General features: G+C 35.6%; 1 long non-coding RNA gene across 2 annotated transcripts; it reads right to left on the bottom strand.

Annotated features, from left to right (window-relative positions):
• Positions 1 to 36245: 36245 nt before the first annotated feature.
• On the bottom strand, positions 36246 to 60413 carry LOC116422416. Of its 2 annotated transcripts, none has more exons than XR_004233039.1 (4): positions 60291 to 60413; positions 59219 to 59392; positions 47969 to 48509; positions 36246 to 36466 (listed from the first exon to the last, which is right to left on the bottom strand). It is a non-coding gene; the product is annotated as an uncharacterized LOC116422416 (long non-coding RNA). The 2 variants fall into 2 exon arrangements; XR_004233038.1 differs by lacking the exon at positions 36246 to 36466 and adding an exon at positions 37061 to 37470.
• Positions 60414 to 72089: the final 11676 nt, after the last annotated feature.

Below are 72089 nucleotides of genomic sequence, written 5' to 3'. Positions count from 1 at the left end.
AGTAGAAACACTGCTGGATCAAAGAGTATGCACAGTTTGATAATTTTTTGTGCATAGTTCCAAATTGCTCTCCAGAATGGTTGTATGTATTCACAATTCCATCAACAATGTATTAGTGTCCCTGATAAACAAGAGTTTTAAAAAATTAAGGGGAAGATAAAGGGCACAGAGGGGAGTTAGACAATCACAATACCAACTTGGGTGAGACTGAGAATTCATAAAGAGGAGTATTAGAAATTTGGAAAGGTAGGTTGGTGCCAGATAGTAGATGGCCTTGCTAAAGAAATATATGGACTTTCTCCTGTAGGTATTGAAGAGCCCCTGAAGATTTTTGACTAGGGAATGATGTGATCAAAGTAAAATTTTAGAAAGTTCCCTCTGTGGTGAAATGAAGTGTGGATTATTATAGGCATAAGCCAGAAGCAGTGGAGGCACCTCTAACTGAGGTGCAACTTGCGACTAATTGGGTATGGGAGATAAAGGTGACCTTGAGATTTTGATCCTGAGAAAATGAGATTATCCTTAATAGTAATAAGGAATTTAGGAAAGATTAGGTAGGTTACTGGAGAGCAGAAGCTGTTTTGTTCTTCATTATCCACAGATTTAACCTAGTATCTGGTACTTAGTTGACTCTTTTAATTGATCAATCATTTGAAATGAGAAGTCAATTTGATGGAGAGGGACTATGTTAAGTTAATTTTTTTGACGTTTTATATGTCCATGATCATCTACATGGACACTTTAGAAGTCTGGTGGAGATATGAGGTTATAAATTTGGAATTATTAGAAGGAGATAATAGTTGCATCTATGACAGCCAATGTGTTTCCTGAGACAGAAAATGTATAGAGAAAACAAAGATAAGCTTCATAACTCTCTTACATTGAATGGGCAGAAAAAGGAAAGAAAATAGAAATCCAGGAAAGACTTGGATAATCTTTTGTCAAAGGGGACAAGAGCAAATAGACATTCAAAAAAATGATGGTCAACCAGATCAAATACTATGGAAAGAGCAAAAAGAATGCAGACCAACTGATTTCGGTCATGAGATGGTGATCCATTTTAAGTTGCATGAGCTCAGGGATCCTGGTTTTTTCATCACTTCATTTTCTTCAGCATCATATACAATGTTTTGCCCTTAGTAGATACTAGACAAGGTTGGCTGAGGGAAAGATGAGTTTACTTTCAGTAATGAGAAAGAAAGCTAAATTACAGGGAAATTAAAGAAGGGATTGGGGTAGGAAATGGAAACAGTAAATGTAAATGCTTATTTACACTTCTTTTAGGCAAGGCAACAATTAACCTCATATGATTTTGTTCTCTGGGGTTGGGAATGGGCCTTCACTCAGTTTTTCTGGATTCAAATTGATTAGAACTCTTCTGACTTGTACTGACTGGCTCTCCAATGGGCTTTGCCAGTTCACTTCCTCAACTATTTTATGCTCTGGCTTTCCTGATTAGAATCAGATTTGAGTGAAGGACCCTTGTTTTTGAAAATCTTGGTTTTAGCATTTAAGTTTAGGGCCTACTGTTCAATAGTGCCTCGGTGTTTATTAACTGAATGAAGTATCTACCACTGACCCCTCACATATTTAAGAAAAAAAATTATGTGTATATATAACATCTATTATATTCCTGGCATTATGCTAAGTGTTTTACAATTATTATTTAATTTGATCCTCACATTAACAATATGAAGTAGGCACTATTATCATCATCACCAAATATCAGAATCTGAGGCAGAGATTAACTGATCTGCCCAGATTCACAGAGCTAGTACATGTCTGAGGCCAAATTTGAATTTCCTGATTTTAGACTTGGTGCTCTATCCACTGTTTTACCTGTCTGAAAAATAAGGAGAGATTAAAAAATAAAGGTTTTATAGAATACCAAGGGTATTTCTAGAAATAGTTTGTAATCTTCAGGGAAAATGAAAAGCAGAAGTGACAGAAAGATTGATTTGGCATGGATCAGCAGTACAGCACCAAGCTGAGAAAAGCCTAAGAAAATTTTATTGTTGGTCTATCGGCTCTTGTACAGGAGAGGGTCACCCCTCACATTGGCATTTTTATAGTCTTCACTGTTTTTCTTGGGAGATTTAACGCTTATTTATTCTTGTTCATAATGGATAAAATAGAGATTTTTTTCTTTCTTTCTTAGAGAATCAGCACTTTTTAGGGAAATATTACTTTTATCACTTGGTCTTAGCCTTCTTTTCTCAGTACCATTTTCTTGTGTCTTAGTTTCAATTTCTGCTACTGATTCAAAATTCAAAATTCTTTTTAATAATGGATTTTTTTCTAAAGGAATTCTATTCCCTATTCATTTGTGTATGTGTTCTGTTTCTCCTATGAGATGACAAGCTCCCTGAGGGAAGGAACTGTGTTTTCTAGCTTTGAGCTTAGCACAATATCTTGTGCTTAGCAGACAGTATAATAAATGTGTTGAATTGAAGTGAATCATTGTTCCTCACTCAGGCAACACCAACCTTTTTTTTCTGGGGCACTCCTCCAAGCTCTCCCTACCCCCATCTCTAAAGTATCTTCATATAACCCATTTCTTAACACTGTGTGAGAATCAGCTGCTTTTACTCCTTCTATTTCTGTCAGGTGTGCCTTGTGGAGTCCAAGTAGTCAATCAAGGTAGGATGCACGACACTTCCTAGTCCTCAAATAACTTCTGTCTGAGAAGATTTTAGATTGACTAACTTTGTGAAAAAACAAAAACAACTCAAAAAATGTTTTTTGGCAGTCTTCAATAGGACAGATGGAAATATGCCTGGCAGAGCCTGATGTACTCGAATGAAGTTTCCATCATCTTTTGTCTAGTCACAGAAGGTACTGTGGAGCAGGGAAAGTAAAACAGAGTTTGATGTAGAATCATTTGGCTGGGTATCCGCAAGTCGGACATGTGCTTTTTTGGCATGGATGCTTGGGATCTTTTGTGGTGAATGGAAATTTTAGTGGGCATTTGAGTATAGAAACATGAGGCTGAAACAGTTGCCAGCAAAGCCAAGAAAAAAAATTAAAATAGGAAACTAAAATCCAGGACGTGAGTGGGTGCTTGTGTGCCTGTGTATTTGTGTTTGGGGGGAGGGAAGTGGAGAATGCAGGGAAGGGGTGGGGGTAGGCAAAAAGGAGGCATGGAGGGGCTGGAGAAATGTCTACCAACCAAACAATAGTGACTACTGGCCAATTTGCTACATAGCAGCTGAGTAAAAGGGGTTTGCAGTTTGTGTTTTTGATGCATGTTAATTAATTGAACTTATGCAGTCTTCCCGTGAAGTGACTCCTTTTCCATGTGAGGAAGCAACAGCAAGAAGAAATGATTTGCCTCCTCTTTAGGCTGAAGAACTGCTCCAACCATATTGCTGGCTTTTCTGGGGTTTGAAAGAATGACTTTAATTTCCTATCTTGGCTAGGTTTGTGTGGGGGCCACTCACTTATATCCAGGCTTCTGAAGTCCCTCCTTTAGTTCTGTTGTGTAGATAGTCACAGGGAGCTACTCATTATCCAGGCTAAGTAGGGCTGTAATAAAATTACTGAAGTGTGGGGGTTTAAACTCACCTCCTAGTGACTTGAATTAACACCAGTCTTACTTAGTATAAACTTGGCATTACTGAGCACCACTTATGTGCTATGCAGGGCCTGGAGAAAGCTTGCTTGAAGATTGATTAATTTGATAATTGTTGGGAGAAGAAATTCTAGGCTATGCCAGGCCAGCAACTCTGTGTGATTTGTAGAAAAGAATTAGTTCGTTTGTCTGTCTCTCTACCTACTTTCCTCCCTTCCTTCTTCCCTTCCTATATAGATAGGAATATCTATGCATGCTATGCTAATTATAAAGGAAAAATCATCCCTAAACACAACTGAACACTTGAAGTGCCTGTGTGTGTTGCTAGAAAAGAAAAGTAAACAGATTGTTATGGTAGAAACTGTCTGTGCTTTGGAAGACATTATCAAGCCACATGAATAACAGGGGACAATGTTGTCCCTTAATCAGAGGTGTTCAGAATCCCAGGCTCTTTGAATGAGAATGAGATTTTGAAACCTGAATGATAAGGTTTTTCCTGATATGTGTGTGTGTGTGTGTGTGTGTGTGTGTGTGTGTGTGTGTGTTTTGGGTGTGAGTGAGTGCAGGAAGCTCATGAAAAAGGTACCACGAGTAGATAAGAGGACCTCTTGTCCTATTTGGATAAAGAGATGAAAACTTGGATCAGTGGGCAGTAGTTGAAACCGGTTGTATTCGTTACCTTCTCCCTCCATTTGAAAATAATTTAAAAAAGACCAACAAAATACTCTGTTAGTGAGATAGAGAACTTAATTAATTAGAGGAAAAGAGGATGTTACTGTGTTGGGAAATAGTCAATTTCAATGGAGAAGTTGTTGGAGTGTTTCAGAATGATTCAGAGGTAGTTAAATGTTGAGTGGTACTTTTTGTTTCTGGTTTTTTTTTTTGTTGTTGTTGTTGCCCTTATGTCGTCTCTGTGTGTGATTCACTGGGGGATTTTTATTGTCTAAAAATTAATAGTCCATATATTTATGACCCCATATAGTTAAAGTTTAGAAGTTTGTAAATAATTATTTTTTCTGAATGTTGAATAACAGAGTAGCCCTATGTAGCGGTCATTCTTAGAAGAAACTAGAGAAATCAGTTAATAGGATTTACTGAATGTCTCCAGTGGGCAAAGCACAGATTTATGAAGTGACAAAATAAAATGAAAATATTTATTTATACATTTTTGGGGGGAGGAGGAAAGGGAAAAAAGAGAGAGAGAGAGAGAGACAGAGAGAGAGAGAGAGAGACAGAGAGAGAGAGAGAGAGAGAGAGAGAGAGAGAGAGAGAGAGAGAGAGAGAGAGAGAGAGAGAGAGAGAGAGAGACAGAGAGAGAGAGAGAGAGAGACAGAGAGACAGACAGACAGAGAGACAGACAGACAGAGAGACAGACACAGAGAGAGAGAGAGAGTGTGCTGCCCTTTAGAAGACCATTTTGTTGATAGTGAGTAGGATGGAAGGATTGATTGAAGTAGGCATTGAGGCAAGAACATAAATTTGGAGGTTATTCCATTAATCAAGGTGAGAAATGAAGAGGACTTGAACGTGGTAGAGATTGTGTGTGGAGAGAAGGTGATGCAACTGAGAGATTTTGTGAAGAAAAAAGCAACAAATGTTGGCAAATAGCTCTCAAATAATTTGGTTATGAGATGATTGAGAATGAGGATGGAGAGTTAATTATGAGATGGAGTTTATTAACATGGCTGACTGGAAGAGTTGTGGCACCACCACCCTCCAACAGAAAAAGGAAGTTTGGAAAATGGGTACTTTTTGGGGGAAGGAATGAGTACTATTTTACACATATTGAATTTAAGATGCTCACAGGACATCCAGCTCTAATTATCACTAGGCAATTAATGATGTGGGACTAAAGTTCAGGCTAGAATTCAAAATATAGATCTGGGAATCATTTGCCTAAGTATAATCATTAAAGACCATGTGAGAAAGTAAAGAGATACAAGATAAGAATTTCCATAATCTTGGAGAACCCTCACTATTAATGGGCATTAAGGAAAAATACTGAGGAGAGTGGGCAGCCAGGTGAGAAGAGCTGAGAAAGAATAATGTCACAAAGATTCCTAGGGGACAGAATACTGAAAGAGAAGATGGACAATAATATCAGATGCCTCAGAGAGGTTAAAAAAAGAATGAAGACTGAGAAACGGTCATTAGATTTGGCAATTAAGAGACCATCTGTAACTTTAGAGAAGATAGTTGCATTGAATGATCAGATTTCAGGGGGCTAGGAAAAGAATGAGAAGAGAGCAAGTGAAGAGGTTTATCTGAGAAAGGGAGAATAGATGTAGTATATCTAATGTAACTGGTAGAACTTTTGATTTTTAATTATTTTGGTAGCAGAGAAGGGGCCCGTATATAACAAATGGACACAATTTATTTGTCCTGTAACTCTGGAAGGAGTGTATATAGTCAACCAACATAATTTACTTGTCATCACTCTGGGCCCTGTTCATGATCTGTTATATTGCATGCACTTATTCAAGATACATTTACTAATAAACTCAAATAATGGGTTAAATCCATTAGTACATAGGCCTAAGTTCGTATAATTATTTGGGCAATTGCATTCAATTTTTTTTGTCCTTATGATTAACTTGATATCTTTTGAGTGACTATGGATCTCATTGAAAAAGTCCTATAATATTTTGGATTTGATCTAATCGGTATAGTGTCATCTCTGACTACCTGGAGAATCTTCATTAATAGAGAATCCCCTAGTTAGATTTTATATAGGAAATCTTCCACAACAGTAATAAACAGGTTTGCTGACCATATTTTCCTCTGTATGTGGTTTCATTAATATTGATACTCGGTGGATCAAACAAAGTTCTCTGTAGTCTTACATGGTATGAAGTATTGTGCAATCTTAGCATGCATGTGATACACTTTGAGGAGAGTCTTTGTTTACATTTTGTTCTACTGAGACAAATGCTTTTTTTTTTTTAAATTAAACAATAAATACATGAAATTATTCTCTCTACCTCTCAGTAGTGCTATTGGAAGATATAGTTAATGCTGAAAATTATCGTTAAAACTCTGCTTATTATTCCTTTCTTATACTGAAGGAGTCCTTCATAGACCTTTTTTTCTTTTTTAAAAATAATTTTCTTTTAAAGAAACAGAACAAGGAAAAAAAAAAACAGGAAAAGAATACAAAACAAAAGAAGAGAAAACAAAAAAGAACATTGTCATGTGCCCAGCCAGAACATCAAGGAGGATTCAAAATATAACAACAAATATCATTTCAAGAAAGTGTGTTGTGTGTATATGTGTATGAGTGTGTGTATGTAGAAGTAGAAAAAAATATATTCACAAGTGTCCATCTTTTCTTTACTTCCTTGTAAATTGTTCTTTTGTTCTCTGTTTCATACCTTTTTTTTTTTTTTAAATTTACTAGCCTTTTATTTACAGGTTATATGTATGGGTAACTTTACAGCATTAACAATTGCCAAACCTCTTGTTCCAATTTTTCACCTCTTACCCCCCCACCCGCTCCCCCAGATGGCAGGATATACCTTTTTTTAAAAACTTCATTCTTTTCCCCCCTTTCATTCCCCCATTCCCAAGAAGGCTGTGGTTAAGGAAGGATATATTTATATATACATATGTAGATATAAACACACATACACATACTCCCACACATATCATTCCTATCTCTGCTGACCCTTTGCCTTAATCCTGCTCCTAATTTGCTAATACTTAACTTCTTCTCCCTTGTCTTCTCTCACCCTTTTGCTTCCCTGCTTATTTATCTGTCTCCCCTTATTTCTTTATAGATTTGGAGAGTGCTATACCTTTCATAGTATGTATATAGTGTTGCTTATTTAGCCCATTCCCAATGTAAGTTTTCAGAACTACGAGCAGTCCCCCTCTAATGCCTCTGTGTCTATTCTTCCTCTGCACCTCATTTGTATGATATAATTACTCTGCACCAATCTTTCTTTTGAGCTGCCCTATTGTTGATGTCAATCTTAAACATATGTTATACATTTTCCATGTTAAAAAAATATAAACAGTTTGTCCATGTTGAGTTCCTTGAAATTAATCTTTGATATTGGCTCTTATATGTTAAATATATTAAGTTTGGGTTTGTTTGATAGAAAGTCTAGAAAATCTGCAAGTTTGTTGAATTCCATTCTTTCTCATTCAGTATTATAAATAATTTTGCTGGATATGATATTTTGGGCTAAAAGCCCAGTGCTTTTGATTATTGGTAGATATGATTCTAGGACCTGTGGTCTTTTATGTGGCTGCTGATAAATTACTAATTTAATTGTAGTTTTCTTTTTTTTTTTTCTTGTTTCTTGCAAAATTTTCTCTTTGATCTGGGGGTTTTGAAATTGGCATTATTATTCCTATATATTTTTCACAAAGGATCTCTTTAATGTTGTGATCAGTAGATTTTTTTCTATTTCTACTTTCCCTTTATTTTCTATCATTCCAGGACAGTTTTCTTGGATTAATTCTTGCATTACTGTGTCAAGGTCCATTTTTTTTTATCACAACTTTCAGGCAGTCCAATTATTTTTATATTTTCTCTTCTTGATCTGTTATCCAGATCTATTGTTTTTCTTATAAGACATTTCATATTCTGTTGTACTTTTCATTCTTTATAACCTGTTTTGTAATTTCTTGGTTTCTCACAGCTTCACTGACTTCCTCTTCCCAATTCTAATTTTCAGAGTTATTTTCATCTTTGAGACTCTATCTCCTTTTCTAGTTGAGTAACTTTTTTTTTCATAATCTTCTTATTTTTCTTGGATGGCTTTTATTTTTATTTTTGTCACTCATTTGATTTTAAATTCTTTTTTGAATTCTATAAATTATCTCTTGTCAGGGAACCATTTCATATTACTCTTTGGGTTGGAAGCTTTTTTTTTAAATTTATTTATTTTTTTTTACTTCTTTGTCCTCTTCTGAAGACAAATTCCAGTCTTCCCTGTTCCTATAGTATGTTTCTATGGTGAGGTTCTTCTTCTTTGCCAGTTCATTTTTTTAAAAAAATAGCAGTATTAGTGCTGTATAGGAAAGCAAAAGTCATCATAACTTCAGTATATTTACTAATGAACTGACAACCACTTATCAGATTAGTCCTCACTCAAATCTCCTTACTACTTACTACTAACATTTATTTCTGCCTATCTGTTGATATTGTTAGTCTCATTATTATTAGTTATTTCAAGAGAGAATAATGTACATATTAATTGGGAAACCTGATGAGACCTTGAATTTTTTTTAGTTTATAAAATTGACTTGGGTTATAGTTTCCCTATAAATGTCCTATATGAAAGGAAGAATGTTATCATACAATTTTGTTGAAAATTTATGTTCCCACAAACCAATACTCAAATAATTGATTCATTCTAAGAATTAGCTCATTGTATTTATAATCTAAATTTTATTAAACATAATTTAGTACAAATTTATTTTCATAACTTTAAATTTGAATTTCTAAGATAAAGACCCCACTAAATCCTTTGCCTTCTCCCCTCACTATTCATCTGAAACATTAGTCTCTATTTTAATTGGAGTCACTTTAAGTAGTCCCTTTTGGGGTGCCTACCAGGCTCTGATAAAGAGAACCTCATATATATTATCCTTTTCAGTGCTTTTCAGTTATTTTTCAGTTGTGTCCAACTCTTTGTAATCCCATTTGGGTTTTTCTTGGCAGAGATACTGGATTGGTGTGCCATTTCTTTCTCCAGCTCATTTTACAGATGAGGAAACTGATGCAAACAGAATTAAGTGAGTCATCTAGGGTCATACATTTGATAATTGTCTGAAACCAGATTTGAACTCATGAAGAGTAGTCACCCTGCCTTCAGGGATGGTATTCTAACTATTACACTACTTAGCTGCCCCATTTCCATGTTTAGAATCATCAAATCATAGATTATGTTAGAAGAATCCTTTGAAGTCACCAAGTCCTCCTTTCACCTTATCTGAGGATCTTTCCCATAGTCACAATTCTAGAGAGAGGATACAGGTGTGTGGGGTGATAGAAAGATCCCTGGATTTGGAATTAGCCTGGCTTTTGGGCTGGATCATTAAAATTACTCCTTGCCTGTAACCTAATTTTTTCAGGCTGTTGGTCTATTCTCATCTGTTCGGCTATGCTCAGCCGGACACAAAACCAGCACATGTTCCAGCAGTCAGAATGAAATAATTTAATAAGCTCTCCTTCTTTCACATGTCTTTAGAATTGCTTCATGGTACTATATGGGTGATTTCTAAGAATACTAGCTTTTGCCCTATACTAATGTTCTCTCATTTGACTTAGTGAGCCTGGGAACAGGGGAAGATGAGGACCCACATTGTTGTGATTTCAACTTTTATGAGCCCGTGATACTTTTGGAAGTAAAAAGATTGTTTTGGAGCCTTACCTGGAGATCCAATAAGATTATGCTCTAAATAATAAGTAAGATTTAGAAATACATGTCAGAAAATAGATCTCATTAAGAGATTATCCATGGACATATGAGTAAAACTAGGATTTGGGGTTTGAGAATCAAGAGGCTAATAGAATCAGAGCTGTGATAAAGATGTGTTTAGCTCCAGTCATTAATTTTTTTAAAAGTCTCCTACATTTGAATATTCATCTTGACTTTTTATAAGTGATCATAAAAATCATCATTATTATTAGCAGCACCATCATAATAGTAGTTGAAGCACTCTAGTAACCATAGCTAAATTAGTCTAAGGACCATTATATCTGTATGCATGACATTTAAACTCATTCTGAGCCTCCCATACATACGAGAATTCTTAGCCAATGCAAAACATTATAATGTCAACATAGTATACAAATCAAATTAAAGAACATTTTAACAAGTTAGGTATGAGGGCTTATTATTTAGGAGCAAGAGAGTAGCATCTTTGGCTGATCATAGTGTTAGAACTAATCTAACTAGTTTACTTCAACACAGAAAATGGTTTTTAAGCCACAAATGATCTGAATACACTTTGGAATTTAAAAATGCAAGGTTTCAGGGGCAGTTAGGTGGCAGTGGACAGAGCACCACCCCTGAAGTTAGGAGGATCCAAGTTCAAATCTGATCTCAAACACTTAACACTTTCTAGCTGCATGACCCTGGGCAAGTCACTTAATCCCAATTGCATAAATAAAAAATTAAAAAAAAATGCAAGGTTTTGTGGCGTTTTTCTTCTTTAAAATATAAAATGGTTCTCTCTGGGAGCAGGTTTCTTGGGGAGGTTTTCTGGAGGCAGCCTTAGTTTCAGTTAAAATCAATAATCACCCAAATGCATCCAGGTGCTAAAAGTTCAGATCTTTTATTGTGTTTTTCAATATAGCCCAGTTAGGTTTCTTAGAGGCCTATCTCTCTGCTTGGTTCTAAGAGCTCTTGCAGCTTTGTCCTTTGCTTCTGCCTCTGCTTTCTTCAGGCTCCAGCCAGCACCTCCTTGCCTGAGGCTGGGCAGCTTTCTGGAGAGCTTTTCAGACCAGCTTGGTGTCAGTGGGAGAAATACAGGAGTCCAGCCACCACAGTGGTGTGAGATGAAGTGAATCTGGTTGCGCCTCTGAGAGAGGGCTTCTCCTGAACTGACTTGACGCTCCCCTCTCAATGTTTTCAGCTCCACTCTCTGAGAGAGCCTCTATCTGTTTCTTATATATAATCTCTTCTGAGAGAGTGGGATTATGGGTTAACTCTAGGATTCCAACAAGGTTTCCATTTCCTTACATCACATTCTTTGTATTTACCTGAATTTGCTTATTAGTTATGAAACAGAGATATGAAATTGTTAATAATCGATATTTTACATAATGCCTTTAAGTTTTGTAAAACAGTTTACAAATTTATCTCATTTTCTAATCACAACAGCCCTGGGAAGTAGGTACTTCTATATTACTCCTTTGTAAAATGAGGAAACTCAGGCAGATAGGGGTTAAGTGACTTGCCCAGAGTCACACAGCTGATATATATGAGGTCGAATTTGAACTTCTGTCTTCTTGATCCCAGCTATAGCACTCTATCCATTGTACCACCCAGCTATTTATATTTGCTATTTCTCCTCCCCCACATACTAGTCACTTTTTTTTTTTTTTTTTTAGTGTCTCATAGATTGGCTTCTGAATCCATCACTCAACAGAAACTGCTTTTTCTAAGGTTCTCTGTATATTGCTAAATCAATTGCCCTCAGTCCTAATCTTTCTTATTTTCCCATGTGCTTTTGCCATATGTTGGCCGACTCTTTTTTGGTGGAAACTGTTTTTCTTGCTTCTTGTAGCACTTATCTCTATGGGTTTCTCTGATTTCTGTCTTTGCTCCATCTCAGTCTTCTTTGATGTTCATGAATAATCAATATCCTGATCTCCAAGTATGAATGGCCTCCAAGGCTCTGAGTTTATTCCTTCTTTATATAATTTCTCTATTAGTGATCTAATCAGCTTTATTAATTTCTTATCTCTATGAATATAACTTTTGTATTTACAAAAAGAGAGCTTAGCTCTCTTCTCTTTTCTAATCTTGGTACTATACCAGCAACTGTTTTCTAACAATCTCTGCCTGAATATTCTGTTATTATTGAAAGTTCCACATATCTATAGTTGTTCTCATTTCCATTCCTTCTCCTTTTAATTTATCTGGTACATCATCTTTCTATACCTCCAGATCTGTAGCCTCAGACTTATTCTTAGCTATTTATTTACCCCTACTTGCCATATCCAATAAATTTCCAAGTCTTATCAGTTTTATATCCATGAATTTCTTGAATCTACACCCATATTGCCACCCATCTAACCATAAACCTTGCTTAGGCTCTCATCACCCTTTGCTTGGACTACTGAAATAACTTCCTAACTTGCTTTTAATGTCTTCCTTATACCAATCCACTCTTCACATGTCTAAAGTAACCTTAAGATAGCACAGGTCTGATCATACCATTGCCATGTAGATGAATCTTAATACTTTTTTTTTACTCTTTATTACTTCTAGGATAAAAACCTTAATCCTCTGTTTAGTATTTAGAGGTCTTCACATTCTGCCTCTAGCTTACCTTTCCAGATCTAGTTTATGTTATCACTCTTAATGTAACTTCCATTCTATTCAAAATGGGCTTTTTCTCTGTACATGTCACTTTATCCCTGGCCTCTCTGTCATTGTCCAGGCTGTCCTCCATCCTTAGAATGCACTTTCATTTCATCTCTAATAAAAAAGAGCTTTCTTCAAGACTCGGCTCAAACTGAAAATGTTAATGCTTCTCCTGTCCTAAAAATTAGTTTTTTATTTTGTAGATTCTTTGCATTTACTCATCTGTGTAGAAGTATCTCTCTAGGACAAAGTAAACTCCTTGAGGGCAGGGACTATTTTGTTTTTATATTTGTATCTCCAATGCTTAGCACATAGTATGCTTTTAAAAGTACTAGTTGGTTGATGGATTCACTACTGTCTCTTTATATACTGTATCCTTTTAGTGGAATATAAGTGGAATGAATTGTGAATTGAATGAGTGGAAGGACTGTTTCATTTAGATGTCTATCAAGTGTCTGGTAAAATACTTGTATCTACTAAATACTTATTGAATGAATACCTGAATATAATTGGCCCTATGCTCATATTTTCCCCTCATATAGGAATCTTCTAAGTTGGAGTTGGGAAATTGTTGCATTAAGACTATAGGTACTTTGTTCTATTTCATGATTTTCAAGTCTCATAATTGTCACCCAACACTTAAAATTTTACTTCAGTGCCCCATTGTGACATGTAAGGGATAAAAGATCTGGAAGGTTTACTATGCTGGAAAGATTTCTGAAGCAGGATAATGGAAGACTATTTCTATTGTCTAATTATGGGAAAGAAAGTTGATCTCCAGGTTTTGAATTTTTTTGGGGGGGACCTTATGGCCTTTGAAATAGACAAAAATATGAAGAGCAGGATCAATCTCTCTGCTTCCTAAGTAATGGTGGTGGCAATATTAAAAAGGGGAGAAGGTATTGATCATATAGTTCTTAGAATAAATCATTAACAAGTCCCGTCTAGAAATTGCCCTGGGAGTGTGACCACAAGGCTAACCAAATCAGAATCCTAACCTTTCTTTAAAACCCGTCCTTGATGCCTGGAGATCTTGGGTAATTACTCTTCAGAAACTGTGTGACTTGGCTTTTGTAGAAGGAAACCTGTCCACTTGCATATCATAGATGTTCAGTGATACTGAAGATGTGAATTTATTATAGCCTTAGAGTTGGAAGGGAACTTGAAGGCCATTTAATATACTCTCTTCATTTACAGATGAGGAAAAAGATCTCAGATAGGTTAAGTATCTTTACAAGCAGTGAATTACAGGATGGGAATTTGAAACCCAAATCCTCTGTCTCCTACAGTCTTTTCACACCACTAGCTTGAAGGGTGCAGATGATTGAATAAGAGGAGTGATAGTGCTTCCATTTTGCCAATTGGCCAAAAAGTAATCAGTGGTTTGGGCCAGAGGACTCAGTGGTCCCAGTGATAACTAAGCCATCAGTTCAGGTGACTAGTGACTAGAATTAAATTTTAATTAGCAGAAGATCAGTAGGTTGGCAATGGACTGGTCACAGAAAATGAATCTGCTTAGTAATTGAGGGGCTAAATGGCCAGCTTACTCTTCCCCATTTTTGACAGCTTATTTGCATGATAAAGAACAAAGCCTGAGCTGCTTGAGCTTATGTTTTTAGCTGAAAGCATGGAAAAGATTCCAAGTAGAAGGAAAAATATGTGGCCATCATATGAGGCCAATGAATGTATTAGTGTATATGATATTTCAAAAATGTTTCTTGTCGTCATGAGGGAACGGATTCCTGGGAGCTAGACAGGAGACCTATTTTCTTTCTCAACTGCTGTGAGAGAAGTTGACATTTTCTTTACTGTGGCAACATCTCATATTGAACAAAACCCAAGCTTTAAATAGCTTAAGAGAAGATATGGCTTGAGATTAAAAGGCTGTACTTCGCATGTACTTATACATGCTCAAACTCATGCTTAGCTGACAGTGACTGCAGGGTTTTGTTTTTTTTTTTTCCTCTCTCTGCTTTTGGAAGCTGTGTTATTTGTTGCTATGATATAGTTTCTGGGAATTTTACTGAACACAGTATACCATGGCAAGTGATGAACAAGATAGTAATTGGTGCCTGACAGATCAGGTGTGCATTGCCTAATTTCCATCTGGGCCTCCCACCAACTGATATTCAAAGGTGCCTTCAGTGAAGCTGTATCCTTTTTTACCTGCCCCAGCCAAGGGAGTTGCAAAGCATGGGTGTTTAAATTACAGTGATTTATAGAAGAGTACCACTTGAGATTGCTATCTGCTGGTAGCCATTTGTGTTCCAAGAAGAAAGGTGCATTTTGATTGTTCCACTTTTCTCCAAAACGTAGCCTTCACAATCTTCTCCTTAAAATTGTCCCACTGGAAATTGTTCTTCCTTTTGCTGGACTTAATAACTAGAAGAACTTGGAGGGTAGTTGGGAGGGGTTGAATGGAAGTAGATTTTCTTTTCTTTTCTTTTCTTTTCTTTTTGGCATATCAGTAATATTTCCATTAAGAAAAGATTTGGGAATAAAATTCTTGATAAGTTAATGTCAAGCATTTATTAATTGACTATTAGGTACCAGGTACTATGTTAAGTGTTGAGAATTCAAAGAAAAGCAAAAAAGATCTCAAATTTCTGCTTAAAAATTCTAAAGACCTTAACATAAACCATTACAGACCTTGAAAAACAAACAACCTTTTAAGTAATGTTACATAGAGTTGCTTGAGACCTTACACAACATGTGAAGCAGAAAGGTTGAGTTGTTGAGAAAAATAAAAGCCCTGGTCTTTCTGGGATTTGGTAGCTCATTTGTTTCAGTTTCAGTTGTACAACACAGCAGCTATGTGGTAGAAAAACCAAAAGTGGTCCCTGCATATGACTAAATTTGCTCCCTATACTATTTGTCCCAATCCAATAGAATATAACGAGCAAAAAAAAAAAAAAAAAAAAAAAAGGAAAAAAGAAAGAAAAATCTAACACTGTAGAATCTTGGATTTCATTCCTTAGAATCTTTTCTCCTTCCTCTTACTTTAGTTGTCTGATGCCCTCCTGATCCTCTTCATTCCTTCTCTTATTCTCCTAAGTGTTGAATAACAATAATTTATACACTGTAGTATGAAAGAGTTTCAATTAGTGTATTACTTCAATGAGGTATTTGCATGTTAAGTCTTTTATATTTAATTATGGATTCTCCTTTAATTCTATAATAAGGTGGTGAGCTGAATGGGAGTGAGAAGATGAATAGAAACATATACCTTGACCTCAAAGAGTTTATGTTCTAATGAGGAAAGTATTACATTTCTTACAAAGGGAATTTCTAGAACTAGTAAGCAGGGGGAAGAAGTGTGTGTGTGGTGTGTGTGTGTGAGAGAGAGACAGAGAGACACAGAGAGAGAGAGACAGACAGACAGACAGACATACAGACAATGGTGGTTGGGGCTATGCGGTGGCAATTAGAAGTAAAGATTGACTTTAAATTAGAAATAAACCTGCCTAATTACTTTAGAATGGCTTGACCAGGGACTGTGAGAAGACACTGTCCATTGATCTCTGTTCCTGAGTCAGCTGCCTGATCCCCCAGGGAAGCAGGGAATGAAATGCAAGGTTGTTATAATATAGCTATAATATTTTTCTAAGGGAGCAACTTTGGGAGAAGAGTATTTATTCCCTGCCACAGCCTTGCCTAAAACCTGAAGTCTCAGAAGCAGACTCTTTTTCTCTTCCATCTTTTCTTTATTGCAGAATAGGACATCTCTCCCCTAAATTTAATCCTTCGTCATCATCTGTTCCAAGAAACATATTTTAGGTCTAATGTCAAGTTGAATGTTATATTAGTTATTATTTAATAATGTTATTTTCTACCATAAACCTTCTTTTCTGATACTTTTTAATATTCTGATTCTTCTATTAGTTCTATCTTTGATAATGAAGCTTCTAAGAAGTTAGTATCTTTTATAAGAAAAATATCACTATATTACTGTATCTTAAAAATCCAAGCAAATACTATCTGTCAATGGCATCCAATACTCCTTCAGACTCTCATTCTAGTTCCAACCTCAACATAATGTTGGCTCACAAAATTAGCCCAGGTGAAGAATTGTTTTATTTGGAAAACAAATAAAGAAAAGGACCTATATAGAAATGGATCTATATATTGGGTTTTCCCCTTTTCTGCCCTCTTGGCCTACTAAATCCTAAATTATAGTGATTTGTAAATTATATTCCTAAATTAGTATCTGTTAGTAAAATCTCTCAACAGACAAATGCTTGGCTCAATTGAACAAAATGAAATTGAATAGATTTAGAAGTGGACTTGATTTTTCAGTTTAATGGACATCAAACATTCAAGTTGAATATTTTGTGGTAGCTCCCCATCAAAAATAATCTCCAAAACAACTAATGACATCTTAAATTTTATTAAGAGGTAGTATAGTGTCCAGAATGAGAGAGTAGTATTTTCTACCCACTCAGGCTACAATTAGATTGATATTTTTAGAGAAAACACTGCCAAATTGTGGAGTGGGTTCAGACAAGAACCTGAAATAATTTCTTAGTTTTAATTGAAGGAACTGACAATATTTAGCCTGGAGAAGAAAAGACTAAGAGAAGATACAATCTTTGCCTTCACCTGTTTGGAGGGCTTGTTCCATTGTGCCTGAGGGAAAAACAAGAACCTGTAGTAGAAGTTAGAAGAGGCAGGTTTTGGCTTAATACTTAAATACTTAAAACCACACTAACAAAGGTATCCCTAAAGACAAGGGTCTATTTTAGTAAATAGCCCACTCTTACTAGGTAACATCTAGCAGAGCATAAATGCCTGTTTTTATTCCCTACAGTTAGGGATATCATAGAACAAATACATATACCATTGAGTTTGTATTAGCTGGTTTTTGAATTCTTTTCCACCTCTAACATTCTATGAAGCTATTGTCTTCTATTTATAACTTAAAGGATCTTAAATTTAGAGATATAAAGGATATAGGAGGTCATCTGGTTCAAACTCTTCCTTTTACAAATGAGAAAACAGACCCAGAGAGGTTGGGCAACTTGGATGCAGTCATATTGGAAACAAGTAGCAGAACTTTGATTCAAGTATAGGCAAGTCTTCTAAGATAAAGTTATATGGGATGGAGTTTCCACACCAGGAGGTCTTTAGACTGGTATCAACTCAGGTGTGGAACAAAACAAAAACACCCGTCTCCCAATGAAAACTCGCCCAAATACCATAATAAACTTTTGTCTTACAAAAAGATTGTCCAGAGATAAGTACTTAGCAAAGATTGTTTGACTGCAGTTGCATGGGTGTGTTGCTGAAACACTAGCAGCTCCATTATGAAACTTATTGGACTCTAGTCTTTCTTGTTATGCTTGCAAATAAGAAATGCCAGAGACAGGGAAAGACCATCTGGGCAATATGTCTTCCTAATTTTAGTTTATTATCATTCTAACTTCTGGCTTTTACTAGATTCCTCTGATAGTAATAATAATTAGTTTTCATGACATGTGTTCTTGTTTGGGTTCTAGATCAATGAGAAACTTGATAAGTGAGGGTATTTGTATGAACAAAGAGTACACAAAGTTTTTGTTTTTTTTTTTTTTTTTTTTGGGCTATTCTAAAAAATGTTAGAGAGAGAGACTAATTCTCTTCACCAAGATCTATTGATCAGTTTATGGTCATCCTAATAAGGGAGAAGAGAATGACAGTAGCCTCTGGAAAGTGGATTTTAATTTCCCAGCCAAATGTTAGCTAGAGCTAAAAATCACATTCTTTCAAATGCAACACATTGTTGCTTCTTATATTCACGGGGCTTGTTTCATGCATTTACACTTGCCAGGAGAACACTGAGACTATGTTTTAATCTTAAAAAACTACTATCACAAGACCTACCACGAAGTTATCATTTGTGTTCCTGGGATTTTTGAGAGTTTGCAGTGATCAGTCCTATTTAGCCCTGGGTTACTTCACACCATTGTGCTAGGAATAGCTACAATTTAAACAGATACACATTTTTTTTTAACAGATATGTTCAGAACATACAAATGAAACTTTGCAGCTATTATAGAGATTTTCTAATTTAGGTCATTTGCGAAACATGAAACTCAATCTTCAAGGTTGCCTCATTTCACAATGTTATAGATTGGTTTATTTTACTTGATGTTATGTTAGTTAATCATAATTGGCAAAGGTCTGTGATGTAGTCACCTTTAAGGAAGATCATTACAAAATGACATGGTATCTAGTTATCCTCTGAAAATGAAATGGCCTCTTTCTTTTGTCTGTTATGGAAAAATCCAGTTTCTGAATAAAAGCTTGGTGTTTCTCTTCCCCTTGAACCTCTAATTCCAAATCTATATAGCCTAGGAACTGGGGTCAACTTTATATCAAAGATAATAAGATCATTTAGAGCTGGACAGAGATTTAATGTCCTAGGGCAACCCTCCCATTTATTAGGATGAAAAAACTGGGTTGCTAAAAAGTCAAATGATATACTGAAGGTCACATGTCAAGTTAAGGTAAGAACCAGGACTAGATTTCAACTTAATTCAATTCAGCAAACATTTATTCAACATTTATTAGATGGCAGTTACTGGAAGAAAAAAAAAACTAAGAAAAGAAAATAGTTCTTGATTTCAAGGAGCAGGAACACTGAGGAATATACCATATTCATAGCACATAATGGAAATTCCCAGATGAGGAATTTTCCTTTATTAAAGCAGGTAGGCACCTTCTCTGCAGTTTAAATACTGTAGTCTTAGAGAGTTGCCTATAAACCCAGTACATTAAATGTTTTGCTCATGTTCACATAATTAGCATGTGTCAGGTGGGACTTGAAGATAGATCTCTAATATTGCTACAGTGTGTTGCACTCACATAGATAAATAAAAACAAGATAATTTGGGAAGGAAAAGGGAAGTAAAATTGAGACAATCAAGGAGGCTTCACATAGGAGGTGAAGGGCCTTATGTGAAAAATGGTGAAGAAATTGTGGTATAAGATTGTGAGAGAATACTATTGTACTATAAGAAATAATTAGCTCAATGACCTTAGAAAAACATGGAAAGACTCATATGGAATAATGAAAAATGAAATGATCAGAATCTAGAGAATATTGTATTTGGCAATAGCAATATTGTTTTAAGAATGACTTTCAGCAATTTGTCTGTTATAAAACTAACTAATAAATATATAGCCCAAATAAAGGATAGATGATGAAAGATGTTATCTGCATCTAGAAAAAGAACTAGCAACTAAAAAATATGTAAAATAATTTTACATATACATGTGTAAATATATATATATATATATATATACATACACACACACACACATACACATATACACACACCCATATATACCTATTTGAATCTAATGGTAACCATCTCTACAGTGGGATAGGGGGCAGGAAGAAAAAAAAATTTCATGATAATTTTGATGTATGTTTGAAAGGAATGGCAAGTTGTGCATAGTCGATTTGCAGTTTCATACATCTTTTTTATTGTATTATATTATATAAATGCTTGATTCATTCCATAAATTAAAACCAAAAGAAAAAAAGAAAAATGCAGGAACCTATCTATTCCCCTACACTTAGGTTTTTGGGCCCTTCTCTCCATGTTTATCCAAAAATATCTTGCAATGTTCAGCCCCTAATCTGAAAACCTTTACTTCCTCATGTATATATAAAACCAAAAATAAATAAAAAATAAACCAACAAAGAAAAGGAACAATTCTTGATGATACACTTGATTCTTTTGTAAAATCATGACAGTGAAAGGGAGAACATTTTCAGAAGTGATTAAACAGTTATGGTGAGCATATCATTTTAAACATTAAAGACAAATGCATTATATAATACCATCTTGAATGTACACAAAATCAATCTCAAATTCCATGGAATTTTTATTTGATTCATCACACTTTTGGACACAGAAGTTCTTTAAATGCTTTCAGGCATCAAGTGGGCAATGAGGTGGTGTAGTGAATAGAGTACTGAATTCAGGAAGACCAGAGTTCAGATTCAACATCAGAAGTACTTACTTGCACAGAAGTGTGACCTGAAGTGAATAGAGTACTGAATTCAGGAAGACCAGAGTTCAAATTCATCATCAGAAGTACTTACTTGCACAGAAGTGTGACCTGAGCAATTCATTAATCCTTGTTTGCCTCAGTTCCTCATCTGCAAAATGGGCTGTAGAAGGAAATGGCAAACACTCCAGTAACTTTGCCAAGAAAACCTTAAAAGAGGTCATAAAGAAGTAGACAGGACTAAAATAACTCAACAATAGGCATCATTTAATTTCTTATGTGATATGTACAGAATGTTTTCATTTGCTGCCCTTGGAAGAATATTTGAGAGGAAGTTTCACTGTGTTATGACTGGTAAAGCTTTTTGTAGCTTGGACAGATTTTATGCAATTTGAAATTGGAATTATGTAGAGCAATTATCAGGAGTGTAACACAGATTTCAGATTCAGCAAGGAGGTGGGGTTAGAAAATGAGTTTTTCATCAGTGGAGAATAAATCTCAGTGAAGGATTTAGGTAGCGCAGAAAGCTTCCCAGCCTTCTTTCCTCCCTTCAACTCTATATTCACCATGGAGGGAGCCTTCACAAAATGCAATTAGGAGCAATAGAATCTCAGTGACAGAAGGCAAAATAAAGAAATACTTCTGTGATCATTCCGGGTCATTAGGTGACTCTGCTTCAAGCCATCAAATAAAAGTGGCACCTGGCATCAGACTCAAGGAAAGGAAGTTTTATTAAGGTTCTCTTCAAAAATATGCTCCCTTTTTATTTCTCCTGTGGTTCTTTTATTTATTACATTTCTGAAGGGGCATATTAGGAGGCGGCCTAAGGGAACATCACAATCTTAATTTGGCATGTTGAATTCTTTATAATTTATATGTATCTTCTGTAAATTATTGGACATTTTCCAAGTGCTGAATTGGATCTATTTTAGAATAATACCTTCTCCTCACCCCACCTTTAAGAGAACAATGAATTGAATGTGATATGTTTTCTTTGAAAAGTAAAAGTTGAAAAATTATATTTAGGAAAAAAGTTCCAACTGTTTAGAGGTGAGAGCAGTATTGTGGGGAACATCTTTTTCATTGGCTTTTGGATCCAGACTTGCACTTTCTCTCTTGTATCCTCTATTATCACCAATATTCACTCTTCAGGGAGAAACAATGAAGTGATATCTTTATAGTCAGACATATTGGTAATAGGCACATGGAAGTGACTTCAGTGGATAAATATTCTCCAAGCGCTAGCCTGCAGGCTCTCATTACATAGAGGTTGGGGGCCCAGTGAAAAGATCAAATTCAGCAGAGATAAACTGCACACATCATCTCAGCTAATCAATAATAGGCTTCTGTGAGTAACCACCGCCAACCCTGCTATAGTAGAGGTTTCCTTTCTGAGAATCACTGAGGAGTGAAGATTAGATCACTTTCAGGCCAAAGAAACCTTTAAAGTAACTAAATCTAGAGGGAAACATGCATATATAAATGATTTTACCATAATGTAATGAAGAGCTATTTTATGGATGAAAATGTAGAGACACCATAGCACCAATGTAAGCTGGTTGGGTTGGGGGCAGGGGCTGGGGGAAGATAAATCAGGCCATTATTATCGGGTTTTCCACATACACCCTATTCAAAATCGACATTTTAAGAGGAGACTATGTAAGACTGCAGCATTATTCATGATAACATTCTAAACTTGCAAGTTCCTAAAGTGAACACTTCAGAACTGAGCATGGACGTGTTCTGACTAGAACAAAGTCTTGGCGATGGCTTCCAGTCAAGCATAGCTGTATATTTTGTTCAGTCATTTTGAGAATGAAAACTGTGTGACTTTTAAGGGGCCCTAGACTCTGCCTCCCTCTTTCTCTTCCAAATATAAATTCAGATAAGTATAATGTTCAGAAATAAGCAACAAAATGGATTCATTTGATTATATGGCTTTTCTGTCTAGGAATTATGGAAACAGGATGTTTTATTTGATCTTGGGATATAATATTACTGAATTTTTTTTTTTTTTTTTGCTAAGGTTAATAAAAAGGAAATTCAATAGATACATTAAAATGTCTGAGATGGTAGCTAAACAGACTCTAGAGTTAGAATACTGACCTCACTGCACTTAAAGGCAGGGAGTCAGAATTCTGACGCCACTGAGCAGTGTGTGTGTGTGTGTGTGTGTGTGTGTGTGTGTGTGTGTATACGTGTACCTGCATTGGGGTTGTGGATTTTGAAAAGTGATTTTTGTGCCCCAGTGTCTTGGAGTTCTTCAATTGAAAGAAAACAGATTTAATTGGTATTTAAATTCCCCTATTACTAGAGACAACTTAAGAATGAAGATTTTCCTTGTCTTAGGTCTTGCCCTTTGCTATACTATTCATCAATATTTAACTACTGGCAAGCAAGCAAAGCCTATTAAGGTTATCTCAAGGACTGTTTAAAATCTGTGGTAATGAGAATCAAAATTCAATCTGAGAAAACTTGGAAAACCTGCCTGGCTAGCAAGCTTTTCTTCCTCTTGTTTCTGTTTTTCTTTCTTTTTTTTTTTTTCTTCCTTCTTTTTCCTTAAAAGTTTTCCAGATTTGTGAGCCTAGGGCAAGTTTAATTAACATTAGTAAATGTTAGTTAATTAGGTAATGTTCATAAAGTGCTTTGAAGATGAAAAGTGTTTTAGAAATGCTAAGTGCTATCATTATTAATATCAGTAATGGGGGGGAAAATTAACCATGCTAAACACTTTTGGGGAAGCTATAGACATTCTAATATGAAATGTTTGGCAACCTGGGACTGTTCATCAGTATCAACTCTTCCTGACTTGTCTATGTGAAAAAGCATATTGTCTCTATTGTTTGTATGTCCAGATCTGCCTTCAGATGCTGTCACCAATGTAGAGCTGTGAGCAATCTGACCTCCAGCTAAATACACCCACAGAAGCCTATATGGGGAAAACATACACACAAGCGGCGTGCACACACACACATACACACACACTCACACACACGCGGATGTATACTCACACACTAAATAAAATCATCCCCTCCCCCACTAAATGAGGTCATATTGCATTCTTAACTCTCTACAGTCCCATAAACTCTCACTTGTGGAGAAATTTGAATCATCTCTGCTCTGTTGATCACAGAAAAACAAAACAAAGCAGGATAACCAAAACTCCCCAAGCGACAATAGAAGAGAAGGCTTTGGAAACTCAGGTTGGTGCTTCCAAACTGTAATGACTGAGGAAAGAGGGCTAGGGAGAATCTACTAAATAAAAAGGGGGAAAATCATATCTTTCAATATAAAAACACTTGAGGGATGACTCTTAAACCTCAGAAACTATATGTTCATCCATGTTGCTTACGGAACATAAAGCATTTATAGACCATGTTATATCTGGACAGTGCTTCACAACAACTTTTATTAGCTATGCCTTCAAATAGCCCAGGAAAGTAGGTCAATATAATTCCTGTATTACAGATGAGGGAAGAAGTCTTAGATAGGAATTGCACAAGGGTTGATGGGAAATAATCTTTTGGAGAAGGGTGCTAATCAAAGGCAAAGTAGTTCGTGATTTTTAATGAACAGAATTGTCATTTTCTTGGAGATGCTCCATAAGTTGTAAGAAATGGCATGCTCAAAGTGACAGGCAGAACTCTAGTTCTGAACACTAGCTCCATTCTCTTCTGTTCTGATCACATATGGAAAATTTTGTTCAATGCTGGGCACCACTTTTATAAAAGGACATTGACAAGCTAGAGTGTGATTAGGAGGATAAAAGGTGTGGAAAACAAATAATTTTGAGGAACGTTTAAATTTCAATCCACAGAAAGGACAACTTAGTTTCCTTTAAATATCTGAAAAACTATCATATAACAATAATGTAACACTTATGGATAACTTTTAAGGCTTATGCAACACTTTCTCTACAAGTTTTATTAAGTATCATTAGGCCCATTGTACAGGTATGAAACTAAGCTTTAGAGAATTGAAGGAATTTGTCAGAGTTCACTAGACTAGTACACATAGAAAAAAATTGTCCAATTTTCCAATCTAGTCCTGTACAGTTTTCTTTTGGTTGTGCAAGCAATCATGACTTGGTATCCAAAAATAATTATTTTTGGTCTCATATTAATGCTTATTTGTTGTTCATTTTACTCATGTCTGGCTCTTTGAAACTCCATTTTGAGGTTTTCTTGGAAAAGATATTGAAATAGTTTGCCATTTCGTTCTTGAGCTCATTTTACAGAGGAGAAACTGATGCAAACAGTTCATGTTTGTCCAGAGTCACCTTTACTAAGTGTCTGAGGTCAAATTTGAATTCATGAAAATGATATCTTCGGATTCCAAGCCCAGTGCTTTATCCACTATGCCAACTAATTGCTCTATGAATGCTTTTAACCAGCAATAATAAAATGAAGAAGCTGGATTATATGACTACTGTGGCCCCTTTTAACTCTGAATCTATAATCCTGTGATCTTATTTATTATAGTACTTTTTGGTGACTCAGGATTGCTATCATAGAGAAAGTAATAGTCAAAGTCATGGTGAGATATTCTGGATCCTGTAATTGCTAAAAATCTACAGGATAATGTTCAAACTCTTTATAACTCTCCATATCCTTCTACAACATCACTCCAACTTATCTTTCCAACTTTCTCTCTCCAATCCCCTACGCAAACTTTGTTACTTTAGTCAGTGATTGATGCATCATTTCCCAAACATACCTTGCACATTCCTTCCTTTGTGCTTCCTGAGTAGAACTCCCCTTGCCTGGAATGATCTCTTACTTCTTCCCCATGCATCAGAAATCTACCCATTCTTTAAAGCTTATCTCAAGATGTATCTCCATGGAGCTTTCCATAAACAGTGATTTTTCTGTTCTCTAAACTCTGGTGTTACTTATCATCTGACTACTCATTTGATTTTGATAAATTGCATCATTTATTGGGCACCTACAATATACTATTTATTCCCATCTATCTATCTAGTCTCTCCAAATTGAGTCCCTTGTAGTACCTCTGAGAACAGTAATTGTATTTCTGTTCCTTCACACAGCACCTAGTCAGTACCCTGCATGTACATGGTAGCATTTTATCTATAAATATTTATTGAATGTTTGATCAGAAAATAAAATACTATTTCATATACTGAGTAATAAATTTAATAGAAGGGCTTCTTCAGATAAATTCATAAATGATAGCTTCAAAATAAGCTTAGGAAACTACAGAAACTTTGGATCTATATCCCTAATATTTATATGCTAAAACAATGGATCTAAAAAAATGCCTTGTGAAGTTCATTTTGGAGATGGGATACTGAACTGAAGGGAACTGATCCAGTGTTTCATTTCTTCTTAAGGGTAGGAAGCTCCATATTGCAGGTAGCAAATAGGCCACAAAATGGAAAATCTACTTGTGGAAAATTGAGAGTTGACTACATTTTAATTTATTTTTTTTTAAGTTGGAAAACCATTCTTGGGACCAGTAGAGTCAACTTTCTTTTTTAGCTTTATATATGGGTATTCACAAGTCAGGATAAAAAAAATGACCTGCTAAGACCTGACACAAACAGTTAAATAAAATATTAATAAATTCCAATGCCACCTAATAATACTACTTTGTGTTTATGTAGCATCTTTTTAGAAGGTGCTCAAAGCAGTTTATGAGCTCTGAAAGTTAATGAAGTTGAGAATTTTTCAGCTATTGTGGGAATGTCTTCCAGGGCTACAAATCTTTGAGCTGTAAAACTTGCTGCCTATATTTACACATATGGATTATATTAATGTGGAAACTTCAAAAAGTCTGAGTTTCTTTATCCTTGGAGTCACTATAACATGAAGTGTACTGATTGTCCATTTCTGAGTGACTGGAGGATTCCAATGACATTTAAAATATTTGAATGCATGAAAATATTAAAAAATATATTGTATTCAGCTATCTAGAATTTCATTGTCACTATGACAATTACTAAAATATAATGATCTCTGTGTTTGTGTTTCTAGTTATTATAAGAATCATTTTGGGGAGGAAGAGCAAGTTTTCCTTTAAGAATTGTTTACTGACATTTTCTAGGTTCATTTTTATTCCAATATGTATCAACTCCTGGAAAAAAATAAGGGAAATATGACAGACAGTTCTCTGAGCATAGTTAAGAGTAAGAATCTAAAAATAAACATCTTGTGATTAAATTGTTAAGTGCTGAATTGATTATTTTCATAGCAATTAGGACACCGATTCATGGAAGATCCTTTACAATGGCTGACTTCAAACCTGTACAGGAATCTTCACTCACTAATAGGATTTTAAATTTTCAGTAATAATGAAAATCATGCATATGCTCAATGTCACTATATACTGATTAGCTGATGAGCCTAATCTTTAGATTGGAGATTGTGTGTAGTGATGGCTTTCCTAATTAAAGGGGGCACCATTTTTGGTAATGGGGGATTTCATAACTTATACTTAATTGTTTATTATGAAAATGAATTTTAAAAAGAGCCATCAACAGTTTCCATCCTCCTGAGACCTTATAGTCCTTTAAAAGGTTGTGAGTGGCAGGTTTGGGGTACCATCTCTGGAGGGAGATGGAATTTACTCTGAATATCTGTCATAACAGTAGATTACAGACCACTAATTCTTGCTTGTGAACTATGTTTTGCCTTTCCAACTAGATTCTTTTTTTTTTTTTAATCTTTATTTATTTATTTTTTATTTAATAGCCTTTTATTTACAGGATATAAACATGGGTAACTTTACAGCATTAACAATTGCCAAACCTCTTGTTCCAATTTTTCACCTCTTACCCCCCCACCCCCTCCCCTAGATGGCAGGATGACCAGTAGATGTTAAATATATTAAAATATAAATTAGATACACAATAAGTATACATGACCAAAACGTTATTTTGCTGTAGAAAAAGAATCAGACTCTGAAATATTGTACAATTAGCTTGTGAAGGAAATCAAAAATGCAGGTGTGCATAAATATAGGGATTGGGAATTCAATGTAATGGTTTTTAGTCATCTCCCAGAGTTCTTTTTCTGGGCATAGCTGGTTCAGTTCATTACTGCTCCATTAGAAATGATTTGGTTGATCTCGTTGCTGAGGATGGCCTGATCCATCAGAACTGGTCATCATATAGTATTGTTGTTGAAGTATATAATGATCTCCTGGGTCCTGCTCATTTCACTCAGCATCAGTTCATGTAAGTCTCTCCAGGCCTTTCTGAAATCATCCTGTTGGTCATTTCTTACAGAAGAGTAATATTCCATAATATTCATATACCACAATTTATTCAACCATTCTCCAACTGATGGACATTCATTCAGTTTCCAGTTTTTAGCCACTACAAAAAGGGCTGCCACAAACATTCGTGCACATACAGGTCCCTTTCCCTTCTTTATAATCTCTTTGGGATATAATCCCAGTAGTAACACTGCTGGATCAAAGGGTATGCACATCCAACTAGATTCTAAAACCCATGAGGAAGGGCAGGTTTTTGCATCTCCTCTCTGTGTCTAATAACATCTTGTATATAGTAGAGACCCCAGTGAAAAGATTAGTAATTAATTGTCTCAGAGGTTTGAATTCCCTGCCTATTCACATCAAAATCTAAATCCAGATCACAGTAAGACATACTTGATTATACTAGGTGTTCCAGTACAGCTTTATTAAACTTTGAAACTGTATAAACACTTTTGGGGTACTTTGTGTATTACTTTAGAGCTATTCTCCATTTGCTTTATGATTGTAAACTTAAAATTAGAAGAGGTATTTAGAGATCATCTATCAATTAATTAACATTTATTAAACACCTACTATGTGCTGGATAGTGTGTGAAATCTAATCCTTTCATTTTTATAAATGAGGGAATTGAGGTGCAGAAAGTTTAAAGGACATAAATTAAGTCACATATTTGGCAAATTGTAAGGATGAGACTTGATTTCTGAATGACGAGTCCTTGAATTCCAAAATTAGAGATCTTTCCATTACACTGAATATCTACTGATCCATGAACATGTATGGAGGAAAGGAAATAAGAAAAGGAGACAAGTATTTATTTAGCACCTACAATGTACCAGGCTCTGTGCTAAGCACTATACAATTTAATCCTCACAACAATCCTGGGAGATAGGTGCTATTGTGATTCCCATTTTACACTTGAAGAATGTGAGGCAAATAGACTTGCCCTGGTCACATAGCTAAAATGAGACTGGGATTGAATTCATATTTAGGCTTAGCACTTTATCCTCTATGCTGCTTTCTTAAGCATCTTGTACCTTTACTAAACATAGGAGCCAAGTATCTTTTCTCTTTTGTGTTTCAAATCACCAAATAGTAGTTTAATGCTATTTTCCCCCTAAATACATTATACTAGGAAATGAAAGGGGAGGTTTTTTTTTTTTTTTTTTTTTTTTTTTTTTTTACAAAACTAAGTAAGTCCTCATCCCAACTTCTAAGAAATCTATCCTTCAAATAGGAGCAATCACAAATATTCCCATTTAACAATTATACTTTTAAGGTTTACAAGTAGTTTCTCTCAAGTGTAGTAGATTGTGTTAAGTATCATAATCTCCATTGTACTTATAGGAAAATTGAGGCTTAGATAAATGACCCATTCCTGTTCACACTGATATTAAGTGTAAGAGCCCGGCTCTAGAAGACAGAATCTTTGTTTCTAGTCTGGTTGGATTGCTATTCATCAATTAAGTATTTGAAATTTTACTGATGAGGAAATTGAGGCTGGGATAAATGACATTCCTGGTCACATTGTTTATTAAGTGGGGAAGGGCCAGGTTCTTGCAGATAGAAACATTTTTAGCCAGATTGGATTGTTATTATGTATTTGAAATGCTTGTGTCTTGTCTTTTTTTTAAAAAAAAAAATCATAACTGTAGTCTAGGTCTCTCTACTTTGGGAAGAAAAATCTGTCTTATGGATAGCTAAGAAAGATTAAAGCTAGTCTTGAGAGATAGGTATAGGCAAATGGGTAATGGGGTAAGATCAGGCAGGGATAGAAAATATCTTATTGCAGAAATGGATAGGGAGGAAGAAAAAGAATACTGGAATAAGAGGAGACAAAAGGGAACAGTTAGGGAAAGGGCAGAACAATGTAGGAACATATTGTGAACAGATATCTGTTTGTTTGCTACATGCCATCAATAACAAAGCTATTTATAAGTAAGCTGGAATTTGGATGGATTTATGTCCTTATAAAATTAGTTTTCAGGGAGCTTTGGGTTGCATAGAACATGAATTTATGAAATTCCTGAGATGCAGAAATGGGAAAGAGGGAATGTTATCATAAAGTAATTAACTGCACCAACTCTCTAGCTGGAATCATAAAAAAAGGAAAGAAGGGGGTTGGTCTCTTAATTTCCCAGCAGCTGCAGTAGCTGGCAATAAATTGCCTAAAGGCCCTTCTTTGGTTTTGCCCTTGACTCCACAGATCACTTCTTAACTTTATTTTTCTAAATCAACAATCCAACTTGGAAGAAGGTGTGGACCTCCCCTTCTAAGTTGCTTTTTTCCTTTTCTCCCTCCCAGCAGTTTCTCCACGTGCAGAGCTGGCCTGGTGAGCTGCTCACAGGTGTAAACAGAGAACAGCTTTGAAACTGGAACTCAGGAATCTGCCCTTCCTCTTTTGGCTCCTGACTGCCATGCAAATAGCTGACATTAGTATTGAGGGTGTGGTCACCAGGTTAGTTGCTAGTGTGTGTACACTTCAGTAGGTGGAGGGAGAAGGAGAAAGGCCAAACTTGTCCAGGATGAAAACATAAAGGAGATAAAGTTTATTTTTAAGCTTTTCCAATAATTCGTTCTTATGCCCATTTCCTTTCTCAGTTCCCCTTCCCCTCCTTTCCCACAGACATTGCTGTCTGCCTTTGATCCATATGGAAAGTGTTCTGTGAAAAGCATCTGATAAGTCGTTTTTAACCTCAGTACTAATTCAAATATAAAGTGAAACAGACATGCAAAGGCGTGATTATTGTTAATAGTTTTCATTTTTAAAGAGTGTTGAAATTGTGTTCCTAGTATGGGGATGCATGGTTGAAAATATAAAAAGCAATTAAGACAGTTCCTGTGTTAATGGAGCTTACAGTTTTAAAAAGGACCAGCTACTAATATGCTGATTTAGGAAAGAATTTTGTTTTTGTTAGTGTGGTAATGAATTCTTGGAAAGGGACATCCCTCCACCTAGCTAGATTGCAATTCATCTATGATTTAGAAGATTCGATTTACCTCATTTTAGATACTATACTTCTCCCAAAGAAACTTAAAATGACACGAGCTTTTTTTGGCCATCAGGTCACACTGCTGATTTTCATTGGGTTTTCAATCTGCCAAAATACCTGCATCTTTTTTACATAGACTGTAGTCATGCCTTCCCATTGATCATTTGACCAGCAAACTTGTACCAGGAGTTTTGCGGACAGTGCAAAGATATGGTGAAATGTAAAATGCCTAATGAATCTTAAAAACTGTATTATGTTTTGATGAGATTATAAGTTAAATTACTGAATCTTACTTTGAATTTGTTTTTGTCAAATGCATACTTTTGAATTTTCTGTGCTTAGGATTTCTTTTGTATACAGGAATAAATTATATGGTATCTAATTCCTAATATATAAATTATGTGGTATTTAATGCATTTCATATACACATATACATATATAACCATATATATGTATATATATATATATATATAATATTTGCAATACCTTTTTTACTCTTTCTTCCCCACCTTCATTTTTTTTTTTTCTCAAAACTATATGCATGAACCCATAAATAGAATCATCCCTGGAGCATCAGAATTGGAGGGGGGAGGGGGGGAAGGAAGACAAACTAAAAATGTGAAAACAGTGAATCTAACTTCTTTCATTAGAAACAGACACCCTCCCCTCCCCCAGGGCAGTGATGCAGTGATGCAGTGACGCAGTGGATAGAGCACCAGCCCTGCAATCAAAAGGACTTAAGTTCAAATCTGATCTCAGACACTTAACACTTCCTAGCTGTGTGACTCTGGTCTAGTCACTTAACCCCAGTTGCCTCAGCAAAAAGAAAGAGAAGAAAGAAAAAAGAAACAGACCCCCTTAGAACTAAAGGTGGTTCAAATCATATGCTTAGGTACAGGACGCTTAGGTACAGGGTCAAGTATCTCAGCTCCTGGTAACTGAGAATTGTTTAATTGTTTATCAACATTTCACATGAAATAATTTTGTAAGAAGGCAATCATTTTTTTCTAATATGTACTATTCCTACCAGTTCTCAAAGAAACACAAGATAGAGGTATTAAGGAAGTATCAATAGACTTATTCTGAAAAACAAAATAAAATAAAAGATCACCATAAGCACTTAAATTGTACAATTCGAAAAGTTTCCTTTTCATCATTATCACCTACTGTATATAGGTAAATACTAGGCACTGGAGAAGATGTAGTCTCTTTCCTCTAAAGTTTAATATTTAGAAGGTAGATGAGATGCATAGCAGGGTGGTTCATGAGTTTGGGAGAGAGAGTTCAGAGTACGGAGTGACTTTATTTTATTTTATTTTGTTTAAATAAAACCTTTTTATTTTCAAAACATATGCATGGATAATTTTCAGTGGTCACTCTTCCAAAACTTTGTGTTTCAAATTTTTTTCCCTTCCTCCCATCTCCTCCCCTAGAAGGTAAGTAATACAATATTTGTTAAACATGTGCAGTTCTTCCAAACATATTTCCACAAATTTTATATTGCACAAGAAAAATCATATCAAAAAGAAAAAAAAAAAAGATGAGAAAGAAAACAAAATGCAAGCAAACAACAATGAAAAGAGTAAAAATACTGTTGTGATCCACACTCAGTTCCCACAGTACTCTTTCTGGGTGTAGATGCCTCTCTTCATCACAAGATCATTGGAACTGATCTGAATCATCCATTAGAATTGATCTTATATAATCTTGTTGTTTCCATGTACACTGATTTCCTAGTACTGGGGAGCAACTTCTTTAAGCTGAGAGAAATTCGGGAAGCTTCCACAGAGGGCCTCAAATTGGGTCTCAAAAATGGATAGGATTTAGTTAGGCATGAGTGGGAAAAGGAGGAATATTCCAAGTAAGGGAGCATTATGAACAGGTTGCCTACTCAGACAGCAGTGAATCTGATCTAGAGTAAAGGCAGGAGTGTGTGCTAGAGCCAGTTCAAATGGAATTAGGAGAATAGATTGTTAAATTTTCAGCGTGATCATTTACATTTTGGAAATCAGATAGTAAGAGATAGTTTCCCTGAACGTTCTTACTGGCTTGCATCTCTCAAAATCATGCTCAGGTATTTTTGTTTTTGTCTTGACTTTGATTTATTTATTGTTTTTTGGTTGAGGATGAGAAGTCAGTCAGTCAGTCAACTGTATTAAGTGCTCATATTCTAATGGTAAAGGCAGTGTACAAATAACCATACAACTATCAGAAATATTCCTTGTAAATGGAAGGTAACCTAAGAGAGAACAGCTAGGGGAAGGACAGAAGGTGCCTTTTACCTTAAATCTTGGAAGAAGCTAGAAAAGGTAGGAGGCAGAGGTGAAGGGGGAGATTATTCTAGGCATGGGTGATAACTAGCAAGAAGACCAGTGTATTGGAAAATGGAGTTCAAAGGAAAGAGTGAAGTTTAAGAAAACTCAAATGATAAGACAAGGCTAGGTTATAAAAGCATAAGTCAAGCAGAGGATTTTGCATGTGATCTGCTGAAGTTAATTGAGTAGGGCATGAGAGGGTCAGATCTGGACTTTTGAAAAATGTCATTGGCAGGAACTGGAGTAAGAGAACAGATGAAGCAGGTTGATGAACTAGGAGGCTATTGCTATAATTCAGGTGAGAAGGAGACCCTGTACCAGAATAGTGAGTATGTAAGGAGGGAAGGAGAGGGAGAGAAGGGGAGAGGGAGAGAGGGGGAGAGAGAGAGAGGGGAGGAGGAGGGGGAGAGGGAGAGAGGGGGAGAGGAGGAGAGGGAGAGAGGGAGAGAGGGGGAGAGGGAGAGAGGGGGAGAGGGAGAGAGGAGGAGAGGGAGAGAGGGGGAGAGGGAGAGAGGGGGAGAGGGAGGGGAGAGAGGGGGAGAGGGAGAGAGGGGGAGAGGAGGAGAGGGAGAGAGGGGGAGAGGGAGAGAGGGGGAGAGGGAGAGAGGGGGAGAGGGGGAGAGGGAGAGAGGGGGAGAGGGGAGAGGGGAGAGGAGGAGAGGGAGAGAGGGGAGAGGGAGAGAGGGGGAGAGGGAGAGAGAGGGGGAGAGGGAGAGAGGGGGAGAGGAGGAGAGGGAGAGAGGAGGAGAGGGAGAGAGGGGGAGAGGGAGAGAGGGGGAGAGGAGGAGAGGGAGAGAGGAGGAGAGGGAGAGAGGGGGATAGGGGGAGAGGGAGAGACAGACACACAATATGTAGAAATGACAGTATTTGACAAAAGACTGATACAAGGAGTGAGTGCAAGTGAGGAGACAGATGACACCATGTTCAATTTAGATGAATAGACGAATTTGCAAAAAAAAAAAAAAGTTAATTTCCTTACTTAATATCTTTGAGGTTCAGGTGTAGTGGCTTGCCCGCTGAAATGCAATCTCTGAGGGCAGTCTCTTTTGGCTTCGCATTCCCAATGGCTACCATAGAACTGTCACATAATTGTTGCTTGAGAAATTACTGACTGATTGAAGTGGCCAAGATGTGTAGTTATATGGTCTAGCTCTTGGATTCATTCTTATTGTTGCTGTCCTGTTTTAATGTTATTGTTTTAATGAATTCTTTTGTGTTTGTAGGCATGAAAGGTACTGTTCTAATAGTTACAATAGATAAATAAAGTATATTAAAGGGAATGTAAACACAAAATCCAGTAAAATCATACTGCCTTACAGAAAATGTAGTAAACTGTGATAGAATCTGTTGCTATTTTAATTGAACAGATGCATAACTAAATATTGGTGAAGAGGTGAGGTGTATACTTAACTTTTCCAAAATCTTACAATAACAAACACTTTCACCATTACCTTCATTGGTATGGTAGAATTACCAGCCCCCACCTTCACCTCATGTGTGCATGTTTGTATGAGGTGCTAGGTTTCCTGCCCTTGCTTAGTTACACAAAGAAAAAGGCAGATAAGAAAAGTAACAACAACCTCAAAGACCCAACTTGTGTAACCATTTTTATTACTTGAAAATGCATGACATAATGCATTAAGATACCTGTTTGTGTTTTTATCAATAGGCCACTAAATAACCAAAACCTGGGTACAAAACATTTTTGACCAGTGATACAACTAATTTTGTGAACTGTCAGTCCTTTCTCCCACTTTTAGTTTGAATGTTTTAGGACTTTTAAATTCAAACAAAAACAAAAGTCCTTGTGCAATCCAGATAATTTTCTATGGTGCCTTAAAAAAATTATATTCTTCTTTTGCCATAGCATTGCTTGAGATACTAGAAAATAATTTAAACTCTTCTTTTCTCCCTTTTTCTAGAATTGAGAGGTGAAAAGAGAAATCATTATAAAAACAGAGGCTTTTCTTTGATCTATCACTTTAAAAAATTTTAGCCCCTACATAATTTCTATGATGAAGGCAAACTAACTGTGCTGAATGCCATTCTATACAGAGATCCTCAAACTATGGCCCGCGGGTCAGATGCAGCTGCTGAGGAGGAGGACCCTCACCCAGGGCTAGGAAGTTTCTTTATTTAAAGGCCCACAAAACAAAGTTTTTGTTTTTACTGTAGTCCAGCCCTCTAACAGTCTGAGACAATGAACTGGCCTCCTATTTTAAAAGTTTGAGAACCCCTAAGGGTCTCTAAGTTAGAGAACCTGAAGGCATAAGGGCTATTCTACTTCCTGGAATTCTGGGACTGGGGTGATAACGTAGAAATGACAATTACTAACTACCTTTTAAAAGTGGTATGCTAAGTTTCCTTCTGATGTACTTCCAGGGAAGGGGTGGTGATTCCTGAGAGTTCTGTAGGGAGTGCGTGGCTGTGCTAATAATTCCCAGTTAGGATGGGACACTGTGCCTTCACTGTCAACTCCTGAAGCAAGGGGCTTATGACAGCTTTTATAAGGGTGAATCATCTTATTTTTTTACTCTCTCTCCCTGTCTCTTTCTCTTCCCCCCCCCCCAATATTCTCTCTCTCAATATAAAAGGAAAGAATTGAATTAGGTAATATGTAAGGTATCTTCCTATTTTAATGTTTTCCTAGTGAGTGTTGGACTTTACTCTCCTACTCAAACTCTATGACCCAGTGACACTTGGCCTTCTTACTTTTTCTTGCACAAGATATTTTCTCTCTCAACTTAATGCATTTTTACTTGCTGTCTTCCATACCTAAAAGGCCTCCTGCCTTCTCTGAGCTTTTTTGGCTTCCTTTAAATTGCAGATAGAATTCCACCTTCTGTAAGAAGTTTTTCCCAATCTCCTTTAATGCTAGTGTTTTCCCTCTGATGTTTTCTCTGATTTATAATCTATGGATCAGGTTTGTATGAAGTTGTTTGCATGTTGTCTCTCCATTAGACTATGAATTCTGTGAAAACTGAAGTTGTTTTCTGACTTTCCTTGTATCCCCAGAATGTAGCACAGTGCTTAGTAAGTACATTTTTTTATTATTTTTAACTTCTCTTTTTCCTCCTCTCCTCCTCTTCCTTTTCCTTTTTCTCTCTTCCTCTTCCTTCTCCTCCTTTCTTCTTTCTTTTTATCCTTCTTCTCTTCCTCCTCCTGTAATGTTTATTACTTTTTAATTTTTTCTTCTCCTTTTTCTCCTTGTTTCCCTCCTTCTCCTCCTTCTCTTCCTTCTTTTGCAACATGGCTAACATGGAAATGTTTTGCAGGATTGCACATGGATAATCTCTGTCACATGCTTGTCTTTTTGAGGAGAGGGAGAAATGGAAAGAATTTGGAGTTCAAATTAAAAAAGAAAAACAAATCTTAAATTTTTTGTTTACATGTAATTGAAAAAATAAAAATAAACAATGCTAAAAATAAGTACTTGTTTACTTGACTTGATGACTCTATGAAATTTTCTTAATTTTGTCTTTGTATACTTGATGCCTAGTACAATGCCTTTATTACATTTGATGCTAGATAAATGTTTATTGGATTAGGGAGAAATGTGGTTGAATGATCATTTTTAGCTTGTGAGATAGATTATTAACCCCTGACTTATGACCCAGTCATAAAAGAGAAATTAAATAGTAACCTCAAGGTAAGCTCCTGGGAAATCTATGGGAAGTATATACATTGGAAGCTATACTTTCTAAAGTCCTTTCTAAGTCTCATATTCTAAGAGTATGCATTCATTTGAAGGATCTTGTTATTGTAGTTTCTGAAAACAAATTAATTAAAACCATAGAGCTTTGTTTTGGGGTTTTGAAAAGGTTTCAATGAAGTGGTTGTTATTGGCAGCTATTCTCCAGTCCTGTAAACAAAAGAGATCTTGGTCTTTGAATCTTGGTGTGGTCAAAGTGCTGAAGGGTTGCTGATCTTTCTATGGTTCTTGAGAGACTACAATATACCAAGCAGGCCAGATGTGTTGCCACGGACAGTAAAGCATTGTAGTCCCTCCCCACCATCCCTTTTCCTCCATAGGTCATTGGAGAAATATTTTCAGAGAGGGTAGGCTACTCTGTACATTGTTTATTTGAGTAGTCTTCTAGCTTACTAACAAATAGTTGGATTCCAAAGGGTGATCACCTTCTTTCTATTGGTGTTTAATGAAAGCTCCCTAAAATCAGATGGATACATTTAATAGAAGTAATAATAATGATAATGATGATTATGATGATAATCATAGCCTATATTTATAAGCCTTCATTCTGAGGAATTCAAAGTGTTTTCCAGACATTGTGCAACTCATCTTCTCTATTTCCCTGCAAGGGAAACAGGAGAAGGTATCATTATTACTTCTTTGTAGACAGGGAAAGCCCAAAGAATCAATACTGTGCCCAAAGCTACTGAGCTGGCGCTAGATACATCTTCACTCTTAGGAGTCAATGATCCATTAAGTCATGCAGCTATGCTAGGCCCAATAAATGGCTAATTGACCAAATCTGTGTAAATTGATGTGCTGTTCAGATAGACTCTAGGTTCTTTTTGACGTCTGTGTCAATGCTTTGGATGGCCAGATAGAAAATCTTACTTTTGAAAGGTTTCTTAAAAGGTAATCTCAATGATTTTATTATAAATCATCTCTAGGACTTCCCAGAAAATGGTCATTTAGCTTGAAAATTTCTTTATGTAGAAGTCAATTCTGTTTTCAGAAGGAATGATTATTATTAGGAGGTTCTTCCTTATATTAAACTCAAATCTACCTTTTTTGAAGCTTTTGGTTATTGATCTCAATTTTAACCTCTGGAGCCAAGTAGAAGAAATAAAATCTCTCTTCCATATGAGAGCTCTTCATACTTGGAGACAGATATCATTAGTCATTTCTCCCCATTCCCTTGTGCCAACTTCTCAAATCTTCTCCTCTTAAGCTAAATATTTCCAGTTCATTCTGTGCTCAAACAACATGGTTTTGAGTTCCATTGTCAATATAAGTTCCTCTTTCTTTAGTTCAGTTGTAACCAGCTAATTACCTAGGAGAACCTCTTTCAAAAGCCTGAGCTTGACTACTCATTTATCCTTGAAGTCCAGTCTTCATTTATAAAGAAAAACATAGTGATTTCTATTTGCTTTCTTTGCTTTCTATTACTCTCCACCTTCCCAAAGTGTTACTTAGGAAAGATGTATCTTATATCACTGCCACAAGTATGTAAGATGAGAGTGGTTGGTGGAAGGGTCAACATTCCTCTCACTATACTATGTTGAATTGTTTAATTTGCCTATTATTTGCCTACATCTAAGAGATTAGTAAATGAATCTATTGATTATCAATGACAATTATGTTGACTTTCATTGTTTTAAGTCAGGGATTAACAGGATTCATACTTCCTGTTCAATAGTCTCTTTAAGATGCCATACTGAGATGCCCTGTCAAAAGGAGCCCAAGAAGTAACAACTTTTTGCCTCATGAGTTAGTTACCTGTATGTTTTCTGATTATTTTAGGGTTTTGAATCCTCACTTCTCATTTCTGGTTTTTGCTATTTAACTCTAGTGTATTGCTTGATTTGCTCCTCTCCTTATCCCACTTTGGTTCAGCTTGCATTTTTTTCTATTTTAACCTGTTTTTTGTACTTGTCAATTTCTAGTAACTAGATGGTGCAGTGGATAGAGTGCTGGGCCTGGTGTCAGAAAGATTCAAATCTGGCCTCAAGCATTTCCTAATTGTGTGACCCTAGGCAAGCCACTTCATCTTGTTTGCCTCAGTTTACTTATTTGTAAAATGAATTGGAGAGGAAATGACAAATCATTCTAGCGTCTTTGCCAAGGAAGCCCCAAAAGGGATCATGAAGAATCATTTTGACTGAAACTATGGAACAATAATAACAAGCTCCCATCACTGCCCCCCAGAGATTCTATCTAGTACCTTTTTGACATCTTAGTGTGGAGATAGTGTGGTATAAGAGGAATATAAATGGGAAAGTGTGGAGTCAAAAACTCTGGAGTTAAAAGATTTGGATTAATATTTTTTTCTCTGATACTACCTGTATGACATTGGACAAGAAATCACTTAGCTTACCTGACTTCAGTTTTCTTAACTGTAAAAAGAGAGTGTTAGATTAAAGGATTAAGATTTCTTTCTATGATCCATTGATCTTTAGAAACATATACCGGCTTCTCCTGAGGACTCTCAATGCATTCTTGATAGGGCTTTGAGAGGAATACATACTAACATAAGAGACTGGAAGTCTCTTATCAGAAGTACCATATCTATGAGTATGGCCAGGTACTTGATTATGCTCTTTGGGATGTCTTCCTTTAACACACTTATCTGATGTGAATTGGATATACGCTTTCATTTGGAGCAAAGGAAAAAGCCATGACTTTTAGAGAAGGAAGACCTAAGAGGGTGTGAGAGGCTCAATTCTAATGCCAGAATGATCTTAATTCAGGGTGAACATTGGGTCTAAATGTGGCATTGACTCAATCATCCTAAGAGGTCATTTCTGGTTATAAATTTATGATCTTGCTTTCCTTAGTTCTGAAATAAAGGGGTTTGAAAAGATGAGTTTCTATTTCTTTTTTTTTTTTCATAGCCTTCTGATTACTCTCTTCCTCAGATACCTAGTATCAGTATACTGCCCTATCTTTGTATAAGACAATCCAAATGATTCTCCTCTGACCTTTCCTTCAGTATTATATCCTTTTCTCTCCTTTTTCCTTGTTTTCCCATCCTGATATTTATATTATTGCCTATTTCCATTCTCTTGAAGGCCTTGATACAGGAAGACTGGCAATAAGACTGGCAATTAGAGACTTTTGGGATACTCTGTATAAGCAACTAAATCAAGCTAAAGTGTTAATAGGGGATAATGGCTTGATATGTTTAACTCCCCACCCCTCCTCCAAATTAATTTTAATAGGGACTTTCTGTGGTTAAATTAAAAGGAGTGACTAATGTGTAAACCTCAGGCCTTGGGAGACTGTGGCACTCCCACTTCCTGGTGCTGGTATGTTTTAAAGAGCATGTCTGTTAAGTCAGATTGATGGCCACTGGCATCTTCTATTACTTTTGGTCACACTGTTGTCCTTGTCCTTTGTCAATACACAATCTTGTAATTCCCTTCTTTCTTTTCAGTTTGACCTTGAGAAAGGCAGAGAACAAGAATAGGGATGACTTCATAAGGAAAAGATGAAATGGAAGGGAGCAATCTTTTCCTTCCTTTTATGTATCTAAGGTGCTGTGATAGCCTTTATATCCTAGCAACAGCCTTGGAGGTAAGGCAGTGTTTAGTGAGACCCAAAGCAAAGCTGACTTTTGCATAGTGACGTTTAAAAAGCCTTCAAAAGAGAGAGAAACTGCCAATTAAATACTTTGATCTGGACTCCTTCCAACCCCTCCCTTAAAGAATTTGACTTGACTGGTGGCTAGGCAGGGACAGGAAGCTAGGAAGGAAGCCTGCAGCTAAGCATGGACTTCCCAAGTCCATTAAACCAATCTTTTTCGACAAGGTAGGATTTTTTGTTATCATGATTAGCTTACTAAGATGTGATAAATATATAGCCCAAAGTTTATGGTTCTTCCATGCTTTGCTCAGTGAATCTTAGGTCAAACAATTGTAAATCACCTGCAAAATCTGTCCATAATCAATACTGTTAATCAGCAGTTACAAATAGAGCATTTGTGAGTCAGTCTTTGGTGGATACCTGACAAGAAACGTTTACCTCTCTATCCAGTGAAAGAATAATTATATCAGATCATCCACTGGAAAGAAGGCAGGGGATATAAAAAAAAGGGAATCCTTTCCTTCTAGGAGCTACACATTTCTCATTCTTTCTTGAGAGTATTGAAGAACTTAGTTTTCAATTTGTCAGTGGTAGCAATATTTGGGGAGGTGGGAAGGAAAGAAGTAGCCTCAAAGGAAAAAAAAATTGGAGAAATGCACCTGCCCCTCCCTTTGGAAGAGATGAGGGACTATGGGGGAGGAATATTGTATGTGCTGGCAAACCTGGTAACTGTATTCTTTTGTTTTGATTAATTTTTTTCTTTTCTTTGTTATTAGGGAAGGTTTATTGGATAAGTGGGAGAAATGGATATTTAGAAATGACTGATGTTAAAAAAAAAAAAACCAATGCCAATAATAAAACTGAAAAAGAAAGGAGACAGGTAAACTATCTTCTCTTATCAAATGAGATAATGTGCTTTGTAAATCTTAAAACAATATATAAATGTGAATTATTATTATAATTATTGCTTGACATCCTCCAGCTCTATCTTTTTTCTTCTTTTTTTCTTTCTTTTTTTTGTCCTACTGGTTTCTGTCTACTTTAGTTCAAACCATCTAGGAGGAAATATGCTCTCTGTTGTTATCTCTTGTTGCCATAGCCTTCTTTAGATTATAATCCCTAGTCTTCCTGACCTCAGGGATGTTTACTGCAGATAAATCCTCATTTCCTTGTTCAAAATTTCATTAAGGTAAGAGAGTCCCAGTGCTTGAACTAGCAATTAGTCACCCTGAGAAGTTTACTAAATATTTTTTTGTGGTCTAAGAGAATAATTCTGTTTACAAAAACAATCTAAAAATACTAAAAACCAAATCTTTAAATACTAAAACCCAAATGACAAGTTCTAAGAACCAATTAGAGGTTCATATAATTTTCTTTTGTCTTTTCTTTTTTGGGCTAGAAAGTGATCGAGTTCAATTTTCTTAGGAAGGAGAATGTTAGACTAGATGATATACTATCTCTTTTGCTCTAGATCTATAATCCACTGATGGATGAGTGGATTCTTACAATTCCCTAAATGAGGAAATTGAGGCAAGGAGAGACTCAAGTTAATATTTGTAAAAGAGGTCTGGTGCTTGTGCAGATCTCATTAGCTTGCTTGCTTGCTTGCTATATTCTTTCCCTGTGGAGGATTCCAAGGAGCTTGTTCTAGGAGACTAATGATAACATGTAAAGGACATGCCTTGGAGAGACTCTGGTGTATGTAGAGACATTCTGGAACTGGTTCCCATTAGCTAAACTAAACATGAAGTGGGAGAGAGGCATTCTAAAAGACTCATCAGTCTCAGCCCCAGTCTTTTGGCTTCATGTGCATCTGGGGAAGTTCTATCAGCTGAATCATCTGATGGTCTTTGCACCTGAACTATATTCTATTATACCACCAATCAAGAATACATTTATTAGATACCTACTATATGCTGGACACTGAGGATAAGAAAAAAATGAAACAATCCTGACTTCTAAGTTTACATTATATTCAGAGGGAATATGCATATGCATATGTGAACATACTCAAAATAAATACATAAATCCGAGGCAATGGGATGACAGATGTCATTTCATATAGAAAGTAGTATTTGAGCTGAGGAGAGAAGGAAGCTACAGAGTTCTAAGAGTTAGAGGTGACGAGAGGGTACATTCCGGGACTGGGGGAGAGAGCTATGTATTGCATATAGAGAAAGGAGTTAAAATGTCATGCATCAAAAAGGGCCAATTTGAAGTACTCTGGAGTATTTGAAAGGGAACAGCATATGGCACACTTAAAGCAAAGAACTATGGACAGATCCCTTTGTCTTGTCTCTGCTCCTTAATACTCAAATGAAAGGTTGAGGCTACTGGCAGGGTATAAAGTTATTTAAATTATACCTTGCTGGAAAGGGGAGAAACAGAAATCAGATAGCTGACTCTCTTCCCTTGTGTAGAAAACATGGATATAGTGAATTGATTATATATCACTCTACCTGAATTGTCAGCTTTCTCATGCATTTCAGTCACATATTTTTAGGCTTAGAACTGGTGTGTCATGTGATAGCATAAAATCCTATGAAGGCTACCTGAGGTTGAAGAATATGCAAATCATTTAAATGGAAACACTATGGAGATGAGCCCTGCTAAGGAGAAGTGGGTTATCCTTGTTTCACCTTTCTTAGAACACTAGCTATGAATGATCAGATAAGTTAGCATGCATTTAGGTAGCTTCTATCTCATCCCAAACACTCTACTAGGCTCAGAACAGGAAGATTAGATTAAATGGGTCTGTTGCTATTCAGTTGTGTCCAACTCTTCATGATTCCATGGACGATACTGCCCAAGGAGTTTTCTTGACAAAGATACTGGAGTGGTTTGCCATTTCCTTCTCTAGTGGATTAAGGAAAACTGAGATTAAGTGATTTGCCCTGTATTGCATAGCTAGTGAGTGTTTGAGGTCTCAGGTCTTCCTGGCTCCAGGCCCAGCACTCTATCTACAGAACCACCTAGCTGCCAAAATAATAATAATAATAATAATAAGCTTAATAGCAGTTCCCAATATCCTATAGAGCAACTGGATATTTTGTGCAATAGGAATAGTAGCTCTGTGAGACTATATCTATATTAGTGGTATTTTCATGTCTAAGAAGTGGGTTGGGTAGTTCTCTGAAAGACCACCCTGTGACATCAAAGGGGAATGTGACTCCTGACTGTCTGAGAGAGACCTCTGAGTCTATAAATCTCTTTACAATATACATGGTCAGGAAGAATCAGACATGACAGAAATGACCCAACAATAAAAACAATAACAACAATATAGAGAATAATTATGGAAAGCAGAACTCAAAGCTAGCCCTCATATTCTCTCTCTCTCTCTCTCTCTATATATATATATATATATGTATGTATGTGTATATATATATCATTATTATTATTATACTACCTCTATGTACAATAGGAATACCTGTATGAAAATTGTCCAAATTTCCTCTTAAAAAATTCCTATTCTCCTCTGTCCTTCTTCCCTTGTGTATTCCTTAATCTCATCATCTCCAGCATTTTTTGTTTCTGTCAGTATATCTTAAAGCTCAAGATGTTCTGTGGTCAAATTAAGTTTGGGAAGTACTGCTGCAGAGCATAAGTGATATGCAATTTCTAGCTAGTGCCTTTGTTATTTGGATTTATAAGAAAGAGAGGAAATGTACATTTTGATTATGATGATGACAATGATAACTGAAATTTATATAGTGCTTCACAGGAGATAAAATGTATTTATTATGACATTTCATCTTTACCAGAACTCTGTGAATTAGATATTATTAATCTCTTAAAAATGAAGAAACTGAGGTTCAGAAAGATTAAGTAACTTGCCTGTGGTCACCTAATTAGCAAGCATTGGAAGTAGACTTTTTCTGATTTGGGCTTCAGCTATGACCAGGGGAAAAGCTAGTATTAACTGATGGAACTTAATTGTATCACAAATTTTGAAAGTTGAGCCAGTTAATGTTGCTATGTCAGTACACAGTGAACCTTTTCTCCAATGTGTACTATTGTACTGGAAAACTGTCAGAGGAGAGTATGTTCAAATGATTCCTCAGTGTTCTGAGCTTCAAGTACAATATAAAGAGAACAATGTGTGCTGTCCTACCTATATGCATTCAGGTGGGAAAGTGTGTATGTAATGAAGTAATTGAATAAATAATATGAGATATTTATGAGGTGAAATTTGTCTGCATGAAGAGTAGACGATGAATGCAAAATGTAAAATATTTATCTCCTTGCCATTCACTGTTGCTTGTCTTAAATAAGGTCATTTAGTTCATTAATAATAAAGATAGCAAGACATAAGTGATCATTCTTGAGGTGATATAATAAGTCATTATTAATATATGCAAAATGTTTAGCCTCATGTATCACTGTAGTTTTCTTTATGTCAACTCCTGTAACATGGTGGCTGGCACTATTGTCTTAACTGATACTTAATAATTAGGTGACCTTGGGAAAATCTCGAGCCTCAGTTTATTTATCATCACAGGATGATGTGATACTCTGTGTATATCTTAATAGATGGTGAATAGAACTCTGTGTAAATCTTAAAGTAGTCCTATTAGTATTACTTAATGAATGAGACCCAAGATAGAGATGGTAAATGTTGTTTCTTGAAATCTAGAACCTGTATAATATTAGAGAGAAGGTATAAAAAAAGGTCAGAACTAGATTTATATAGACACAAAATTTGTTCAGTGGTTACTTCCCAGACACAAGGCTAAGCACTGCACTACAAAAACAAGCAAGGAGGATAGTCCCTGCTCTCAAAGTGCTTACGTTGTTTTGGAGAAAGATAATACATAAAGGAGAGCTATATAGAGGATGGCAGTCTGGTTGTGGGCAAAGTAAAGGGAATGGTAACTATCAGACTTAGGTGACCAAAGGATTGTTGGGCATGGGTGGGTAAAGGAACAGGATATGAAGATGCTGGCCAGAGTATAGGAAGCATGGTAGAGAATTAGTTATGGACAAGGTAAAGGAAATTATTTTTCCTAGAAGTTTATCACACTGAGTCTGCTAACCTTGAAGATGGAGTCTAAAGTTGGTGGGAGAAGGAGAAGAGATCGGTATGCTATCTGAAGAATAGTCAGCTGAATGAAGAAATGACTGAGGAGGATTTGAGGCATCAATTCATAGTCATAGACTGTCAGAATTGGAAAAAATCTTAGTTATCTCTCAGTGCAATCCTCTCATTTTACTTTTTCATAGGAGTAAACTGAGGTCCAAAGAAGAATAATGACTTGCCAAGTTTAGAAGCAAAACTAGTTTGCAATGCCAATTCCAAATCTCCCACAAAGTAACAGAGCTTTTAGAAATCATATTATAAGGATTGTATGTGGGTGGCAGAAGATAGGACACAATAGGAATCAACTTTGTAAAATAGATTTCAAAACCCTTTGGTTTTTAAAAATTCTTTTTAGCCCGCATGATTTGATTTGATCCCATTCTTTGCCAGCCTCATCTTGCTGTCTCCTTCTAGAAATCACAGAATTATGAAAGAAATGAGTAAATGCCCAGGATGCAAAGAAAAAGATGATATTTGTCTTCATGGATATTATAGTTCAATATAGAAGGAAGAGAAGAAGCAGATATATAAATAACTATGAATAATATATAAAGTCCATTGGAGGCTTAGAATGACTAATAGGTAATGTTCATATAGTATACTTTGCACATGTTATCTCTTTGGATTCTTAAAACAACCCTATGAGGGAGATGATACTATTATCCCCATTTTTCATGTGTGGAAACTAAGGCTGAAGGCAGTCTGGTGTATTTTCTAGATCTATTTGGGGAATTATTTTTGGGGAAAAGAAGAGCTCTTTTCTATACTGCTTCCTGCTACTGTGGCATCTTGGCTTCCTCAGTTCACAGACTTTAAATGATTTGCTTCTGGTCTTACATGAGTGTTCAAAGCAGGATTTACATCAAGTTCTCTCTTGACTCTGAGTTTTTTCCCCCACTATGCTATGTTGACTCTCTAAATATAAACAAAATGTGGTTCCTGTGTTCCAGATGCCTATGACAGAGTAGGAGAAAACCACCATACTGAACAGTTTAAATGAATACAATGTCTAACAAATTGGGAAATTAAGGCTTAGAAAAGTTAAATAACTTATCTATTACCATAAAGCTATTATGCCAGAACTAAGATTTGAACTCAAGTCTCCTTGACTTTAAGGACTAGTTTTATTCATGGCAGGCTACCCCTCAGTTCTTAGTTGAGAGCAAAAAGTAAATTAATTTTGTTTGGTCTGGAGAATTAAGGACAATTTCCTGGAAAAGAAGGCAGTGGAGTCGAACCTTGAAAGCTAGTTTGGTTGGATTGTTGACTTGGTGGACAGGAATAACAGGCAATTAAAATAAAAGATAGTTGAGGATAAGGCATGGCAGGCTGAGCAATTTGGACTTTATTCTATAGGGCACTGGAGAAACCCTGAAGGTTTTTGAGTCAGATAATGACATAATCAGAGCTATACTTTAGGAGGATTACTCTGATAATAATGTGTAGGATGGGTTGGATCAGGGAGAAATTGTAGGTGGGAAGACCAGTTAGGTGAGAGATAATTAGGACCTAAAATGGTATGCTGCAATGGTAATAAGAAAGCATATAGGAGAAAGGGTATGGTACCAACAAGACTTGGCAAGTGATTTGAGGTTGACAAGAGGGCTTGGGAGAGGGAGGAGTCATATATGACACTGACTTTTCAAGTCTTGGTGATTGAGAGAATTATGGTTCCATTAATAGAAATAAGGAAGTTAGGAAGAAGAGCTGGTTTTGGAGAGTTGGGGGAATTTGATGAACACAATTTTATACTCATTGAAGTTAGAGTTCTGGTAGATGTATAAATAGAAATGACCAAAGATAGTTGGGAATGGGGGATAGGCTAGATATTAAGATGTTAGGGCTAGGTAGAGATAGTTAGCTATGTAGAAGTGATATATAAAGATGTAGGAGTAGGTTAAAGTGCCAAGGCAAAGAATTAAAAAAGACAAAAACATTGCAAATCAGAGTCCTGGCAATAGCTTGTTGCTGCTGCTGCTGCTGCTGCTACTATTACTACTACTACTAAAGAGCTAACAACTTAATGATATAGGCTTGCAATATAATATAGACATGATATGTCAAATTATCTAATATATAATATAAACTCATAATATAGTACTCTAAAGTTTGCAGAATACATGGGACTCAAAAGTCTTGGTGTTCTTAAAGCTCCTAAAAGCTTTCAATTGTACCAGATCTAGCACTCTGTCCACTATGGTATCTCTTCACAAGGTAAAGAGTGTTAGGAGAGATTAATTGGAAGGGAAAGGTGAGAGGAGAAAGCATACTAGTGATCTGTATTTTTTGAAAGCCTTCTTCCTGCCTATAGTATGAAATGGAGGGAGCCATCTAGGTACTTATGTTATTGTTCTTGTTGTTTGTCCTTCATTTTGGAAGAGGATCCTAACATCAGGGAAGTTATAGTATGACATGCAAGTGAATTAGATTTAAGTAAGATAGGGCTATGCAAACTCACCTGTCTTACTTTCCCCTCCAAGATCATCTGGGTCCAGTTGATGGGGAGATGACATGTAAACAGGTAAAAAGTTAAATAAAAACATAATATTTAAATAGCATTTCAAGAAAGTAATAGAATAAATGTTGTAATAATATAAGATGAATTTTCAGATGAGTGTTGCTAGCCCTAAATTCATACAGAAAGGATAGCTCACATTAGGTTAAGAGAGTCAGGGAAGGCTTTCAGGAGAAGGAAAATCAAACTGAGTCTGGTGAATTGAGTAGAATCTCAATAGACAGTGAAAATGAAGGAAGGCATTCCAGACAGGGAGCAGAGAGGTGTAAAAACACAAGAATAGTTGTTACTTAAAGGGCACCGCTTAGGAGTTAATTGTTAAAATGTAGGCAATCTTTGTTAATTGATTTGTAGCAATATAAGTAACCTGCATCCTAAATTTGTTTACTTTATACATAGATTCTTTGGATCCTGGAGACTCTGAGGAGGAAAGAGGTACACCATGGTAGAACAGAAACTATAACCAAGAGGGCGCCATTTGAATCTGAAATAGACAAAGGCACAAAAAAAAAAAAATGAAAATGGGCAGACATTTCTAGATCACTGCATTCTTCCATGTTTTCATGCTATAAGGTCTCATTCTTATTCTATTGAGAGAGTGACAGAAAGAAGAAATTTCTTAAGCTTAGTGAACTTGAGGTTAAGGATTATCATTTTCTAATAAAAGAAGGAATTCTTTTTTTTTACTAACCCCAGGATACCACCAGCAAATATTAAGGAAGCACCTACTATGTGATGCTCTTAGAACATGTGTGTGTTAGAAAGTTTGCTGAGATTCTTGTAATTTTTTCTTCTTGCTTTGAAAGAATGCTTTTTGGGGAGAAAAGAAAATGGGGCTCTTTTGTCTGCTTCTTAATGCACATGTGCATCTTTGAATGGATTTATTATAGAATTCAAGAACAGAAGATTTCAGAAATTAAGTCTCAGGATACTTAAAATAGACATGTGGTAGTGTTTCTTTTTATTTTAAAGCAAAGCAATCTGCCAGGCAGGTGAGATGGTTGAGATGATCACAATATAATAGCCAGAAGCCTAGGATGCTATTCCTATCTGTACATATTTCCAATTCAATCTCTTAATATTTTAAATTTTATCCTAGGAAACACAGATTTTAAAATGTGTAAAAATTGTCTTCTGAGTCCTGTAAGTTATGGGGGTGACTCTGGTCAAGGAAGTGAGGTGGACCTTAGTTTAAGTCTGGCCTCAGTCATTTACTAGCTTTGTGACTCTGGGCAAGTTACTTAATTTCCCTCACTTCCCCATCCCACATTGTCGAAAGAAAGAAAGAAAGAAACAGAGACTGAGGTAGAGAGAGAAAAAAAGAGAGGAGACACAGAGAGAGAGACTGAGGTAGAGACACAGACAGACACACACACAGAAACACATACACACAGAGATGGGGGGGGGAGAGAAGGGTGGAGAGAGGAAAAGAAGAAGGAGAAAGGGAGGGAAGGAAGGAGGGAGGGAGGAACCACACTGTTAGAGCCATGTCCCCTCCTATGTTCAGGCTGACAGTCATTTTAGATAGAGGAAGACAGGATACTTTAAAACAATGAGTATTTGTTGATTAATTTCAGATTTGAAGAAGTAGATTTCTTTTAACTGTTCATGTTTGAAGATAGAACACTGGAAAAAAAGAAAAAAATAACACTGGAATTAAAGTCAGAAACTGCCATTCCTGGAGACCTCAAGTAAGTGGCAGAAATTGGATTTTCTCTTGCTAGTTGGGATTCTGTGGATGTCACTTCTTCATCTTTGGGGAAAAGAGAAAAAGAAGGCCCTAAAAGAGAACCAGCCAAGATGGTATCCACTGTCCCAAAAACGATGGTTGTATATAAATAACATTCCCTAAATTCTTTCTTTTAAAATCCTTCAAAAAACCTCATTCCTTACCCCTTGTCATCCCTCTATGAGAGATGCTCAGGAACCCTAGAATCCTGGCACTATCCAGTGATAAAAGAAGATCTGGTAACAGCTGTAGGAACCCATCCCCCCCCCCCTGCCTCCTCCACTCCTTGCAGTATTCCAGAGCCCCCTGCTCAGTTAGCAGGGGACTTGGAGCTAGAGGGTGTGAAGCTGTTCCTTCTGTTTGCACCTCTCAAAATCCCTTATCAGGAGCCTCTGGGGGAAAGCACACAATTAGACAATGACATACTCCTTGACAGGAGTACAGACAAAAATACTCAGGCTTTTTGGCCGATCTAATAGTTTTTGTGGTTTACTGATAGAGGGTAAGGTTTAGTAAAATGCGGACTTTCTGAGAAATTTATGATGAAGAGGGAAAAAAGGCTTAAAGTTTGACCATGTCACCCCTCTATTTAATAAACTCCAGTGGCTCCCTATTACCTCTAGAATCAAATATAAAATACTTCATTTTTAACATTCTTCAGATTCTGACCCCTTCTTGCCTTTCCAATCTTCTTATATCTTACTTTCCTCCATATACTATATGATGAAATAACACCCTTACTATTCCTCACCCCAGTTCTGAACTCCATGTGATTTCATCGACTTTCTGTAAGACTTGGAAAACTCTCACTTATCTCTGCTTCTTTATTCTTTCACTTCTTCAAGTTCAGCTAAAAGCCCACTTTCTATAAAAATCTTTCCAGATCACTCTTTTATTATCCTCAATTTATTCTGTACATATCTTATAAGCACATAGTTGTTTTCATGTTCCCTCATTAGAATGAGCATGGACTGGTTTTTACTTTTCTTTATATCCCCAGTCTATATCACAGTACCTTTTTAGTAGGTCATTAATGGAAGGAGGGAAGAAAAGGAAGAAAAGAAATAAGCATTTATTAGAGGCCATTGATGTGCTAGGTGCTGATAAGCAATTTACAACTATTACCTCATTTTATCCTCACCTGTGAAATAGATATTCTTATTTTATGATTTTACAGTTCCTTAACCATTTTATGGTTGAGGAAATTGAGGGAAGACAGTGTGACTTGACCAGGGTCATACAGCTAAGAAATATCTGAGGCTGAATTTGAGCTTAGACCAGATCTAGCACTCTACCCACTATGTCACCTAACTGCTACAACTGACTATTGTATAAAGTTGCCAATTGTTGACTGACTGACTGAAGAAAAGTTCAAGGGAGAGGTGATAATTATGTGGGGATAGGTGAAGTGCCCCAGTTCTGCTGCTGTACATTATAATTATTTATCAGTTATAGTGGAAACTCTTTCATTTTATATGGGTTTAGAATCTGTAATTTAAAAAATCCTACTCTCCCTCTCTGCCCCTCATTTTAACCTCTCTTACCCAATCATTTAGACCAAAACTCATACCTAATTCATCTTTTCTTCCTTACTTTTTAAAACATTGAAAACAACAAAATCAATAATTGTATTGCATATGTTCTTTTTTTAGGGGGGGAAAGGAAAAAATTTCTTTTTTCTTTTTTTTTTTTTTTGGTGGGGGGAGGGGGCGGAGAGAAGGCTATTAGATGGTGACCTTTTAGAGGACAATGACTTACTTACTTCAAGTAATGTCCAGTGCCTACCATGGAACTATAGAAATAGGGTGATTATCAGGTACCATTAATATTTCTTTTTTTTTTTTTGGAAGTGCTTAATGAAGTCTAAGTTGTAACTAGAAGAAAACCCAAGATGACATTGGCCATCTGAGGTTTATTTTTAGATGTATGAATTTTTTTTGGTGCTTTTGAAAGCAATGTTTTATGATACAATGGAAGAAACACTGACTTAGTAATTAGGGATCTGTGTTCAAATCCTTCCTGTGCCTCATCTAACAAATGAAAGATTTAAACTAGATCATAGTATGATGTTAAAATTGGAAAACACCAAAGATTGGACTAAAAAGTAAATTGAAAATAATTTTTAGCAAAATAGCAAGATATAAAGTAAACCCATATAAAGCATCAGTATTCCTATATATAAATAGGAAATCTATTTCATGAATATCAATTGGGTTAGGTACTAACTGGATTTCTGGCTATGGCTGATTGATCAAGGCTTTCTGAATTACTTAACTCTTTAATAGATGGATCTGGATTGTTTTACTAAAACTGGGTGACTGGCAATTTCCTGTTGAGTCAGCATTATGGTTAGTTAATAGATTAATGTACTATATTTTTTTTTTGGGGGGGGGAAGGCCATGAAGGCAGTGGGAAGCAGGCATTATAGAGCACTTATAGCTTGGTGAGACACTGAAAACTCCAAAGTGATCTACTGCATTTCAGGCCATTGTAAGTTGTCTTCACTTTTATTTTGCCATTTCGACTCTGCCTCACTTAAATTCAATTCACTGCAAGTCAATCCTGTGATATCATTGATTCTCTTCAAAAATAATGGATGAACAGGATGATTTAAGAAAGGCCTGGAGAGACTTACATGAACTGATGCTGAGTGAAATGAGCAGGACCAGGAGATCATTATATACTTCAACAACAATACTAGATGATGACCAGTTCTGATGGACCTGGCCATTCTCAGCAACAAGATCAACCAAATCATTTCTAATGGAGCAGTAATGAACTGAACCAGCTACGTCCAGAGAAAGAACTCTGGGTGATGACTAAAAACCATTACATTGAACTCCCAATCCCTATATTTATGCCCACCTGCATTTTTGATTTCCTTCACAAGATAATTGTACAATATTTCAGAGTCTGATTCTTTTTGTACAGCAAAATAACGGTTTGGTCATGTATACTTATTGTGTATCTAATTTATATTTTAATATATTTAACATCTACTGGTCATCTTGCCATCTGGGGGAGGGGGTGGGAGGTAAGAGGTGAAAAATTGGAACAAGAGGTTTGGCAATTCTTAATGCTGTAAAGTTACCCATGCATATAACCTGTAAATAAAAGGCTATTAAATAAATAAAAAAAATGGATGAACAACACCAAATAAAAGAGAGTAAATTCCAAGTGGGAATTGGCTCCATTGTGTATGAGTCCCTAACAATTTTTTTTGGAATGTCTGAAAAGGGTAAAAACATAGCATGTAATGGCTAAATCATTTGATGATAGTTATTAGAAACTGAGAGGAGGGTTTGCCTATTTTTAGTTGATCACACTATGAAATCCATACTCTGTTACAGAATGTCTGTTAATGCCCAAAGTTCAATTTTGAGACCTAGCAAAAAGTGAGGATGCGATATCAGAGAGAAATCACTTTTTTTGAGGTGGTGTTATTACAAGAAACCCAGATCATCCACATTTCAGATGGTATTTTCAAATGAAAAATATAAAGCTAAGGGCAGCTAGTTAATGTAGTGGAAAGAGCACCAGCCCTGAAGTCAGGAGGACCTGAGTTCAATTATGACCTCAGTCACTTAACACTACTTAGCTATGTGGCCCTGGGCAAGTCACTTAACCCCAAACGGCTCAGGAAAAAAAAAAAAAAGAAAAGAAAGAAAGTTATAAAGCTAATTGTATCAATTTTTAGTTATATGGTTAAAGATACTACTATTTTTTCATTCAGGGACTTTATCCTGTTTAATTGTCATCATCAACTATTTAAAATACTTTCAGAAAAAGCAAAGAATAATATTCTGAAATGGGCTATGTAGTCATTATTCTTTGAAATCATTATTGGTGTTGAAATGTGAAGTCAAATATTCTGACTCCAAGTTCAGTACTGTTTATCTTGTGGTCTTCCTTTTAGCAGCTATTTATTGAATACCTACTAGCAGTGAGCTAGATGCTGTGGAGGTTTGAGAGAAGTATAAGATGTGGTCCCTGACCCTTAAGCCCTAATAAACTAGGAGAAATAAGATAGGATCACATAAAGATCTGCAGAGAGATAGGTATGAATACAAGGGAGAATGTGATAAATGGCTTAAAAAGGCACAAGGAAGGCAGTTAGAGAAGATACCAGAGAGAAGTTTTGGCTGGGCTTCATTAAGAAGTGGTTTGGGTTTGAAGGATGGGTGTGTAGAGGAACTGTCTGGGGAGGTAATGTATTCTGTTAGAGATAGCATTAGCATAGAATCATAGAAATATGTCATGTATGAAGAATAATAATAAAGCCATTTTGGCTAAACCATAGAGTACATAAATGATAGTAATGTGTAATAAGCCTGGGAAAGTAGGTTAGGGCTGGGTAGTAAAGAGATTTAAATGTCAATTAGAGTATTTATATTTGAAGTAATAGGAAGTCAATAGAGTGTATTTTGTGGGGGAGTGACATTATCATGGCCTATAATTTAGAAAAATCCTGTGTGGGGCATGGATTGTAGAGCACAGAAGTATGGAGATCAGTTAGGAGATTGTTTTAATTGTCCAAGCAAGTAGTAATAAAGCATTGAACTTGGGTGATGTGATTATGTGAGAGGAGAGAGAAGGGAATATAAGAGATATTGTGGAGGTAGAAAGGCTAAGAATAGGCAGGTGATGGGATATGTGTTTCATAGTCAACATCCTAAAGCAAATCACTTTTAGTTACACTTAGCAAATAAAATGCCATGTATATATTGCCAGTCTTTATCATTGCTTGGTAAATTGATGTCTGCTTATTAAAAAAATATGATACAAGATAAAAAAAAGTATTTTTGTAATTTTTTTATCTGTAACTCCAAGAAAGTTTATTTACTTTTGTTCCTTTTTGATAAGGAAACATTAAAGTTCTCCTATGTTTTGTTAAATTACAAATTTTTTCAATTAAAGAGCTTTGATGTTTCAATTTACTTTGATTTCAGGATGCCAATAAATCTCTTGACTTTAAACTTAATAGATTTGTGTATGATATATCTTATATGAAGGAGACCAATGTATTTGTAAATATCACTTTTGTTCTTTGGTTCAATTAATCCTTTAGATTCAAGCACAAAGCCATCACCTCTCAATTCTGGACATATGTTAAGACTTTTATACTTATCAGAATTTCATTTGGATCTGATATAATTGGGGAAAGATTCCTCTAGGAGATGTCTTAATGTGTCTTTTTTTTTTCCTTGAGCCATTTAGCTTGATCCATTAAGTAGTTGATAAATTATTTTGGAATACTCCTTTTTTGACCTGGAAATCATGCTTAATTTTGTTCAGGATTTGTAATCATTGATTTCAGGATAGGCAGAACCATCAGGGGTTTATACCACTTCCCTGGAAGATGTCATGGTTCATTTCAACAGCTCTTGACATTATTGTATCAGTAGTGTATTTTAATGTTTTCCTTTTGGACATTATCATTTTGCTTGGTTCATGTATTATCTGTTTTCAGTGTATGAATCAGATGTTGGTGTAGGCCCGAATGAAAAGCTTTATGATAATCAATAAAATTAATATAATTATTATGCTGAACTAAAGTGACTTGTTAAATAATTATCAAATTATTTCTAGACCTTTTTGGCACACGATTTTCTTCTATTTTATGTAATATCTTGGGTTTTTTTTAGTTCTACTTTAATTTAGTTTAGTTCTCTTTAGCTTATCTATTTCTTTAAAATATATAAATTTATAAACTGTATATATTTCTTGAATATATACTTTAAAGTACCCAAACATGTAATTTGATCTATTTTTGTAAGGGTCACTGGTAATCTTGTCTTTTGATTTGAGAATCAGATTATCCTTCTTATTGATCCTTATAGAGGACCCTACAGCTACTGTTTCTAGACTTTGTACTGGCATTTCTCTATACCTGAAATGCTTTCTCACCTTAATTCCATGTTGTAGAATCTTGATTTATTCACAAAAATCTGCTTGAGAAACATGTATCTTCTACACTGAAGCCTTTCCTAATTCCTCTAGTTCCTTTTTTTTTTACCAAATATTTGCCAAATTTTTTTTTTTTTTTTGGCATTTTCCACTTTATGTATGTGCTACTCCTTGGCCCTCCAAATATAAGCTCCTGTTTAGTTTTTTAATAGACATAACAGGGGGCTGTTTAGTTTTTTTACTTTGTATCTCCAGTACCAAAAATGGTACTTGGAACATAATAAGCATCTAAATGATTGTTGATTGATCAATTTAATTGTGAAGTCTTCTGTTAAAAAAAGATAGGTTGTGTATATGAAAGGAAACTAGTATGGTGCTTTGCTAATACTTCGTGTGCTACTGTGAAACATTTGGGTTGGTAAGTATGGATTTAAAAAAAAAACATTGTTGCCTTTCTTTTTTAAAAAAATAATTATCTTTATTAATAAGCATTTTTTTTTCTTTGTCTCACTGGGAAAAAAAGAGAAAACCTGTAACACATATGCATAGTTAAGCAGAACAAATTTCCATCTTGCCCATGCCAGAAATATATATCTTATTTTGCATCTTGTATGCTTCGGCTTCCTGTCAGGAGGTAAGTGGAATGCTTTGTCACTGGTTGTCTGGAATTGTGGTTGCTCAATGTTTTAAAATCTTTTAAAGTTGTTTTGTCTTTAAAATGGTGTGTAAATTTTTCTCTTGATTCTGTTCATTCATTCTACCTAGCCTTTCCAGACTTCTCTAAAACAATATCCTCCATAACTTATGTCAAAATGATATTCCATTACATTCACGCACTGTAATTTACTCAGTCATTCTCCAATTGATGGGTACTCTCTTAGCTTCCAGTTCTTTGCCATTAGAAAAAGAGATACTATAAATGTACTTGTTTACATGAGTTCCTTTTCCTCTTTCTTTGATCTCTTTGGAGTTGTTAGCTAAGTAGTAATATCTCTGAGCCAAAGTGTATGTATAGTTTGGCAACTTTGAAGCATATTTCAAAATGCCTTCCATTTTGTAGCAATGCTAGACTTTTGGGTCCTTCCTTTGATATGTTATTTTGTTCTTTACATTAATGGTACACAAGTTTCCTGTTCTGCATTTGATTTAACACATATTTTCATTGTGTTGGCCTTCTTACGACCACATATATATAGCTAGAACTTTTTATATTCTTCTTCATTTATTTTCTTTTTGGCTGTCTCTCTCTGATTTATTTGTATCTCAAGCCACTGAAGTTTTTGACTGATACAAATTTAAAATATTGTTCCTTGTATTACTGTTTTACTTTAATCTTTTTGTTTTCAATTGCTAATTAAAGGAATATGAATTTTCTAATATTTGTGTTTTCTATATTCCTTTTCACACATTTCTTCTTCTATCTATTTATCCATTTATCTAAATATCTATTTGCCATTAATTGACCATTACTGGGTTCAGATTTTCTTTTGCACATATCACCTAGATATTGAGGTAGTTTTGAAATACCTTTCCTCAGATATTCAATAATTTGTCCTATCATTTCCACAATCATGGTATTTGATAACTAGATTCTTTCATAGTTCCATTCTTCCTTCTATGCTTCATATTATAGTAACATCTCATAGTTCCACTTTTCTTTCCACGGTTTTTTAAAATAGTAACATCTGTTGCATCTATTGTTGTATGTAGATACTGAAATTGACTTTCTGTCAAAAATTGTAGAATAATGTGTTTATTTATGATGGGTATAACAAATGCTAGCTTCTTAAAATTACTTCAGTATGGAATAGTTGCTTTGCTCATTGGATTGATGCCATAAAGCTTACAGAACCTTTTCAAATTCCAGTCTAAGTATGTCCATTTTTTTTCTCCAACTTATTTAAATCTTGGGATTTTGCTTTTAGGTAAAAATTCTAGATTTCATGTTAAATGAAAATTTTTAATGTCCAGTTTTTTGACCTTTCCCTCTTTATATTTTAATAACTCCTTGATTAAGTCTAATTTAATTTAATTTGTATTTTGAGATGAAGTTATTTCTTGTGATTATCCTCATTTGTCTGATGTGATATTTTGTTGTATGAGGTCAATGCTGACAGAAAGAGATATGGTAGATTTGGCCCATAATTAGAAAAATGGTGCCAATTTTGTTATGATATAGTACTTGTGCTTAATGAAAACATTCATATCTTTAGACCATTTCATATACACTTGTGCTTTGACCACCTTAGGAGTCATATACATTGAAGTGTTTTAAGCATATATTGGTATTTCTGATTTGTTTCATGGTATTTTGAATTTCTATGGAACCAACATGAAGGGAGTACCACTTGTTCCAGTGTTAGGTTAAATATCATGACTGTTTCAAATCGGGCAAGCCTGAAACCCCATGTTCCCTTTTTAAGAGCAAATGCACTGTATTGACTAACCCAAACAGTGGTATGGGTAGAGACCAATTTGCCAGCATTTTGGGGTTTCTGGAAAGGCTTCAACTACTATAGGCATATAGTCTCAAGGCATATAAAGTATCTACTGTACACCACCTCACTGCATATCATGCTGGCTGATGTCACTGTTTTTTTTTTAAACCTGTATGTTGTGGATAATATATTGGGCTTTGAATATAACCTTGGTACACTTCTAGCATCAGACAGGACTATTGAAATTTACCGCAACCTATTCCCAGATAATTTTGATTTCTCCTTTTAAATCTCTATAGTTTTAAGGAACTTTGTTCCATATAGCTTAAAGATTATGAATATTTGGTATGGTTATGTCTATAAAAGGCCATTCTTAAGTTTTATGGATCAATATCATATCAAGTTGTTTGTGAGCAATAATTCAGTCTCTGATAATAGTTCAATTCTAGGATAGTTTATCATTTGAATTTTCAAAAGTATTTTGTACTTGCCTATAGCTGAAGTATGGGAATTTGCTGTTGGTCAACCTATAAAAGGCAGTGAGCTTCTTTGTGTAATGCTAGATATCAGATAATTCCTGTCTAGCAGAATTCAGTGATTATGGTGATGTGCTGCAAAGTTTTTGCCATTTCCTTGCATGAACTTCATTAATTTCTAAGACTGACTTCCTTAAGGATATGTTATGTAATTTCCAGTGGAAATGAATTGTCATCATAAACTTCACTTAAATGAAAACAACAAAACCAAACCAAACCCTGCATGATATCCATTTTATCTTTGCTTTTTTTCCCTTCAGTGTATTGTTGGCTGACTTCATGTCAATGTTGCCCTTTGAGGGTGTTTTGATTCCACTCTTGAGTTTTAGCCATTTTATAAATTTCATTTGTAGGTAAACCTCTTTCAACTACATTAGACAAATCCAGAGGTGTTTCCCTTTACTATTATATCTTGGTGAAGTGTCTGCTCATTCCAAAAGTATTGCTGTAGGTTTTAGACCTGTTTATTAAGTTGTTTATGAATGTCTAACAATAATCTTATTTTTTGGTTATAAAGTATTAATATAATTAAGATAGCTATCATAAAATTATTTTTTATTGATATTATTGTTACTATTCTTACCTCTTGGTAGCTAGTAAATAAGAGCCAGATAATAGTGGATCACCATCTTCTGCTTACTTCTTCTTGCATTAATATTCCACAGTTAGGACCGAGATATTCAACTCATTTAATGCATGCTTTCTGATGATAATTCTTTATTAAACTACTTGAGAGATGCACAACACAGGAGACAGGCTGTAACACATATGACCAATCAATATTAGCTGATGCTATGATCTCACTCTCGGAAATCATCCTTATGAGCTAATATACCTAATGAGAATATATTAGTTATTGGTTTGGTGAAAGTAGGTTGTATAATCTAATTTCTACTGGCTCTTAGATGCCCCCACCTTAAAACAATAATGAGATCAAGGAATGTTAATCTGGATGTACTCAATCGCACATGACAAATTTATATTACTGGGGACAAAGTACCAATCCTTAAGCTTCAAGAGTCCAGGGAAAGGTTTAATGGCTAAACCACTAAAAAGAGACCTAGTCTATACTTCTGTTATTATATACTACATGTGAATTTACAGACAACATAAATATTCCCTTTGTATATCTGATATGGAAATTTTGCTTAATCCTCTTTCTATATAGGAAAGAATCCAAGGAGGTCCTTCTTTCAGCTTTTCAAGTGGAGTATTATATGCTATGTAAGGATATGGGAGAGAGGCTAGAGAGATTCTCACTTTGCACAATGATCCTGATATATAGAAAACTAAAATGATGTGAGCTAGATAAATCAACAAATAAAATAATACCAGTGTAGCTACACCCTGCTGAAAACTGATTTTTTTCTCCCCAACTGTTCTTTCTTATTGGTTTTTGACTTGTAATTTCACCAGCAGGAAGTATCCTTTTATGAATAGAGAATAAATTTATTTCCTGTCTTCTCATCTCTTCTTATTAATGTTTTTCCCTACTAGAAAAACTTCATAAAGATTTTATCCAACTTTTGGTAAGTTTTTTGCTCATTCTTTTAATAATCATGAATACCATTGTTCTGACTAGATATTCTCTCTTATTCTCCCTATAGGACCAGTCCACTTTCCCTGTTCATGTCTTTTGTAATATTTTTTTTTACCTGTAGTAAAGCTCACTGAGAAACACCTCCAGTCTTCTCATTGCCAAGTGAATTATTTTAGTTCATTTTTAAGGGGCCATGCTATTTCATGATTCTTATCCACACAGTATTTTCAATAGAATGTTAATGATAAGAAGACAGACCATTATGACTCTTATCAGAATGATCCTTTTCCCTCTCAACTCTAACATGAAGGGAACAGATCATTTGATATCCTGTTTAGTTCTAGGGTTATGATACCTTTATCCCTATTCTGCAGATGAACTGACTCTGAGAGGGTTAGGAGTTGCCCATGGACATGCTAGTGTCTGAAGCAAAATTCTAATCTAAATCTCCATTATATAAAGAGAATGACTTAAATTTGTACTGCCTCCAAGTCATATCCTAAAAATGTGTTTGTTGAATAAAAACCTACCTGAGTTAGTTTATTGGCATTTGCCACTTTCTACTAGAAATAAAGTCCAATTAATTGAAAATTTTGGTTAATTGAGGGCTTATTGTACTATAGGGAGAAAACAGATTGAAAAATGAGAATATGGATTAGGTAAGAAATCAGGAAGATCAATCCTTAAATGCCTTTTAAGCCAGTTCATAGACATACGCATGTCTTAAACTTCAAATGCTCAAGATGTCAATTTTTTCCCCTTAATTATCTGATGGAACAATCTTCAGGCTCTACAAAGTCCTGAGGCAATTTGATTCAAATCCACATGACCTGTGTCTAGTGAACAAAAGCCAGTTTCATGAAATATTTAAGTATTATTTTCTACCTTAAATAGCAGCATGACATAGCAGATAGTGGGAAAATTTGGGACTCAGGAAGACTTGGTTTCCAATCCTAACTTTGACAAATTTAAGTATAAATACAATGGATATATCATTTAACTTCTTGATGCTATAAGGTATAAAATTTGTTTTGGGAACTATATTTTATGTGTATTCAGGAGAATTCTTCATATGTGGCACATCATCCCTCTGAATAATCTAGTTCCCTGAGTTGAGCCTCAAAAAAAATATTTTAACAACCTACTTGTACATTCAAATAAGAATGCTTGACAATAGATTTAGTGTTTTTTTAAACTGACAATAATTATACCAGGAAAAAAAAGAATAAGTAAAATAAAGCAATGTTTGGGGGTGGGAGGTGGAGAAGGGATAACCTTCTGAGGTATGCTTCTGTTTGGGCTCAAATGATTCACTTTGTCAGTCAGCTAAATAGACTAGCTGGCCAACTGCTTAAACATGAATAAATTGGAGATTCCAAAGCTCTTGTCTGGATGGATTCTGTACTACTTCATCGGTGACAAGATTCAACTTTTCACCTTTAATGATCCAAATAAAAGGAGAAGAATGGAACCCTTCCATTTTTTTTCTTAACACCAAAGGCAGACTTCCATACTATATATTGAGCCATTCTTCAAAAAAAGATTCTTTAGAGATGAAACCCTTAGGATATCTTCCTTCCCCTTCCAACCATTCTACCCCTAACATGAAGAAAATAAGAGGTAAAAATGTGAACCCTAGATATGTTTTCCCCTCCTTATCACGACTATGACACTGAACAAATAGACAGCCTGCTGAGCTTCTGTCTAGCATTATAGAAAGGATAGCTCACCGAAATCCTTTTTTTGTTCATTTTGACTTTGTGTTTAACTAGCAACCATAGTGAATAGAAAGCTGGACCTGGAGTCAAAGGACCTGAGTTCAAATTTGACCTTAGGCACTTACTATGTGACTCTGGCACTTAGCTCCCAGGGTTGTTGCAAGACCACATAATAGACACATAAACAATATTTCTTTCCTTCCTTGCTTGCTTGTATTATAGACTGCAGCAACAAGCTGGGTCTGGAATTTGAGAATCACAGAATTTCAGAAATGGAAGGTAATTCTGAAAACAATTAGTGAAACATGTACCTGAATGAGAATCCCTTCTTCAACCTACCTGACAAATAGTAATACAGCCTTTGCCTCTATTTTTCTTATTCTACTCCAAAGGAAATTTATTATACTTTTGTATAAATTTAATTATTAGGATGTTTTCCTAACCTCAAGCCTAAATTTGCATATTTGGAAATTTTATACATTACTTCAAGTTTTGCTCTCTGGAGACAAGCAGAATAAATTTCATTCCTCTTCAGTGTGTCAACCCTTCAAATACTTGCTGCCTTAGTCATCTTTTCTCTGGGAGAAAGAAAACATGAATGGGCTGGATCTATCATCTTTTTCTCTACTTGTTATAGGCCTGTAATACCATTGGCATTACATTAACAAGATGTCTGGAAAAGTCCCTTCAAACCCTAACCCTAAATTGGCCCCAGAGTGGTATGGTACTATTTGTCATTTCCAATGACCTGGTTTGAGATTCTGCAGGAACATTCTTGAGAGATACAAATTTTCTTTTTTCATTCGTGTATTACCTCCTTTAGCCGTGGATTTTTAAGCTTTTAACATGATGAATCATAAAAGCACATGCGAGTTGGTATTGGTTGCAATCCTAGACAAAGTCAGTGTGTAGCAGCCCAATAATTATAAGAAAGATATGATGTGAATGTTGCAAGAAGGCAGGAGTAAACCTTTTGGATGTACATCTTATGCCACCATGTTTGGGTGTGTGAAAGAAGCCTTAACCTTACTTACAGATGGTTTGCAGTATAGTTGTCTAGTTATATTTCTATCTCAATCAGTTATGGGTAATTTTTACCCCATATGCTTCTGCACCAATCATCCAGAATACTGGGTCCAGATGTCACTTCTTTATTGAATTACATAATATCTTGCTTATAGCTTTTTCTATGTCTATACTATTACATATCTAATAGATCCTCTTTTTTTTCTGTAAGTTGAAATGGGAAATGTTAAATGCAATTTTTTTTCCAGAATCACCAGATTACCCAATATCATACATTTTGCATAGGGCCCACCCTTGCTTAGCTATGCTTTTCCTGGTTTTAACTACTTAGCAAAGCGTTAATAAATGTTTGTTGACTGAGGGACTGACTTAGTCTCACTGTTTCCTGTGTCAGCAATTGCCCTCAAAGTTCTTACAAAAGAGATACTCGTGTAAACTGAGCAAAAATACAATTACAAGAAGAAACTGAGTGTATGAGTTGTTTTTTTTAAAAGATTATTTCCTATGTTTATTAAATTTTCTAACATCTTTAAATATTGAATTAAATGGACCAGTACTTATTTTTATGACTGGTTGAACAGATTTATCCAGTGTTTGATAAAGCCTAATCAAATAGACTTTTGATTTAGCCAGAGCCTTGAAATGAAATCCCTTACCCATTGTCCTTCAGGAAGTTGGGAGTTCTTCCTACCCTTGGCTACCTTCTTTCTGGTTATTAATTGCTGGCATGGGATGCCTTGCCTCTATCTGATGAAGGCTAATATCCAGATGTCAAAAGCATTAGAAAGGTGAGGCTGTAAGTTTCCCAGTTTTTAGGAAAATATTGATTTGAGGTGTCTTTTTCCTTCTTTTCCCCTGTCCAGGGACACCCACAATGTCATCTTATCTGTGGGTTATGAATCTCAAGGCCTGGGTCTATAATAAAGCAAGGAGTTGCCTTAATTTTAAAGCTTCTTTGTTGGAACAAAATTTGATTGAATTTATCAAGATCTCCATTTTGCTGGAGCCTAATTTTTTTGCCTAGTTTTCTTACTATTTTATATGCCCAACTCTTTCTCCATGAGTTAGAGAAGATTAAGGAAGAAAAGGGGTGTAAACTACCTGAATTAAAAAAAAAAGATTGATTTTTTTGGAATGGAAAAATTCATTTTCTCTTTTTTTTCCTCTTAATTCCTCCCCCCCCACAACAAATCTTTATAAATATAAATGTGATTATACACACATATTCACATATATACACATGTATATACATTTCAAGGGAAATAAATTCTTACATTCTTCCTGGACTTTAGCTTGCTTTTTGATACATATGACTTTTTTCTGTTTTGATTTGTGCCTCTAGTATGTGCTTGATTCCCTTGCTCCAGATACCTAGCTCATTTAAACAAAAAAAAAGTTACTTCCATAATTCCTTCTGTCTCATTCTGGTACATGGACTCCAGTCATCTAGTCTGGCTTTCACAGTCTTGGTTACTAATTCCATATTCTTTTTTTTCTAATCTCTGAGTGATGATGGCAGGGAGGGAAGTTTAGAGAACTGAATATTTGAGTTTCCTGGGCAGGGTCAAAACAACTCCACAGAGCAAACAGTCCAAATTCTCATGATTCTAAATTGCTAGGAAGCATTTTCAGGTATTGATAATTGGTGGTGATGGGGTGAAGGGAAGATTACGAAGTCCACTATTCTTTCTTTTCTGCTGTAATCTTCTATAATGGAAAATACAGGTTACTTTAGAGCAGAGGTATCAAAATCAAAACCTGTAGACTCTGGCCACCCATAAAACTTCTGTGTGCTACCCAATCAGATCAAAATGTAATTGGGGAAATGTTAATAAAATAAAAATATAATACAACACATATAATGTTAATTCATGTTTTTCTAAGTCAATATGCAGTTCCCAGGAATCCGTTTCTATTTAAGTTCAACATCACTGCTCTAGAACAGGGCTTCTTAAACTTTTTCCATTGCTGACCACCTAACCCAAGTTTTTATGTGATCCTGAGTATATTAGGTATTTAAGGTAGGTATACAAATCAAACATTTATTGATAATAATAATGATAATAATTTTGCAACCTCTCACATTCAGTTATGATTCACGGTTTAAGAAGCTTTGCTCTAGGGGGTACCAGACAAATAACTAATTTTGGATGGTCTGACTTGTGAAAATAAGTGACACTAGGGCAGTTAGATGGTGCAGTGAATAGAGGACCAGTCCTAAACTCAGGAGAATCTGAGTTCAAATTTGACCTCAGACTGTTAACACGTCCTAGCTGTGTGACCCTAGGCAAGTCACTTTATTCCAATTGTCTCATCAACAAAAAGTAATGACACCACCTTATTTGCAGCACCTACCTTTGAAGCACCTGCAGATATCTAGAGTATTTCATATTTTTCAAGACGTTTATTTTTTCATAATAATAGTTTTTTTATTTTTCAAAATACATACAAAGATATTTTTCAGCATTCACCCTTGCAAAACCTTGTGTTTCAAGTTTTTCTCTCCCCCCCCCCAGCAAGTAATTGAATATAGGTTAAACATGTATTTCCTATTTTAAACAAGACAAATGAATAGAATTCAATTCAACAATAGTTTATTATGTTTTACATATACTAGCCAATTAGAAAATGTTTATGGACTGAGTGAATTTCATTTTTTATTCTATATGGGTACTAGTGAACATATAAATACAAGAATAGATATAAAGAAGTCCTTCCTTGCATTTTTTTTCCTGGTTTATTTCCAACAGGATTGAGGGAGTGAGTGGGAAGTGAAGAACATGTTCACCGCAAAGGAAAACAATATTTCCCAGAATGCCAAAGATTCATGTTCATGGCCCATCAAGGTTCATCAAGCGAGGAACTTCTAGAGATAAGCCAGACTTATGTATACAGAATTAGAGACAAGTTTGGGAACAAGACAGCAACTAGGACAACATTTTAAGCACCTCTTATGTACCTGTCATTGTTTTAGGCACAGAGAATATAGACATAAAAAGCAATACAATACCTGACCTCAATTAAATCATGCTCCTGTGGCAACAGAATAAATTCATGGCTTAAAAAAAAGCAATACAGGAGATAGACAAAATAAAGACAAGGTATTAGGTATTAACTCCTGGGAAAATAAGGAAAAATCCCTGGAGGAGGTTATAGAAGCTGGGTCTTAAAGTGAATTAAGAGCTCCAAGAGGCAGAGGGGATGAGGCTGCACATTGGAAATTGAGAGTATGCTCATTAATTGGGGGATGGTTGAATAAGCTGCTACTGTGGTGGAATATTATTGTGCTATAAGAAATGATGAGCAGGATGATGTTAGAAAAAAAAACTTAGGAAGAGTTATATTAACTGATGCAAAATAAAGAGAGCAGAACTAGGAGAACATGTACACATAAACAGCAATATTGTAACAATGATCAACTGTAAATGACTTAGCTATTCTCAGCAATCCAGTGATCCAAAACAATTCTGAAGGATGTTTGATGAAAAATGCTATCCTCCTCCAGAGTACGAAATGATACCATCTGAATGCAGATTAAAGTATACTTTTAAAAACTTTATCTTTCTTCTTTATTTTTTCCTGGTCTGTCTTTTCTTTCACAACATGACTACTATAGAAATGTTTTGCATGATTGTACAAATATAGTCTATTAAATTGCTTGCTTTTTCAAGGAGGGGATAAAAGAGATAGTGAGGGAGAAAATTTAGAACTCAAAATAAAAAACAAAACAAAACACCTAAATGTTAAAAATTATTATTAAATGTCATTGGAAAAATATTTTGAAATTTCAGAAAACAAAAGGAATATCATTTTGGCAGGTGAATGGAGGACAAACTGGGGAGGGAAGGCAATAAATTCTTGGAGAACAATTGGAGGTTGTTGCATTAATCTAGGTGAAAGGTTGTGAGAATCTGAATTAGGGTTGTAATATAAATAGAGAGAAAGGGGGTGAATACTAACTAAATTGAGGAGGTGGAATCTCTAAGACTTGGCAATTGATATATAAATTTCAATGCCATTTTTGTTCAGGTGAGAGTTGAAGTCATGGGAGTGAATGGGATTGTGAGGGGACAATAGGTAGGGCCAAGAGCTAATACTTGGGGAATGTGCACCTTAAAGGGTTGGGAAGAGATCATGCAGTGAGTAAAGGAGACAAAAGGGTGATTAAAAGTAGAGGAAGAAAACCAGGAGATTGTCTTCCTTTAGATTTAGAAGGAAAACAGAGTATACACAAAAGGAAAGGCTAAAATGCCAGATACTACAGATATGCCAAGTTGAATGAAAATAACAAAGAAAAAAACTAAATTGATAACTAAAGAGTTTATTGGTTACCTTTGAGCAGTAGTAGAATGATGGGGATAGAAGCAAGAGTTTGCTGGTAAATGTTTAACAACCAGCTCTTTGGGGGGAAAAGTACCTCCCACATTCTTTTAAATGTGACCTGCATTTTAAACATTTTTTTCTATCTTTTTAAAGTTGAGACAATCAAAAAACAATAAATCAAACACTTATTTGTAGTATTTGCTGATTTCTGAGGCATAATTGCTCATACTGAAAATTTTACAACCATACTGACTCTCCTGAGTCACTATGAGCTGGCTCCTGCACACTCCTGGATGGAAGATAAATTATATAGGTGTGAGAAGACAATGAGTGGTGAGGTTGTAGAAAGTGTTTTCAGGAATTTGGACAGTAAAGGAAAAGAGAGAGGGGATGGCATTTGGAAAGGGTAGATGGATCAAGGAAAGGAATTTTGGGAGGTTTGAGGGGATGACATGTTTGTAGGCAAGTTGGAAGAAACCATTAGTGAAGGAAAGCTTGAGTAGATAGGTGAGAGGAGTAAGATGATTTTAGTGGAATGATGTTCTAGAAGTGTAAAGTAAGATGGATTGAAGGGAACAGGTAAAGAGATTGACTTGTGGAACCCGGATCTGAATCTGGAAGAAAGAAAGAGTGAGTGATGATGCTGAAGAGCTTTGAGGTTTAAAACAAAGAAAATTATTGAAGAAGTTCAAGTAACATGATTGTCACCTTTTTAATGAAATAATTGGCATAAAGTGAAATGCTCTAAGTGTAAGGTTAAGGCCTGTAGAAATAAGGAAAAAATTTGCAACAATCATAGTCAGAATGAGAGAGAAGTTGATAAGAGTTCAAATCTTGTCTCAGACTAAGTGATTTTGTGAACCTGGGCAAGGTTTACCCCTTGCCTTCAGTTTTCTCTTTTATAAAATGGGTGTGACAGTAGCACCTATCTTACAGGTTGTTGGGAGGATCAAAGGATATAATTTATAATATGCTTTGCAAAATTTAAAGCACTGCATAGAAATGCTATTATCATCATCATTATCATTGTTTGTTGAGCAACAGAAAAGACTCAACTGAAATTACATACAATAAATTTGTAGTGATATAAAGGACAAAACCACCTGGATTTCATAACTTTTCTCCAGTAACATACAATTGCAGCAGGAACAAAGAAAGCCAGTGGTGGATGGTACCTAAGAATGAGGTATCCAGGTGAAAAAGAAGACTTTGGTATAAAGGGGATAGAGGAGGCAGGGATTATGGATGAAATATTCCTGAGAAATGACTATTAAAACATTTAAGTGGCAGGTGTCATAGTACAGGCTGAACATTGAGTAAAGTAGAGACAAAGTAGATGAGATTAAATTGCAAATAACAGAGAATCTATTTGATCCTACAGGTTTTAGAAACTATTGGGCTTTAATGAATGGGCTAGGAAAGGAGGAAGTGACAGTGAGAACTTCATTTTAGGAAAATTGGGGGACCACTTCAGATTTGTATTTATATTCCCAACACTGAACCAGTCCAAAGCTTAGCATATAACAGGGACTTAATAAATGCTGAATTTCCTTTACTCTCATATGATCTTTCCCACGTAGTTTTTTTGAGTCACTGAAAACAAGTTCTCCTTGGTGTTGAGTGGATAGAATACTAACCCGTTGAAGTTGGAAGTCTGGATTCAAATCTGACTTCAACCGTTTAACCCTGGGAAAAATCATTTGAACCATGTCTACCTCAGTTTTTTTTTTTTCATCTGAAAAATGGCATAATAGCAGTTGCTTCCCAAGGTTGTTGTGAGGATAAAATGAGAAAACTTTTAAAGTGCTTTGCAAATCTTAAAGTATATTTAAAAATGACCTGACATTATTATTATATTAGCTTTATCTTCCTAAAAGTCCCCAAGCTCTAAGAGTACTTGGCATGAGAACAAGAATTCTTAACCTCTGTTCCATGAATTTGAATAAAACTGATTTCCTTTGTAAGACATTGTGTATTTTATTTTTGCATTAAAAACATTATTCTCAGAAGAGTTCCATAGGCTTAGAAAAAGGTATAAGACTTTTAAAAGGTTAAGTATAAACCCCTGACTTAGAAGAAAGTTTTTATAAATGCAAGGTTATTCTAGGATTCTTTTCCAGTTATAGAACTTACTACTTCTTTTCATAAGTGATTGTACTTATGAATAGCAGGAGGCACCTGGCATTTGAGTATAATGTGTACCCATACATTAAATACTCATGAAATCCCTGGTCTTTACATCATACCCTTTATTGTTCATTGCTCACAGTTTCTAATATGGCCTTTTCATTTTCTTTCAGTCACTGCCAATATTTATCTTTCATTTCTCCTGTTCCCCACAATTATCAACCTCTAAACACTATCAAAATTGTCCCAAGGCATCTAAACTTTAAATGCAATTGTAACTTTTCCATTTGGGGCCTTGTTTCATTAAACAAATATGTGGGTGCTACATGATTTTGCAGCAGATATTGTTTATGTGGGAGTTGGATTTGTACTGTGTTTACAGCTAAAGAGAAAAAATTTCAACACTTTATTGGACATGTACTGGCATGTGGGTGAGGTTGGAGAAAATAATTGAGTGTTGAAATCAAATACAGGCCTGGGAAAATACTCCTTTTTGATGGTACATCTGAGGAAGGTCAAGAGCTGGAAGTATACAGATCTTTAGGGTAAGGCTTCTTGTCCAAAAAAAAAAAAGTGCCCTCATTTGAGATAGTCAACCCTAAAGAAATGAGGGCAATCTTATTGCTACATTTCAGGAGCAGGAAAAAATATGATTGCACAACAGGAAGCATGCACCTTCACACCCATCATACAGTTGTCTCTTCCCTTCCTCCAAAAACCATTTTTCAAGGCATGCAATAAACTGAGAGTTTGTGACCTCTTTACTTGAAGATGTATTTATATTCCTTGTAGGAAATGGTACACACTATTTTTTTGCACGTAGATTGGCTATTTAAAACAGGCGGTGCTCAGGATTTGCAACTGGCTCTTGTGTGGAATAGCACAATTTGCCTTCTTTCCTGCATGGGCCACAATTAGACATTTTAAGGGTTGTTGTAATTTGTATCAACTATGCAGGTTATCTTTTGCCCACTATCCTTAAGGAGAGAGATTTTATTAGACTAATTATGTAATTATGATCTGCAACACTGACCAGAAAGAATATTGACATATTATCCTGCCTTCAGCATAACCATATCTTGCCCATCATTCCAAACACATGAAAAACCTCATCTTTGTTTGAAATCCACCTCCTCCCATTTTCACCTCTCTAGTCAAAAAAATAAGCGATTTTGGAAATTATTTCAGTATTTTACTGATTCTTACTGTCAAGAAATTCTTCCTTTTGCATATAACCCACTTATGTTGATGTACATAAAACCAATTCCTGTCTCCAGGGATCATGAATTTAGAAATAGAAGGGACTTTAGAGACCACCAATCTCAGCCTCTTTGTTTTATGAATGAAGAAAAAAGGGGGGGCAGCTAGGTGGCACAGTGGATAGAATACTACTCTTGAAGTCAGGAGGACCTGAGTTCAAATCTAGCCTCAGACTAGCTAACTAGCTGTGTGATATCCTGGGCAAGTCACTTAACCCCATTGCCTCCCGGCAAAATACAAATAATAATAATAATTTAACAAGTTTTAAGGGGGTAGGATTGGAACTCGGGTATATCTACTCTAAGTTCAGATCTCAATCTCTCAGGGTTCCTTTTAGTCATGAAAGAAAGATTTTGGTTATCAATTGTATATGCAAAAAAAATTTCACAAATTGGGCTCAATCTTGTTAGTTCTTCTCTATGAATAATCTTTATGGCTCAGTCCCAATCCAGACTAAGCTCCTGGGAGCATCAATATTTAGCCATGTTTCTTTGTAAGTAATAAGGTAAAGCATTTAACAACATATAACAGCAAAGTAACAACATCAACAGTTCTATTAGGGGCAGACATAATCAAGATAAGATAGTTGAAATAGCCCCTTTAGTGAAACCCTTGCAGCATCTAGGTCAGCACCATCCCTTCCTATTCAAATTATAATACTAATCACAGGTACTCAGTGAAAAACTCAGGAAAAAGACTTGTGGACCCTGGTAGAGGAGCATCTGTTTTGCTTTTTTCCAATTCTCCCCCACTCCTGACTCTACTTCTGCCTCAAATACTGCTTCTACAAGCACTGCATCTGGGACCAGGAAGATCTGAATTCCAGTTTGATCTCATACACTTAACTAGCTATATGATCCTATGCAAATCACTTAATTCTTGCCTGCCTTAATTTCCTCAACTGTAAATTGGGGATCATAATAGCACCTATCTTTTCTGGGATTTTTGTGAGGCATAGTACCTACCACAGCATAGGTGTTTAATAAATGCTTATTTTCCTCTTCTTCTATCACTGCTGTTGCAGTGAACACCTAGCTTTCTCTCTTGTTTTTCAGTTTATAAGGCTGTTTTCAATCCATTGTTCTTTTCTTAGTAGCACATCAGCAGCTCCTGGCTAGTTTCCTTATTCCTTGAGGCTGCCAGTCCCATCTCCCCTAGAAGTTGCATCCTGGTTTCTATACATGTATCTCCTGAAATTTGGACATTTGCCCCAGGCTGGCCCCTAAACTCCTTGCTAGGATATAGAGGAAGGAGCTACCTGGATGAGGTACTTGCTCTCTGGGTATTTTCCTGATCTGAAAAGTAAGGGATTGGACTAGATGATTTTAAAGGTATGTTTCTAGCTCTAAACATGATTTTATGATTATTATCATAGAATTAGACACTGCTTAGTTACAGACAGGTGCAATTTCTATAGTGTTATGTGTTCAAATACATACATTGAATTATATATATATATA

Source organism: Sarcophilus harrisii, chromosome 3, assembly GCF_902635505.1.
Source record: "Sarcophilus harrisii chromosome 3, mSarHar1.11, whole genome shotgun sequence".
NCBI classification, from domain to species: Eukaryota; Metazoa; Chordata; class Mammalia; order Dasyuromorphia; family Dasyuridae; genus Sarcophilus; species Sarcophilus harrisii.
This window is presented reverse-complemented; position numbering and strand designations above follow the sequence as displayed.